Raw genomic sequence first — 60,106 nt, forward strand, 5'->3', positions numbered from 1 at the left:
TATTTTATAGGTGGTCATGCGCAATTCTAAGTGTCGATATGTATAAGGTCTGAAGCTTATCAGCCCTTTGGCTTAGTAACTGCTCAGACTCACCTGGAATGAGTAATAGAAAGCAGTAATAGAGTGACACTGAACAGCTTCGCATTGGGTTGGAGTGATGAAACTCAATAGAGCAGCTTTGGAATGAGAAACTCATGAAGCTTCTTTTGAGTGCCTCTGTGAGAAGATGAAGCTTCATTGAACACCTTTGAGATTAGATGAAGTGACAAGGCTTCACTGAACAAAGTTGGCCTCATATCACTTTCTTGAGCTCATTTGGAATGACTGGATGACAATGATTTGGACACATTTGAGGAGAGCGGGACTAATAAGGATTCTTTAAACATGTTTGGCTGCAGCTTCAAGGTGTAAATGTCATGCTTTTGGATCCATCCACCACTACTAAGAACTCTCTGGACTCCAATTCCCATAATCCCTCTGACTCACTTGTCTTTCCTCATTCAATAATGGTTAGTTTTATTGTAGTTCTTCAACTGAGTACTGATTCCATACACCTGTGTGGTATTTCCTACCTTGTACACACTTAGAAATTACTCTACAAGGGTTCTTTAATTAAGAAAATGGCTCTATATTGAACCCTGAAAACTCAAAAAGATTTTGCACTTTCCTGTATTCATTAAAGATATCTCTATATTCGCTAGTGTCTGGTCTGTTGCAGCCACATTACAGACAACCTTGTGGAACTCGTTGGGATTGAATCACAGCAACATTTAGGATGCAGAACTAATTGAAAACATTAGTACTAATATTAATGGCTGAAGGAAATCAGGCCCCAGAAGCAGCCTGAAAACATGTAGTAGAAAGACTTCCCACTGTTACTGCTACCCCTCCTATTCTTAGGGGTTAACAAATTTAAATGTATGTTAACTGTATGTTTGGTATGTTATGCATTCTTGTGTGTGTTGTTCCTGTTTGAATTTGTGTCACCTATTGCCCCATGGTATCTGCATATTGGACATGTACATTAGCAGAGATATAATTTGAAATTAAAGTAACAGAATGGTGTCAAAATGAATTTTTACATGTTTGAGTGAAAGATCATTCCCAGGATTTTAAAACAGTGTAAGAAATGTAGATCATGTAGAGTTAAAATAGCATTCTCCCACAAGACTTATCAGCATTCTTCCATAGCCTTCTCCCACAAGACTTATCAGCATTCTTCCTTATTTCTTCTGTAAGTCCATAAAAATCATGTTGTGTGGATTTACTAAAATAGCTACTCATGGACAGGAACACTTAGCTGCCTCTTTTGAACAAGAAAGCGAATTTCAAGAGAAACCTCTGAATAACAGTCCTGAGATGTCCCAGAGTGACCCTTTCTTCCATGAAGCATGCAGTGGAAGATTGTCTGGGTCAGACGAGCTCTTGCAATGGGAAATGTGCTGTGTTCTTTAGCTTGGGGTAGTGCCAGGGGAGCAGAAAATATTCCTGAACAATAGTGGCTCCATTCTCATATGAGTTGACTGTGACTTTACCTGGATTCTCTGTTAGTAGGGACCACTGCAGCCTCTACATTTAGAAAAAAAAAATGTCTGAATATTAGAGTATATTGGTGCTTTTTCCACTGCATAGTACCAACACTATAGGAGGATCCATACCACATTTCTGATACTGAAATCAATAACACAAACCTGAATATCTGCTGATACAATACCATTCGGACACCATATTTTACCCTCTCTCACACAAGCTTGTTAACAATACATTTGTCTGGTTGCAATTTGCTTAAATAACATTATGTTCAAACAGTGAAATAAATATTCTACCCTATAGGCCAAAACCAATTATTGTAATAAGTAATAATAATTAATTAGTAATTTATTCATAGTCTGTAACCGCTAATCCAGTAAAGGGTCAGGGTGGGTCAATTTGAATGAATTGTCAAATTCACCTACCAACATGTGTTTTTGGACCATGGGAGGAAATCGGAGCAACTGGAGGAAACCCACATGGATACAGGGAGAACACACCAAACTCCTCACAGACAGTCAGCCGGAGCGGGACTTGAACCCACCCCCTACAGGTCCCTGGAGCTGTGTGACTGCGACACTACCTGCTGGGCAATAATTATTATAATTTTTATTTTTGGTTTCCAAAACCCATAGTAGTGTAGGTAACATTCACAGGTGCCATATCAGAGCAATCTTTTTGATTTTTAGCTGTACTGTAATCACCCAAATAAGGTGATATTGAATAGAACAACACTTGACACTGAATGGACTATGATATTCAGAGGCAGGACAAACCCACTGGAGAATAGTCATGGCTAGTATAACACTGTGGTACAATGAGATCCAAAAATCTCCTCCACTTTCCCTTTTTAATGGTGCATCGCCTGAGCCCCCTAATGATTAAACCTGTGGTGCTCCATTTCTTTGAATAAGCACTGGTGTAGTAATTTCTTGATAACGAGAAGGTGGGTGATACCGGTTTCATGTGAGATGCCTTGGAGCTTGACACCGTTCTGGCTCGTTCATGCTGACCTTACACTTAGCCTTTTCCCTTTGTTCCTTTCACTAGGGCTGTGAAAAGATCACATCTCCCTACATGTTTCGACGGGCATGCCTAGTCTCTCTTGTTAGATTCCAGACAGAAAACCTCAAACGTCTCTGGAAAATAAATGTGGTTTGTTAGGAACTGACTAATGATGTAGTGATGAGTTCTCCATTTTATTATGGAGAGATAAACTGGTCTTGTTAATGTTTGTAATTGTTAATAGTGTGGAATCCTTGTTATTTGACTTATTCATATTCTAACCATCTTTTTATATATTAGTCTTTGTTAGAGCTGGAATAGGGTCTGCAATGGGTAGGGGGAACCAACTTTTTTGACCTGTGTTTTTGCAGAGATTTTGAAAGCAGTCACCGTATGGAAAAATGGCTCTGGAAAGGAACTTTGCTACAGCTGCTGACTGACTTATTACCCTGTGACCACCCCACTTGCCATTGAGCAAAAGAGCCACTTTGTGAATAACCTGAATGAATTGCTTCTGTGAATAGGAAAGTGTACTGACATATATAGGTCTGTGCAGAACTGTGGTTGTGGTAATGTAAATAGTCTAATGCTAGTTTGATGGGACAGGAAGGATCCTGCACTGTTAGCATTAATCATACGAGTATCATACTTTTTCATCAAGTGCAGAAGGAAATCCTCTGTTGTCTTTTCCAGTGCTGATTTACACAACACTAATGTACAGGAAGTACCCCTGCTTCTAGCTTTAGTCAAGAATAAAGATTGTTTTATCTTGAGGTTAATGCAACGTTTATAAGAAGCCAAGAGCCTGTTTTGTAGCATTAGCCGTATTCTGGCTGGTGCTGGGGTGAGGAATGGGGAGTGTGTGAATTAACAGCCAAGAGAACTTCAAGTCATTGACCTTACTGTCTTTTCAGCATGCTTGCCATATGGTCGTACATTCTTAATAGGGACCTCAAATAAGATGAGGCTACAATCCAAGCACTATTTCAAATGTAGACATTTTAAGTGGTGATCAAATGTCTGAACGGGGATATTCACACTGCAGGCCTATGACTCACAGTTCCCAGTCTTTTAGAAGATTATATGATGATATGCTTTGCTTTACCTCAGCAGTTTTCCCTCATTTATTTAATTATTTCTTCTTCGTTTTTTTTTTTTTTTTTTTGCTGGGCAGGGTGTATTATGCATAAAGATTTTTTGCTTTAAGATTTTTTTTCAGAGGATGGTTTATTGTAATGTGATGTTGCATATAATTATCCTATAAACATTTTAATTTTGATCCACAGTCATCTCCACAATATCTCTCCAATTCCAGCCTTATAGCTAGTTAGGAACCTCAAGTACTCATAGTGCCACCAATCTGTGAGGATGAGATCAAGCACACGCTCCCTCTGAGATATGTGCAGCCAGCCGCTCGACAGCTCAAGGCACATGAGGGAGAATGGCAAATATTCTACCTCTGCCAACACTGCCTAGCAGGGTGCTTGTGTGATGAGTGATGATGGGGAGAGAGCTGGGGTCATCCTACCCACCGAGCAAGTCTTGAACTCTTGGATGCTGAGGCATCATAGGCTGTCAAACCAGCATTCTCATAATGATAGGGCAAACACTTTTTCTTCCACACCACTGAACATCTTAAGGGGGACGTCTATGATTGTGGGGAAACATTGATCTCTGGTTTATTTATGTTCAGAAGCTCCATGTGGAATGGTGTGTTTGAGAGGAAAAATAACTGTCAGCATGTGGCTGAAGTTGAACTTTTTAATGCATTTTTAATTTAAACATTTTGAACAATTTTTTTTGTACATTTCTCATAGAATTGTGACACAGTGTAAATTAGAGCTGGCTTGTTATAAAACAACCAAAAAATAAATATAAGGACAATTCTTATCAGCAAAAGAACAACACTAAAAGGCTGTATATGAATTTGCTGTAGACATTTTAATCATTTGATTATGAGACATTTTTAATAGCAAATCATTCCTAATAAATAATGTTTAGGTCAGATTTGGACTGACTGATTGATATGTAATGCACTGAGAACGTTCATCATATATGTACACAATAAATATATTTTTGCATCACGAATTTAAAAACATTACTATTCAGAAGACGTTTGGTATTGCCCTGTTCTCAAAGACTCTGTTTTTCAGCAAGCTTTCTACAAGTCTTCAAATCTCACTCCCCTTTTAGCACAGAAACCCAAAATCAATTTGATTTGTATTGTGGTCAAATTAGCACTGCACAGCTCTAAATCATGGCATATGCTCTTTAGTTCTGTTCATTCTAATTAACTTCGGTCATTAATCCACAGAATGCAGAAGATGCTTTCAGCATGCTCATTCCATATCAGCCCAATGGCAAGAATCCATTCTAATTTGTTCTAATAATGGAAAACAATGATAATTGATAATGGCTCAAAAATGTTAAGCAGTAGTGAGAAGGTTATTATACAGTCTTACTCATAGTTGTTCTTAAACCTAAGCTGGTTGAGCTTGAGAGCATTTGGCTCTGTCTTAGACCACATCCAATGTTCTATCAAGTAAGACATGAGGCTGCCACATGGCACAGTATCTCCAGCCAAGATCTGACATAGTCTATCCAGACTTTGTCTTCAATCTCTCTCTTTCACACACACACACACAGATACACACACACCTTGTTTTTGCACATTAAACAACAGCTGTCGTGTTACGATAGCAACCAATGAAACATACTTCAGAACAGGCTAATAAGAGGCCCATTTTCACATAATAAAAATCCCCTTTAAATCTCCCTTCACTACCTCCATTAACTTTTCATGTTTTGTGGTTTGTACTTTTCCTGACTTTAGGAATTTAAGAGATGGACAATTCATAGCTGTTAACCAGTGATGGCTTTGACCTTCACACTACACAGACAACCATAAACTATAAAGTGTAAGACAAACTGGATGGTAGGAATAATGAATAACATTCTTTCCCAATCTTTTCCAAGGAATCAGACTGCTATCTATCTAGCTGCTGGTGATCTAATGATCTAATTTAGGCTTTTTATAAACCCCTCAGTGACACTGCTGGATTAAGAATAGTTCCTAAGCAAAAGTATCCAGGGAACAGGATACTGTGGGCACCGTCCAGTGAACATTGATGGACTAGATGATGCAGCAGCAGATGAGGTACTGTCTCTGACTTTTCATCTGCAAGATGGACCAACAGTGTAGCTGTCTAAATGGGCAGTGTTTTAAAAACACCAGGTGCAAGGCTGTATCTGATCCTAACCATTGTTAGCCAGCAGATGTTTTACCGGCAGATGGACCACAGTCTGTAACTGTAGAAATACAAAGCACCCCTGTATGCTCAATGGAGCTGATACATTTGACATTGTAGAGACAAGAAAGTGGCATCCATGTTATAGTAGATTTGTGTATACTGGCATTTAATAACATGCTCATACCCCTTTTATTTTGAAGAAATTCAGAATAAAGAATGTGGATGCCAAAAATTCATACTTGAATTTGATGTGTGGATTTATTTATTTTTTTTAATATAAGCAGAAAGAGAGATTAATCCTTTTTATTTGCCTGTATATAACAGCCACCTGTGGAAGCAAGCTAAACTATGACATTCCTGTTGGAATTCTGCTTTCCACATACATAACTCTAGTGACATGTTTCTGTCACCACATCCCTCACAAATGCATGTAATGATTTAAATTCCACAAGCTCTGCTTAAAGACTCACACCGGCCCAAATTTAATTTAATTTAATTTAAAAAAAAAAAAAAAAAAAAAAAAAAAAAAAAAAAAAAAACCTTTGGCCTGATATGGCAGGCATACTTTAAACAGCCTTAGAACATGCTAGGGTTCCTTTTAAGCTTCTCCATTGTATCCTTAGAGGAGAATGAAAACACTCATCAGTCAATTAGAGGTGTGTGTTTAGTGACACACAGATGTCAGTCCAGCTCGATACAAAGTTTTCTGCAGAACATTATACAGATCAGGGGCAAGTAGTGACATGCAACACAGAGGCCACTTAGAAGTAGTTTTATACAGTTTTGAACTTGAATCTCCCAAGAAAAGTCATAGTAAATCAGTTGATTGTAACTGAGATGTAAATTTAAAGAATGTAAACCTGGAGTAGGTTATTATGTAGAAAGGAAATTTAGATTTTTTTTCTTTGAATATACCAATCACCTGACTACAGCTGTAGGAGTCCATGAAAGAGGAGCATTTCTCTCTCTGAAAGCCAGTGCAAGCTGTTATAGGTATCGTTGGGGGTTTCTCTGCAGTTCTTCTGCAGAATATGCACATGCACAAATGAGTACATGTGTAGACTTCAGGTAAGCAGGCCATGAGGAAGCAGGCAACAAAGCAGTTAATGCGTCTGAATAAAATTATTGGCTGAATTGATATTTGCAGTTGTGTATTTCTTATCAGTACATTTGATTAATTGATTATCAGGGACTAAAAATTATATATCAAAATATATAACAAAGTATAACTAAGCACACACTAAGGTATATAACAAAGAGAGCTTTTCTTTTATGTTCTTCAGGGAACCATTACTGTAAACCAAGTTGTGCATGTGTGGGTTTGTGTGAGTGTACATTATAAAGAGCCTAGGAATAACAGACCAGAATGTCTGTTGGCATGTTGGCAGAATGTTTTTGGATTTTATGTTAAATTATTCAAAACAACCCACACTTTCAGATCTTTTTATTTATATGTGCTTCTTAAGAACCAAATGTAGTAGTTCTATGGCATTGATTGTAGAATATGATCTGTATACTGTAAACATTACTGTGATTAGAGCTGGAAGATATTGCCAAAATTGATATTACAATATATTTCTTAATTTCCATCATCCATCCATTATCTGTAACCGCTTATCCAATTTTAGGGTCACAGTGGGTCCAGAGCCTACCTGGAATCATCGGGCGCAAGGCAGGAATACACCTGGAGGGGACGCCAGTCCTTCACAGGGCAACACAGACACACACACATTCACTCACACCTACGAGTTGCCAATCCACCTGCAACGTGTGTTTTTGGACTGTGGGAGGAAACCGGAGCACCCGGAGGAAACCCACGCGGACACGGGGAGAATACACCAACTCCTCACAGACAGTCACCCGGAGCGGGAATCAAACCCACAACCTCCAGGCCCCTGGAGCTGTGTGACTGTGACACTACCTGCTGCGCCACCGTGCCGCCCTTAATTTCCATCAATACGATATAATTCCAATACCAATATAAACATTAAAAAAGCCATAGAAAAACTGAGAACAACATGACATCACCATCAAACAACAACCTTTTGGCTTTGTCAATATTCATTCATTATATGTAACCGCTTACCCAGTTCAGGATCGCGGTGGGTCCAGAGCCTACCTGGAATCATTGGGCGCAAGGTGGCAATACACCAGTCCTTCACAGGGCAACACAGACATTCACTCACACCTACGGACAATCTTGAGTCACCAATCCACCTACCAACATGTGTTTTTGGACTGTGGGAGAAAACCGGAGCACCCAGAGGAAACCCACGCAGACACGGGGAGAACACTACCTGCTGCGCTACCGTGCCACCCTCTTTGTCAATATTAATATTTTTAAACTAACTTTAAAATAGAGTACAGTTAACTGATGGTAGAGTCCTGTAATGAACATCATTCACTGACAGATTCTGTAAATAGTATATATTGAAATATTGAAAATGTGTATAAAAGTCAAACAATGTTATTGAAATATTTTATATTGGGATTGAATTATTGTCCAGCCCTAATGGTGGTTTTGTCATGCAAGACACTTTAAAGCTGTCTTTTACTTGCATTACACATGTGAAGATGTTTTTTAGAAGCTTGTGACCACAGTTTATTAAACCTGCAGATACAAAACCTAAAACTCTCATCGGAGCAATGACACTCAGTCTTCTAGAAATAACAAACTTAATTATAATAAAATCAGCAGTGTCTATGAAACAGAGTATTATTCAGCTTGTGATTATTATTTTTGAACAGTGTTGGATTTGATGTGTTGTACTTTATTTATTCTATGTATAAACAGATTGATTGATTATTTACAGAGTAATAATTATTAGTAGTGTGAGTCACTGGGTTATTGGCAGTTTCTAAAGTTCAGATATGCAGGTTGAGTTGTGGCCCAAGAGAAAAAAAGCATAATTTCTTTTAGGTGGAATGGTGTGACCTTGTTTAAACTTTTGTGTCATTTGATATCAAATTAATTTTTTATATATTTTTACAAAAGCATAAGTCACTGATTAACCCTCAAATGCGGCTCTATTCATCAGAATCATTAATTAACCCGGTCATTCATTGATTGAAACAATTCATTTGATTCAGTGAGTACAGAGCCTATCCGGAATCACTGGTTGCAAGGCTGGAAAACATCTTGAAGGGGGTGCCAGTCCTTCACAGGGCGACACACTCTCATTCATACCCACCTTTGAGTCACCAATCAATTGTCACCAATTGAGTCACCAATTGAGTATTCATCAGAATTACTGTTGTAAATATTATTTCCAAGAAATAAAAAAAGCAAAAAGACACCCCTGTCGACCTACTGTTCTTTCTCACAAGGGTCGTTGGCTCCATGTAAAGGCCTTTAGGCTGAGCTGGGACTGAGTGAAGGCCTCAATCCTGACAACTGCAGTTAACTGTAGCCCCTTAGGCTACATTTGCAGCCTTATTCTTTGTGTCATTTTTAAATATGTGGCTCCAAACATGTATCAGCAAACTGTCAAACCTAAGTAGAGGCTTAAGAGTGGGTGTAGCTGCTGTTCTTCTACCAGAAGTCCATAATCACTGCAAATTTTCACACGAAGTTATTAACACTCCAGGGAGTATAGCTGTTTGCAACAAACGCATAGCCTTAACTGAACCTCTGTTCACAAACTTCATTCAAAGGTGTGCCTCCATTGCTTACAAAGAAATTCCACTGCACAGACCATTTGTATAATGTCTAAAAGCCTAAGCTTTTTTTGCACCCCAATCCCTATTCAAGTATTTAATATTGAGTATCTGCCAATACAGAGTCCTGATCTGATAATTTCCTAGCAAGTTCTGTTACACAGTGCACCCTTTAAGTACACCATAGTTATTAAAATCAGCCCAGTGTATCTGCTGAAAGAAAGTGCCTATATTAAGAAAGAATTTGCCTACATCCAAGCTTTTGCTTATTACTGTTATTATTTTTAGAACAAAATAAATAAAGGGGTCTTCACAAACTGTTCATATAAATTCCACCTAGTGCTTCATTGCAGTAGTAAAAACAGAACATTTCAAAACGAGTAATATAATCCCAACACCATGGCTGCTGCTTCAGGCTTTTATGAAAACTCTGCAGAGGGCTTTTAAATTGAAATGGCAGTTAAAGGAAATGGAAACATTTTGGAAACACCAGTGCTGGAGGGAATTTTCACATTGGTCATGACAGGATTGAGGAGGGAGTGTGAGCTTTCCACCTAGAGGAAACAGAGGATCTTACTTAAGATCGTGCTCAATAAAGACAATACAGATCAGCAAAATAATGCTGCGATCTGTCCCAATGCCAATGTTTGATATCGGATTGGGACATCCCTAACCAAATCCCATAGTATTAGCCTGTGTAGCAGGGGACCTACCTTCTCTGAAATTACATATCTCCAGCCAGTATCTTTGGGATGAGTTGGAGTACTTTTTGATCCAGAACAAATCATCAAATGTCGATATGATGACCTTGCTTTTCTTTTCTTGTCTCTTGTTGCTGAATGCAATTAACAAATCACAGCAATGGTCCAACTTGGTGTATAACCTTCCCAGAAGATAAGATGATATTACTTTAAAAAACTGAGGAGAAATCTTGGATGAACAGGATTCTATATATATATGTGGCTAAAAAGTGTAAATGCCTATCATATAAAACTTCTAAAGAATACTCTTCTGTTATTTGGTTCTCCCATATCAGCTGTAGAGTTTTAATGGCTTTATTGGCAGCCATTCTTATGGTGTCATTCCAGTGCCTAATCATCATCTGCTAGTGCGTTTCATTTTTTAATGGCAGTTTATTTATGCAGTTCTCCCTGACCCTGCGGGTTCCAATGAAGCACTTAATTCAGTTGGTTCAGTAATGTGCCAACTGGTCCTTGCATGCAGTTGAGGATCACATGGCAGTAAATCTTTCATAGGATAGACAACTTTTAGGTCTTTTACATTTGATAAGGTCAACTTTCTTCGAGATAGATATGATTTCCCAATTCATCAATTTTACACAACTATCTGACAGTTAGACTTGTAGTAACAGAATGTACATTCTGCAAAAAAAAAGATATGCATGCCAAGTTTCAATTTATAATAATACAATTTAATTTGACTCATAGGTTTCTTAGAAGCACAAAACAAAATAGACTAAAGAGGCTAAGATAAAAAAAAAAGCTAAAGCTAAAGCTAACTGAATGCTCTCTTTTCTTTTAAACAAATACTTTTTATTAAATCTTACCTTTCTTACCTTTCTTACTCTTTATTAGTTAGTAATGCAAAAGCCTGTATTTTGGACTTCTCATGTTTAGCCATGCTAAAACGAAAAAAGATTTTTTTTTGGCACTGAAGAAATGCTAATATTGTTCTCTCAACTTTGTTCTCCCCCTATCCTACCCCACACATATTTAAGTAGTTTTAATTAATTCTCTTAGACGTTCAAATGCTATCAAAAGTCAAGTATGTAAGAGATATAAGACAACCTACTAAACCTCATTATACAATAGGACTGTAAAGCTTGTAACAGGAAATGGAAGCTGATACCATATAATAATTAATTGCTAGCAAAATTTGCTTCATAGCTTTATTGTATTACTTAAAAAGCAAGATTTAGGTACCAAGCATGCTGTGAAGGGTTGAAAAATTTGCAACCAAGTCTAGAATTCTAAGAACATCTCCAAAAATTACACAAATGGGCAAATGTGGAAATATTTTGACTGTAAAATGCATTACCTTCCAAGGAAATGTTGGCATTTTGAGGAATTGCACCAACAGGTGATGATAAATGGGTGTACTAACAGCTTCAGCTGAAATGATCCCATGCCCTCAGGATGAGTCAGTGGAGACATGAAGGCACAGATAGGAGAGTGCAAATCTGTAGAGTGAGTGATGATCAGAGTAAATGGTGCCAGTCAAATGCTTTGTGTGATCATAAAGCCACTGTACCAAGATGGTGGTATTGGTGAGGGTTTGCTCTATATATTAATAATATTATTTGGTTTTATTTATTAAAAATATTTAATTTTTTACTACAAATAAATTTCAAAAATTCAGAAGTGACAAAAAATCTGTAAACACTAAACACAATTGTAAACAAAATAACTTACCAAAAGTCTGTGTTGTGGTACCCTCAAGTATACATGTTCAGTATCTATAATACAATATAATATAACTATAATATAATCAGGCAACAGAATTGTACCTTATACTTAAAATTGTGTTGATTTTATACACCCAATTTTATCTCCAGGAAAGAAATTTTATTATTTTTTATTATTATTCTATGCAGTCCTATAATGAAATCTTACAAATATTCACTTCTCCTTCTGGAGAAGAGAATGTAATGAACCTTTATGAACTGCTGTATGTTTTAAAGGTACATTTACACTGCTTGTACCTTTATTGACAAATAATGTATGTGAACAGTACCTTACAGTACAGTTTTTTCTGAGTAGGCAGTGATGGGCAATTTTTTTTTTAAACTCCCGCAGCACTGCTGTGTCTGATCCATTCATACCAGCACAACATGAGCATGATGCATGAGAATGATCCACTGTGTTGTAGTCTCATGGGATTCCTGACCATTGGAAAACCCAGGGTGATTAACTGTTCCTTCATTTGAAAATCTGTTTTGGGAAACTCTCAGTTTTGTAAAAAATATTTCAAATCCACATTTTGGAAACTGTAAACAAAAGTAGAAAAATATCTGTCTGTGATCTGAACATATGAGATTTTAAAAGTAAAGATATTGCACTAGATATGGCAGAGTTAGAATATATCATATAGCTGAAAATAATCCACACAATCTTTTTTTTATATATAAATATTTCAATTAACTCTTTTGTATACAGATATTCAGCTGATTTTTTTTCCATAGATAAGCATCGCAGATAGTCAAGCTTTGATTTGTTGGCATGCTCTTGTGGTTAAATGTGGTTTTGTCTTCAGAGCAAGGTTCCAACATGTAGTGTAATACCTTTTTTAAAGAGCAGAGGCTGTTATTGAAGTAAAGAGGAGACAAACAACCTACTAATACATCTGCAAATGTTTGATACATGGTCTGTTAGGTACTAAGCCAGGAAGCAAGATTCTTATCGTGATGTATTGGAGTTTTGTAATGCGATTCCAAAGAGAAACTTCCTAAATAGTATCCAGAAGGGCTTTTCTTCCCATTCACATTCTGTAACCATGTCATCCTGACCCAGATGAGGGTCAGGGTGGGTCCAAAGCCTGCTTGGAATCACTGGGCCCAAGGCAGCAACACCCAGGGTGCCAGTCCAACACACCTCACCCACTCACATATTCATGCTGAAGTATTAACCAATCCAACAACCAGCATGTGTTTTTTGGGCTGTGGCAGACAACCTGATCACTCAGAGAAACCAGTGCATAGACAGGAAGAATGCACCAAACTCCTCAAGACAAGAAACAAAGTCACAACATCGAGAGCCTTGAGCCATGCGACAGCCACGCTACACACTGCACCACACCACAGTGCCACCATGCCATGCTCCAGAAGAACCTGAACATTCTAAAAGATTTTTATTTAGATTTCCCTGGCAGCATCTGGAATTGTATTTTGACAGAGACACATTTCATTGGGAAAGTCCACTAGAGGAAAGTACATCTGTTTAGTTCATTTTTGCTGGGAAAGTGCTAAGTGTGCAGTTTCCCTCGGTGTTGTTGCCATTGCAACCGAGCACTGAGACGACACTTAGATGCTTCATACATTGGTTTGCACTGTCAGCACTTTGATTCTTTGGTTCTTCAAGGCACATGGTTTAAAATGAGCCAAAGTGATTATTCAACACTTGATCAAAGCACACTGAGGGTAGAAGGTCGTATTATCTATGGGACATTACTTATGTGTAACATCACATCATAAACCTTGAGCAAACTACAAAGGATTACACATATACTGCATTGTGGGAAAACTAAATGAAACTTCAAAGAACACTTAAGAGTGTGAGAACACAATCTGAGGGTTGCTATATAATAAAATTTGAGATTTTTATTTGAATGTAACATAGACTTTCTCAGTAACACCATCACTAAAACCTGTTGAAGAAGAAACAACAGATGTTTAGAAGTAGTAAGTGATTGGCTGGAAACAGCTGAACTCTCAAGAGTTATCAGAGTCTCTCAGCGTCCAGAGCCTTGTCAACATTTTTATTCAGAGAGTCTATTATGTCTGTATTGTTGCTATTGAATTCAGTGTTAACTGAAGACTTGGAATTGGTCTAAAACTCTTGCATGCTGCATGACTTAACTGCTGCAGCACATGCTCCACTGTGGAAAATTGGCTACAGTCGCTACAGGAATCCCCATCTACGTGGCTTTCTTTATTCTGAACCATCCACTCTCTAGCAGGGAAATGGGAGGGGGGAATGTTGAGGCCACTAGGGTGCTCTTAACAGGGACAATGCTCATGTGGCTAGTTAAACATTTTTTTTTCTCTTTTAGTTTAAGTGTTAAGTGTTTTGGAGACGAAAGAACATTTAGTGCCCAGCATGCACTTAGATCATTTCTCTTGTAGCCTAGAAATGAGGGGTCAGCCAAATCCAATTTAACAGACAAACATTCCCGAAACATCCAATGGAAAATTCTTCATTTTCCTTGAACTGAAGACCTAGTTCTAATATTCATGACCTGTCATTGCCAAAGTGGATAATAAGAATTGGAAGCTTATAATGGCCATTTAGAATGTTTGGTTCTAATGTCGGTTTATACAGTATTAGCAACACTGATATAATACAGGAAAGTTTAACTATAATAACTAAAACTGATACCACTTATATATAATAAGACTATAATAAGACTACACTTATAAAGGTTTATTAATGGTTTACAGTCTGCTTATTAATTGCTATTCATTTTGTTGTAAATGCATTAAAAGTCATTAATGATCATTTATAACACACAGAATGTGCAACAGTTACCTGCTGTTTGCTAAAATCAGTCAACATTAAGCCTTTCATCTTCAGCAAGTTTGTTAATAAGTTTAACCATTTAACAACCTAATAACCTCTGATAGAATGCATTTTTAGACACTGATAATAATGTGGAGGGTACGTTAAATGTATGTGGATAAATTCACCTTCCAAATCTCAGCTTATTCTTTACCTTGACATTTCCAGTAAGGTCATTAAAAACATAATCCTAAACTTAACTGTAAGCCTAGCTCTAAATGCCAAAATTGTTAGCAACGGCAATGTTTGGTGATTATATAATCATAAGTCTAACCCATAACCCTAACTGTATGGAGGAATGTCAGTGTCATGTGTCTGTGTAATGCCCTTACCAATGGATAACAGCGGTCTTTCTGTATGTCTTCTTTGGGCATAAATTGAATATAAAATCTCTAAATCATAGCATGCAAGTGTTTCAAATGTCTGGGGTGTATTTTATAGTAATGTATGTAATCATTTTTGGAAAGATTGTGGTCAAAACAAACTGTGAAATATGGGAAAAGTTCAGCTAAACGCTGTGACCTGCATATAAAAATAATATTGAATGTGTTTGGACTACAGACATTCGGATTGGTGTGTATTCCATGTTTGTAGCATGCTGCTGTCAGAAAGAGATAGATGGAAAAGTAAAAACAAAATATGTGTAATGTGAGTGCTTGAACAGAAACTGCTGCAGTGCTGCCAGCAGGAGCTACAAGAACACACAGTTCTCATATTATGGGCTTTTTTTCCTAGACTGTGTTTAGGGTTGTCATTTTTTCTAATGCCAGGCTTGTGTGCAGGCCTGTGGGTCATTAATGCAGTTGCAGTGAAGTTGTCATCACACCACTAAACCAAAATACAAACAAATAAACCAACCAAAAGAATACTGCCCACTCTGCCTACAGAAATGTACATTTTAGTATTCTAGGTACAAAAATGCAATCATAATTATGAAAACTGTCCTTAAAGATAATGTGAATACATTTTCTAGAGGAAAGAGACATTTGAGTATGCTTTTCATAGCTAAACTAGTCTAAATGTTACAAAATACAAAGCTTAGAGTTGGAGGAAGGAGGGTGAAGTCATTGCAGCCTAAAAAGGTCATTCTTGAGGAACATGGAACAGATTTGTTACCTAAATAAAGATGTTGAAATATTTGAAGATACCAAAATAGTTTAGTACATTGTTTTCTAAAAATGAATATTTATGTTAATACTCCATCAGTTAATCTAGTTACATTTGGAGTCATGCTAATTAAAGCTGTCATGACATCTCCAATTTAAAAGGAACTTTTTTTCAGTGCATGTGCACATTCATTTGGATACCTGAAGTCTACCAACTCATTATCATTGATATCTTTGAAAGACAGAAGTCAGAAGATGTGGGATTTAAAGGCAATATTCACTGTTCACTAAAAAAAAAAAAAAAAAAAAAAACCATCATAAAATTCTGATGATGTTCCCTCAATATTTGCTGCTCTTCAGTCTGTTTGCATGCTCAAAACCAGTTTAATGTGCTTACGATACCTAAGTGTCTTTCAATGGGTAAAAGAAAAAGTGTCTCAGTCTAGTGTGCTAGGCTTTCTCTCTCTGATCACAGCAGAGATACAGCATTTTTGAGATTTTAGATAATTACAGATATGATGGTATTGCTCTATTCCTGCTCCATAAGTGGTAAAATTTGACCTATTTTTGTTGGAACAAACTCTAAATTCAAGAAAGCGCTAACTGCATGAAAGTAAACACAGACTGTGTTATCAGCTATTGTTGCAAATGAGTTTCTTTGGTAATTCAAGAATAAAAAGTTTAACTTCAGCCACACACTCCTTTTCCCCCACCTCAAACATTATGTTCCACATTACAAGATGCAGAGTTTCTGAACATAAACAAACTAGAGGACAGATTTTCCCCACAATTGCAGACATTGCCTTTAACAAGTCTTTTTGATTGGTCTTTCTTTTTGCCTCAAGATTGAAGACTAGAATTGTACCAGCCTCTCATTGGAGTACCACTGGGCCAGATTAGCACAAATCCGGAGTGAAACACACAATAAGATAACTGAGAAAACTGAACAAATGCGAATGAAGGAGTAAAGAACCAATATAAAATAGCTTATACACGTGCTTCTGTGCACTTCACTTGACACTAGGGTTTGAACTCTATGGATGTCTTAGTCTCTCTTAACTAGGTTAAAATTGTCTGTGAGCTTGTATGGTCTGTTTTACTCTATGTCATAAATGACCACACACCATGACAAATTTCACACGTGTGTAATATACTTGATGAAATAAAATGATTTTGATTCTTACCCAAGCAAGGAACCTTAAACCTTACAACCAATGGAGATATATTAAACAAACCTAGGAATTTTAGTCTCAGTCACAGGGACCTCATACTCAGTAATGCTCTACTGAGTAGAATTAGCTGTGGTGTATCAAGAAAACACAAAAAGGTTCAGTAAAGTTCAGTAATGAGAATCACTGTGTCAGATGGTAAAACTGATAAGAAGGGCTGTGTTCTTTGTTAAGGTAAGTGACCATTTACTGGAGGCTGAAAGTGATGAGAATATATTTTATGTAAGTTTTAAGTGTCCTTGATTTGTACAAATGCAGGTGTGATGTTTGAGGAATGGTTTGTAGACTTTAGTATAGTTGGGGGAAGTCTTGCATAAGCTCACAGGACTGTGATTCACAGCCATGTCAAATTTTTGAAGAGTTCAAATTTATATGTAGAAAGGGAGCATCTTGCAGCTGTAGAGACTTAACCTATCCTACCTCTATTCTTCTCCAAGTGCTTAAAAATTCTTCAGTAATCCATTTTCCACTGTATTTTTTATTTATTTATTCTCTTTATCATTTAAAAACAGCATTTTCTGTAGCATTGTTGAAAAAACTATGCTGCACACACAATGGCAAGATATATTCTTCCAGTTTCCCCAAGTTAACATGGGTCCTAAAGAAACTTCTGTGACATGCTTTAGTCAAAAGAACACAAGGATCAAACTACACAGCACGATTCTCCGTCTGACTTCAAAGGCGATGTTCACCATCATAACACTTTCCTGTTTTTTCACCATTTGCTAGCTCTCCTGTCTGTTTGCTCTGGAAATTGGTCTAATGTGTTTACTCAGCCCCAGTGTCTGTATAGGAGTAATAGAAAAAAACAAAGTGGCTCAGTCAGACAGGCTAGGCTTTTTCTCTCTCTGCTCACAGCAGAGAAATGGCAAAGAGACCTCCAAACTTTGAAAATTAGCTGTTTCAAACTATTTAAGCAGGAACCCTCTCTAAAACAAAAATTTGTGTTACAAAGTACTTTGTATTAATTCATACATTTAATAGAAACTTACATACAAGTTACATACAACCACCCATAAATAGTTGTTTTTTTTCTCATCAAACATACCGTTCCACCTTTAAAAGATGTTGAGCTTCTGAACATAAACCAGAGACAATCCAAAATGTTGTCTTTAAATGAGCCACTGTTTATTCCAACCTGAGCACACAGAAGTGAAGAACAGAAGCTGTTGTTTCACCATTTTGCTTTGCTAAATTTCTTCTGTTCTCCCCTTTGGCTATTTGTGCTCTATTCTCATATCTCTGCAATTGTACTTTGTTTAACCTCTAAAGTTGCCACACCTTACATCACAAGCAGAGGGAAATAAGAAGACCACAAATAACTGGGTGGTCTTGCTTCACAGTCTGAGATTTGGTAAACTCAAGATACTCAAATCAATGTTCAAGTGTCTTTAATTTATAGTATGTTTATTAATGATGTAAATACTGAAATTCTGGAGAATTGTTCTTCCCCACTAAGCTCGCTGCAATAAATGCCATAACTAACCTTTTATGTGCAAACTGAACTCTGAATAGGAGTTCAGGGCAGAAGAACAAGAGGAATGTGTCCCTCTTGACCAGCTGTAGTGGAGAATCCTTGAATTTTTATCAGTGTCACTGAACTTATTGAGAAGCCAGAGTTGACCGATAGCTGTGTCGCAAGAGCTGTCCTTTTGCGCATATGTCCAAAGGATTTGAACCAAAGCCCAAGGATGGTGTGGCCAAAAGTCTGGGATCATTTAAAGAAAGGGAGTGTTTAGCTAGAAAAGATCTGGCAAACACTCTTTTTGTTCTCAGGAACACAGGCTTCACATTTCTGTTCAGTAATCACCAGATCCCTAACCAGCCCATGACAAACAGTAAGCAAACAGTAAGCTTCAGCTAGGCCTATCCCATGGGTTTCTTTTTTTAAAAATAAAATCTTGCCTTTAATAGCACAAGAGTAGCACAAAATCAGAACAAAACACACATTTTGAGAAATATTATTATTATTTTTAACATATTTGAGTAAATGATCCTGCTAACCTTTATTTTCCACCATAGCGTCAGAGATGCTAGTCAGTTATGTTAAATTTGGTATGTAATTGTGGTCATCCTAATGAATACTTCAAACATTTGTACAGCATTTTATAATGAAGAACCTTGCTTTTTGAGCCTGACTATGTGTTTTAACTGGTGGAAATGCACAAGAAGTGCAAGAAGGTTAACTGGGGGTGAGAGAAGTTCATCCTCTGGGATATGAAAGAATCAACTAGGGTTGCTACTGTGTTCCTTGGATAGGCCCTTTGATATAGCCTGGTTTGTCTAGCAGGTATAATAAAACTTTTCATTCATTATCTGTAACCCTTATCCAGTTCAGGGTCGCGGTGGGTCCAGAGCCTACCTGGAATGATTTGGCGCAAGGAGGGAATACACCATGGAGGGGGCGCCAGTCCATCACAGGGCAACACACACACACCTAAGGACACTTTTGAGTCGCCAATCCACCTACCAACATGTGTTTTTGGACTGTGGGAGGTAACTGGAGCACCCGGAGGAAACCCACGCGAACACGGAGAGAACACACCAACTCCTCACAGACAGTCACCCGGAGCGGGAATCGAACCCACAACCTCTAGGTCCCTGGAGCTGTATGACTGTGACACTACCTGCTGTTCCACCGTGCCGCCCTGTATAATAAAACTGAATAATTAAAATAAAATAGTTTGTGTAGGAGGGGGCCTTGTGTCCTTTATTATGCAGGGTCACAGATATTGTTGCATGAAACATAATAGAAAATCTCACTTTATGCTAAGGGTCAAATCACAGGTCATTAAAAATGAATCTAAACTACTTTCAAGGACTTCTGATAAGAAGCATGTATATTCTGGATGTGAATCACTGCCTCCCTTTACTGAATTACAATTATTGAACTGCTGCTAATGCAGTTTATTTGGACAGCTCAGCATGCTTGGAGCACACTAACTGCCCAGTTCTTTGACATCAGCCAACAGATGCTAGTGTTAATGATGAGAAAGAGGGAATGCCATTTTGCCCAATCTTAGAAAGTAAGGCCAAAAAGAGAAAGAATTAATGCTGAAAAGTTTAAAAGTGGTGATTATAAATATTTAATTAAATTGCCTGACATTCAGGATTTTAATAGATCTATTTCCAAGCTAACATCCAGACATTAAGCCATATTCTGGATATTTTCCATCCACTAGTTAACAGTACATCCACATAACTCTTGATATGAAACACTAAGCAATACCTCAGCCTAGCTCTTGAATAAAGAGAGTTATGTTATGGCCTACCAGCACTCCTTCACTGCAAACTGGAGCAAGTAAAGTGGAAGTTAAAGATGACTGCTAATATAAAGAGGATCATTGTTTTCCAAGTAGCTTCTTGTAAAAGCCAGTGTGCTTCATGCTGTTTGTGTTGGCCTGTGATAATCTGAATGTGGTGCTTGACGTCAGAAAGAAAACAAAGCTATACTGCAGACCTGTTCTTGTAGGTCATTTGCTGGTCAAATGCTGTTGTGGCTAGTTCCAAGACTTTAGTCAATGGGCTTCTGTGTCAGGCTTCAAGAACATGCATAAAACTATGGATTTAAACAAGAGTGCATAAAGGGACATGTTTAAAATGTTTCACTATGCAGCAATAGAGTTTTTACTGCTCCAATGTTCAGATTTAGTGTAGTCTAAGTAATGCTTCTGTGTGTGTATATATATATATATATATATATATATATATATATATATATATATATATATATATATAAAAATATATATATATAATATGCTTTCTCCCTGCTGAATCTTTCCATATGCAGATAAATGTAATGGCAGTTACTTTAAATGACAAACCATAACTGTGAGCAAAACATTCCTCTTAGCCTTGTCTGAATTTGTATGGTATGTGTACAAGCAGTGCCTTATGTTAGGAAACAACAGCTACATTTATTCCTGATGTATATCTTCTTCCAAAGCCACTTAAAGAGGACCTCATGAGGATTTTCCAGAGTTCTCCAGTATCTGCCATTTCTATTTAGTATCGCTTTGCATGTGTAAGATCACATTTTCCCTTTAGGACAGTGAATTTTCGGTGGTTTGCGACAACACAAGCCAAAAGCAAATGGCATGTTTGCTGTTTGGATTAAATTTCTTAACCCATATCGACGTGAAAAATATTTTTATTGAACAGCATCCAGAAACAAATAAAGAGACAAATATATTTTTTTTAATAATGTAAAGCAGTACTAAAGACCTAAGTGCAGTTTATTCTTGACCTACAAAAAATAGAGGGAAGAAAAGCTTGTTAGCATTTAGTTTCTTGTGAACTGATCACAGAGTTTGTAAATTTTCCATTATAGCAGTGACACCACTCTGCCTCCAGCTTGTCAACATGTGTTTCTCAAAAGCAGCTTACTAGATTGACAAATACATCCAAGTACTAAAATGGCATCCTAAAACTTGCTCTGCACAAGATAAGTAAAACACGTATTTCTTGTATCGCTTAGTTGACTTCTCTGGACCTTCAGCCATGTGTATATTTGATAAGTGGTTGTCTAAGTTTCGTATTTGACTTGCCAATGTTTTAAAATGTTACAAATGGACTTTTAATAAAAAACAACCACTCTTATAATCAGATGATAAAGGGCATTTTAGTTTGAGATGCCTGCTAGAAATTCATCAGTATTTCTCCCAACACCACTAGCAAACGCCTACATGTGCAAACCACACATACAGACACATACACTTGTTGGTGGAATTCCTTCAAATATTAATCTGATTTGGCAAAAGTCTTAGATGAGCATCTCATACATATCAAGGTCTACATTTACATTCTTGCTTTCATTTCCTTTATGGACCAAGCCAACATATTTTGGTTACAAATAAATTGCAGTGTCTTTGGAATGGGAGGACAACTGAAAAAGTTATAATCCGTTTTGATACATTTTCTTGTTTAATTACTGAAATGTAACTGTAAACATTTCTGAACAGATCCACCTCCCTGTTTCCTTCTCCCATTTTTCCCATCTCCCTAGGATGTGAAGGTTAATTTATCACACAGCATCTGGGAAAACAATGAGGCTCAACAGTTGCTCCTCCTTTGGGAACCCCCCTCCCTTCTTTTCTTTTTTCCCCATCCCTGCTCCCCATCCTTATACCCTTACAATCCTCCAGGCCTGAAGAGACAGGACTGTTGCTCAGGTCTGTGAAAGACTCTGCATCCTTCAACTTGAGAAGTGATTCAGAGCTGACATGACAGACCAGGAAATCCCACATGGAAGACAGGAGGTAATGTGGGCAATCCACCTCAGCAGATCTGTGTGTGTGTGTGTGTGTGTGTGTGTGTGTGTGTGTGCGTGTGTGTGGTTGGTTGGGAGAGTTTCAGATATCTTAATATATAGAGACAAGTGACAACCAGCTGTAGCTGGAGAGAAGCACAGAGCACTTAAGCAACAAACCACTTGATGTAGTGTATCACACAGAATTAAGCAAAGTTACAGGAGATAAGACATGATCCAAAGCAGTTTCTGAAGGTTTATTGCTTTTATAACATGGACAAAAAATGGCCTGACTCAGCTTAGTGAAGCCACTGCGACCCTGAACTGGATACCCGACTGAAGCGGTTACAGATAATGAATGATTGAATTAATTAACTTAAGTGAACATACTTCTGTAGTAACTGGATAAGCAGAAATTTATATAATTACATTTCATGAATTAAACTAAAGAAAATGTATCAACAGGAAGCTTATTAATACTTTTACAATTGTCCTCCCAGTTTACTTGAAACAATGAATATTTTGGAGGTGTGGCACAGTGGCGGCATTGGTTTTACACATGCCATCTAAGTCATTCTGTAATTCAGTAGCATTCTTTCCATCTTGTGAATGAAACTGTGAACATAAGAACATAAAAGTGTGAAGCTTCCAGTTTTTATCACTGGCAAATACACTTGAAACCTCATATTCTCAGAATGCAATGTTCCTGCTTGTTTCTCAGGGCGCTTGATATCTCTTCCTTGTTACTGCTTTTGTTAGTTTTCTGCTCATTGATTTATATTGGCCTCCCATGTTCAGTGTTGTCTGTTGAATTACTGATATTCCTGACATCGGCAGGGATTGATCGTAAATGATAGGTCTGTTAACAAATCTGTAATAAAGTAATGAAATAAAATAATGTTAATGAAGTGTTTGTTTTTCTCTCTAGACATTTGTCATTTTAGAGATGAGGCTAATACATTTAATGCAACAAACTCTTGGCAATCAAATTAATCGTTTACCTTCTGCAGCCTGTTCACCTTAGAGAGCGAGATGGACAAGAGATGAGTGAGGGTAGTTCCTGATAATGATTCCAGGCAATGGTGTACATATGCTCTTGACATTGGTGGGGACCTATGAATCTACTACTCACTTTTTTTTTCTCTTTTTCCTTTGCTTCATGTTAAAATGACAATGTAAGAGAACTGACAATTGACAGTTTGTTGTGCAGTTAATTTCCAAATCATGTTATTCATAGCTACAGACGATTTTAGCTTGCTGTTATTATGATGGGCTCACATTTCTTTGAAAAATAGCTCCTTATATCTACCTTCTTCCTTTTTGCTGTGATCCTCACTCACTTTTGACACCCATGTGTCACCCATGATGCACCTGAGTCTTGCACAGTAATACTCACTTATGACTGGAAAGTTTTCCTTCCAGTTTTTGCGCTGCTCACAACCAAACTACAGAGACTCAGGTGACAGCAGGGAAAGGCACAGCCAGTCACACTGGCCATATGTGTTACAGGGAGGTAGGACTCGAGTAGAGATCATGATTTAACCCTTTCTGCGCCTCTAGGGTAATGAGACGTTGACAGATTTATTTATTTTTTTTCGGTAAATTATCGGTGGGGACAATTCAATAATTGCTGAATATTGGTAGGGACTCGTCACCTCCATCCATGCTAATTATACTTGATTCCAGGTATGCTCTGGACCTCCTGGGACCCTCATCAGGATGAAGCAAATATGGGAACTAATTAAATAAGGAAAGAATAAACTGTTCTGCCAGTAACATATGTTGTACATTAATAGTAGTGTGTTGTAGACGAAACACCATGGAGTTGATGACTCTGCTGATTAATGTAGAATTTTGTTTGAAGTGTTAGTCATTGGGGCTCAGCTTCCATTTAATCCTGATTTCAGTCAGAGGTCAGCCAATCATTGTTTAGAGTCAGATGTGTCATCTATTTCACAATAATTGTTACGTTTCCTCCTACACTGAAGTTCTCAGTAGCCATTTAAAAAATGGACTGTGTGTCTGTAAATCATACTAATATCATACTTTTTCCACTACGTGACTACTTGAGAAGCCTGGGTAAGTACCTCCCAAAACTCTCTGTCCGAAATTCTTAGAACAAATTTTTATTCCCCTTAATGAATGTGTAGCAATATTCAGGTTTAAAAACCTCCAAATGTCTAGATTACTCACAGTGGGAAAATGACTGCTGTCTGGCAGTTGTTTGGCATTACGTAAGCTAAATTTGGTTTTCTTCTAGTCTCAGAAATAAATGAAAAGCACATAATAATAACCCTACATTAGAAAATACAGCTGATGCATCATGCATTAAACTTTCCATCAGCATCTTCCTGAACACCGCAGAACATCTAGTTTAAGGACAGCAGATTCTCTCTACTGTTCTTCTTTTGTAAATTCAGCTGATAGACACCAATGTTAACTGGCACCCGAAGCAGATGGAAGAAGAGACAAGAGCCATCCATCCCACCAAAGATGGCTGAAGCTGTGCGGGGTTTGAACTCAGTCTCCTGATTATAGGGACAATGCTTAGACCATGGCACCCCTCAAAAGCCCCTTCTCATGTGTTCTTAAGAAAGCAGTGTTTTTGTCCTAATCATGATTCCCAGACATTCACTGAAAAAGAAACGTGATCTCAGAGTCACATTTGTCCACTGCTCCATGACATATGACTTTGTGCTTTTTGGTGCACAACAATTCAGAAACATAACTTGGCAGAGTAGATCTCTCATCACCTGACAGCTGCTTTGGAAGTCAGCTTGGGTTATAGGCTGCCATTTATTTGTTTTTGCGTATTTATTATTTCTATTTCAGTTAAATGTTTCCTTTTGTCTTCTAGTCTGAGAAATCCTTTTTATTTTTCAGGTTGAGGGGTTCATAGAAAGAAAAGAAATATTTGACAGGCTTCATTACTTAACGTGTTCTGACAGGATAGGCACATAGGCTATATTATATGTTACTCAGAGTTCATATATTTACTGTAGTCACACCCCCAGGGTAGACTTTTTACACCACAAAGCAAGAAAGAGTTCTAAATAAGGTTAGTTAAAACCTGACAATAAAATAAACCTAAGGATATTTGTCCTAAATTAACCTGCATGGCATGGCATGTAGCATTTAAAGTTGCATTTGCTGCTGACAGAGAAAAAAATAAACATAGCTAATAGAATGGGATGATGCATGGAGCAAAAACACTTGACCCTTACAGTACCTTTGGGATTAGATGGAGTAGTGCTTGTGATCCAGAACTAATCGTCCAACATCAAAACCAGACCTTACAAATGTTTTTATGACTGAATACCATCATGACACAGATATCACCTGCACTACGAGAGATTCCGTACTGATTTCCCTCCATTCAAGAACAACAACAAAAAAAACCACTGGGAAAGAAGGTGTCCACAAACTTTTGTCATGCAATGTAGCTCTGAGAATGAGAAACAAAGAAACAGTACATCTTTACAAGAGCCACTTTTATTTTTATAAACCTCTCACTGGTTTCAGTCAAACCTGGCTTGTGAGCCAATGATAACTGGATCATAACAACAGAAAAATAGGGATTATCTAATTGGGCAGATTCACTGAAGTGTTCAGTCCTTCCCCATAAACCCAAGCTGAAGTGGAGGAAAACAAGGCAATTGTTCCAGTGTGTGACACTGTGCTCATGTGGGGAAGACATCCTTAAACGTGTGCAGAGGAAATGCGCTTTTTACTGGAACCATCTGTGTGGTCGTGTAATCCCTGCCAAGCTCACAGCCGCACACAGACACACAGCAGTCATGGGGAGACACATGGTGAACTTTATTACACAAGAATCGTACCCCATGTTTTCTTTGACAAACTGCCAAGGAATTTGGCTTTCAAACCCAGCAGAGTCTGCTGCCCAGCCTGAAGAACCTGCAGAATTAATCCCTTTAAACATAGAAGTTTAGACTTGTCATAGTCATTTGGCAAATCACTTTTATTATAATTACAAAATTACATATATAATTACAAAAGTAGTTACATAATGCCATGGACGTAGGGCTGTTTAGTTTTATTTATATGGTATTGTTTTTTAAGTATTTTAACCAGATTAAATATATTTTTAAAAAGCAACCATCTCAATTACAAATGAAATAGTGCACTTCGATTCCAGGAAACTGCAACTGCAAGGATTAGCTTTAGTGGCCAAAAATATCCAAAATCTAGCAACCACCTTAAATATCATGAACTACTTAGCTACACCATTGCACAGCTTTGGAATACCATAGTGCACAGCAACCACCTGAAATAACAGAGCTATTGTATAGTAACATTTTAACAGCCACATTGGTCATCTTTGCCAGCACTTAGCAACATGCCTAGCAAACTGCAATAGTGAGCCATTGAGAAATAAAAATAAATTGAACTGAACTGAATAGTGACTACTTCAAAATGCCCTAGCAAAACAGAGGAATCAACAGGTCTTTTTCACTGCAGGGCCAAATGAGTAACCATTCCAGTGGCTTTTCCACACTGACCAGGTTTGGCAAGGAAAACGTATAAATCATGCTGAGCCCAGTTTTCTCAACACAGTTAGCTAACCCCACTCAGGGCCACAGAACTGTTCTGTGTGAGGGCTTAAATGATGTAAGGATTTACATCTTTAAGCCTTTTGCTGGTCAAACAGGAAGTTATTCTGCAAAGTTTTTACAGTTAAGTAAAAAATTACAACCTATATGCAATTACATACCTTGACTATTCAAGTCGTCTTGTTGAAGTAAAAACAATCCAAAAACCTTAGATTATTATTAGTTCTCCAATTATTTATCATTATTATCATTTATACATGGGGCTGGACGATATGGCCAACATTTCTATTATGATATATTAATAAATTTCAGTCAATATGATAAAATACCGATATTAACAAAATAAAAGCCACAGAATAACTGTGTAGGACAATAAGAAAGATGACATCTCCATCAAATATAAACCTCTTTGCTTGGTCAATATTAATATTTTTTAATGAACTTAAAATTGTGGGCAGTGCCCTGTATACTAATATATATTGATATTGAATTAATGTCCAACTCTATATACATAATCAGTATGAGATGCCACGCACTTACCTCACCTCTGATTTAGTAATGGAAACAGAAATCATGCGTCAGCAATGGCATGGAACAGCCTTAAGAACAGGCCCTGCAGTGAATAGAGGCCATTGAAAATATAAATTACATATTTAAAGGAATTCTAGGTGGGAGTTGATATTTTTTCCCCTACAGTTGCAGAGTGTATTTCACATTTACAACACATTCCTGTAATAGGGAGGAAGGACGCTTCTGCTACTCCATATTCAGCACTGCTGAAACTGTACTATTTAACTTCTTACCTGTTTAAGTCAAAATTACATTGACTTAACTTGTGGACCCATACTCCGCCTGTTATGGTTTGGATCATAGTACATGGATGTGGTAGCGGGTGATCGCTGCACTATACAAACTAATCAAAAACATAGCAGCTAGTAAATAGCAGGGTTTGAACAGGGAAGATTTTTCATAGTATTTTCTCTTTCCCTGCTTTCATTTCTTCTTTGCTCCCAAACTCTGCATGGCTTCTGGACTACAAAAAGAGTACTTCACCACTACTTGTGAGTGGAAAGCATGGGGCATTGTAACTATTTTTGGAGATGTGGGCTTGTAGACACTTGAAGTGTGTGTAAAATCCAGACCCTTTCCTAAAGGCAAGAGAAAAATAATATCTGTTAATACTATAATATATTTGTAGCTTGTTTCACCATGTTGAAGACGTCTTACGTAATGTAACATCTTCAGTTTCATGTCTCCATAGCATATGTGTAACCAATTATAGGCATCATAAGAAAGACATTTAAGGCGACTGATTGATTACAGAAAACGTAGCACATCAAGGTTGTTTATATTTTCATATCATAAACAAATATATGTATGACACTGTGCTAGTTTGAATGTTCTTAAAAACATGTCTATAAATGTTAAATTGCATCCATATGATTCTTAAACATGCATGCAACAATGAGCGCTGTATGCTGTAAATCACAGTTGGCTTTAAATTATGCATGGTTACTATGCCAAACCAGCTTTTATTAAAAGGAGACGTTGCTTTAAATGATTATGGATTGTGACCAATTGCCATAAGCCAGGCCATCTGCTATCGCCATGATAACTTTTGTAGGCTCATTCCAGTTCAGACAACAAACATCAGCGCAGGACTCACTAATGCATTCAAGACTTATAAACCGTTATTCCAATCGAAAAATAAATGTCCTTCCAACTAGGGCCTGGGAATGTCCTCCAGAACATGTCACAGGATGAATAGTAGGTAGATGATTGGAAAAGGCTCTGTAAAATAAATCCATTTCACAAGGCTTTGCAAAAATACAGATTCTTATTCCATTCAAATCTACCACAAGTTAACCCGATGTTATATTCAAAGCACTACTTAATATCCAATGTCAACACTCTCTAATGGGATGAGTGTCTCTGACAAATCAATAGACTGCCTCTCTGCATCAGGGAGTAGGAGAAACCAGAAGGGACTTACGGAGCAGGACAGCTTCTGACTTCTTGACAGAAAATAAACTTGATTCATTCATTTGCTTGTTATGTAAAAGCTCGGGAGCCACAGAGCCTGAGGCCCATCGCCAGGCTTCTTCTGAAGTGTCATCACAGTAATCTGTCAAGTCAAAATAATCTGTGAGTTCATTATTGGCAGGAGTCTTTTGACAGGAGGTTCAGTGCATCTCCAGATGTCTGCCACAGTATGAAGCTAATCATTAATAACGATTGGTGAATATTATGATTGTAGTTGGATATTGCATAGTCTGAATAAAATGCACTCTTAAAGACACAGCTCAAAACTGTAATGCAATTTTTAAAATAAAAATCAGAATATGTTTCCTTGCTATTTGCTGCTTTCCAGTCTATTTGCATGCTGGAAAACAGTCTAATATTTTTATGAAGCCCTAGTGTCTTTTAATGGATGAAAAGACAAACGCTCTCACTCTCTCTGCTCATGGCAGAGGCATCCAAGTGTTTTTAGACAACAGATAGAACTCCAAACATCAAAAGCACAAACCGAAATGAGGTTGCTGTATTCCTGCTCCATAGGTGGGTAATACTGACTTACTTTGCTGTTTCGGATCACGAAAGGTGGAAATCTCTCCAAATTCTTAGTGGCTTAGTGGTTAGCACGTTCGCCTGGGTGGAGTTTCCATGTTCTCCCCGTGTCTGCGTGGGTTTCCTCCGGGGTCTCCGGTTTCCACCCACAGTCCAAAAACATGGAGGTAGGTGAATTGGCTTCTGTCTAATAACTGTCCTGGTGTGTGAGTGAATGTGTGTGTGCCCAGATATGGATTGGCACTCTGTCCTGGGTGAAATCCTAGTGCCTGATGCAGTCCTCCAGGTGGACGGTCGTTCCTGGTCGAGAGTACGCTGTGTGCGTTTCACTGCCGCTTTCTCGCCAGTGTGTGGATTGAGTGTTCTGAGCGATAGATGGATAGTTAGATAGATAGATAGATAGATAGATAGATAGATAGATAGAAAGATAGATAGATAGATAGATAGATAGAAAGATAGATAGATAGATAGATAGATAGATAGATAGATAGATAGATAGATAGATAGATAGATAGAAAACTAAACAACTCGAGTTATAAATGAGTTTTTGTGGTAATTCAAACAGTGAATAAAATCTTACAGACAAGTTACACTTCAGCCACTTACAAACATTTTTTTCTCCTAAAACACCACATTCCACTTAAAAAGACACTTAGGTTTGGAATGTAAATAACCAGAGAAAACTGCAGTTCCCCACATTTTACACAACTTTCCCTTTAAGATCAAAATTGCCATTCATGTTTTTGAAACAACGCTAAAAAAGGAACACTTCTTAGGGGATGTTTCTTTAAAAAAAACTTTTTCGGGGATATTCCTTAAAAAAAAAACCCAACGGTACCTAAAACTGTAACTGTACCTTTTTTTGAAGGTATGTTTTATTTTTCTGTATAGTGAACACAAATCAGTCAGTACAGTGCCTTATTTCTGACAGTGTACTTACATAAAAGCGATGAATAAACAGCAACTAACGTACCACCATCCTTGTTAGGGTTTTCAAAGCCTGTGTTTCCTGTTTTGCAATATCACCAACTACTTTTCCTGGGGGAGCTGTGCTGGTTAGAAAAGCAACCAGAAAATAACATGTCGAGCCGTGCTGAGCCAAGCCAATGATCTGCTGTGAAAAGCGTCATATATGCAGAAACATCTAACTCACTTTCCAGGTTACCTGCATGAGTTGTGCTATAGGGTGACACCTGGTGAAGAAAGCGCCGGAATAAATGTAAGAGAAAGTCAAAGAGAGCTGAGAGGGGGAAGAATGAAAGAGACAGAGACATGTTCTGTGCTGGATATTTTTGTGTTTAGCGGAAAGGCTTTGTTTATCATGGTTTAGACTCAAGGTTGTGAACATGAATAAACAGACTGAAGGCCTGCCTGCTCCTGTCTCCGGTGTTCTACTTTCCTGGGACATGGTCCCAGCCTCCAATATGCCCCTCTTACATTTTGTTTATGGGATTTGTGTCATTTTCATGCACCAGTGCAATCATAACAATCGATAATCATCTTCTTGTATTTTGAACACTGAATTGTTCAGATTGACATAGGATATTAACCTCTGTAATTATTGGCTGCCCTGTTCTGTTTTCCTTCATCCCTCTTCCTGTTGAAGATAAGACACTCTTAACAACTGGATCCTTCCAGAAATTTGTCAGTACTTGCTGAAATAGTTAGTCTGCATTCTTGTTCTACATGGATTTGCAAATGCCTGGAATAGGCAGTTAATCTGCCGTCATATTCAGCTATGTGAAAGTGACTAGAGGAACAGTTTGGCTCTGGTTTATCTAAAAGCTAGTGGTATCAGTAGCAGAACTAGCTGAGTAAAATCCAATAAATCAAAATCAGATCCCAGAATTTGTCATGTTAAATTTTACTCGACAAATAAGGCTCAAGTTCCTGATGGTGAAAAACCTGCCATTATGCAAGGAACACTTCTTTACAACTAGAAGGACAGATGTTTGGCAAAGCCTTTTGTCAAAATGGATAAACAATACCAAGACTTTTGCGTCATTTCATGTGAACCATCAGTGGTCATCTATGGTGTGCCAAACAAGAACGTTTTGTGAAATACTTTACATGGACAATGACATTATGCATCACCTAATAACTTCTCTTAATAGAGTAAAAAATTATTCGAATGAAAAGATTTTTGTTGTACTAAGAATTCTCCACACTGCTGACATTGCTTTGAAATCCATTAAAACCACTTAGAAATATGTTTAGTGCAGAGAGGTTTTCTGTGATTGGGAGCTGTATTTAAAGCTGTGTAATTCATCAGAGATGTGAACAGCATAGCTGACTTACAGCCATTTCCGATTTACAGTGGGAGTGTTGCACTGAAGCTCTGAATGGTGCCACTGCCAGCGTGCAGCACTGGGAATGTGTTTACCTGTATCAGGTTTGTTAAATGGATTTAAGAAACTGGGTAATATATGCAGTGAATTATTGCACAAAATAATAAAGGGTACATGTTACTGAAACAATCACCTGTTCAGTGCATGTGCACAGTCATTTATAAACTTCATATAACACATAAACTTCATAAAACAAGCAAAAAAAAAAAAAAAAAAAGAGAAATAAAGATACAGAAAAAAATACAACAAAAAAAATTAAGCTTCTATGCCTTGCTTGTCATTGCTCTGTGTCTGAGGGTGGTGTGAGTAGTGTCATGTTATCATATAAAGGATCATTAGCTGAAATTTTTCATTCTGAACAGGGCTGTTTAGCTGTGCTGCCTTTTGGAAAAGGGGTACACTATGACATAAAAGCACACAGTGCCTAAATCATTGGGCAGAATGTTCTTAATCCATATTAAAGTATTGTTACCCTAAAATTACATATTGACTCTAATTACAAATGAGGTCAAATGATATTTCTTGAAAGGTATGGGGTATCCTCTTTTACTACGTTAATAGGCTCATCTGAGAATGCTCTACACTATAGACATTGGAAACTTTTTATTGAAGATTTAAGGGCATTTAGCCAGGACAGCATTAGTGAGAACAGATAGTGTTGTTGGATGATTAGTTCTAGATCACAAAAACATGTCCAATTCATCCCAAAGTTATTGAATCATGCTTGGCATTGGAAATACACATAGATAAAGCAAAATATACATAAAAGCCACAAGTTAATTTAGAACCCTGATAAATGAGCAGCCTATATTTTGCCCCATGGCAATGCTGTAAACCTGATCTATGTCACACCCTTTGAGCTTCAAGTACAAACTTGGCTAGCTTCACTTCAAGAAGCATAGATGACAAGCAACAATGTATGTCTTCGACCCTCATTGTCTTCAAATGATCAGTGAAGACCTACTTACACCAAGAATGTCTCATGGCAGTGCTTTAATCTCCATTCATGTTTGATCTGGATTCTCAATCTGAAATAAATGATTAAAATCAAAGGTGAGAGCAGTCACTGTGTAACATTTGCATTGCAGCCAAATAAACTGGTAAATTAATGGTAATAAGTACTGTATAACTTTGTGTCCAATAATTCCAGGCACACTCTGAACATACCATAACCCTGAACATGATGAAATAGTTACAGAAAATGAAAGAAATAAAAGAAAGAATTAGTTTTATATTGCACTGTACATTTTTACTGGTAGTACAGAGTGTCCCAGAGTTATCCACATTAATGTTTGTCAGCTTCTGTTGCTGTACCACAGACAGTTTGCAGTGGAAAGAGAGACTCCTAATCACAAAATGTGTTAAAGCCATAAACGCTATTTTGTAACTATAAAAGTCTTACGGCACAGACCACTGAGCAGCCTGGTTTAAATACATTGACTGTGGTTGTAGTTTGAGAGGGTTTCATCCACCAGTTTTTACTGAAATATTTTAAAAGAATTATTTCTGTTGGTCCGTATACTGATCAACTCATTTAATGAAGTCAGTAAACAAACATGGTTTCCACAGGTGATTTAGCCTGTATTTCATGAATGAGTGTGTTTATCTGTCCATAATTTCCCTGGGCACACTATTAGAAAATCTATGTTGTCACTGTGGTGGTACCTTTTGCTGTCACTGCATTCTTATTCTATTATAACTGTAGATTTTAAAATTGTGTTGATTTCATAAAACTCATTTCATTTTCAGTTCTTATTATGTTCTTTTATTTTACACAGATCTATAATGAAATATGCACTTCTCCTTCTGGAGACTAGAATGTAATGTACCTTTAGGGAACACAACTGGACAGTTGATAGTTGCAGATTTTTAGTGACTTCTTAGAGATTTTAGAAATCTGTGAAGGTAGATCCAGAAAAATGTTCAGAAATGTGTGTGAGCAAGTGGATTAAAGAGTTTTGACACTTCCACTGACATGCCCAAGATTTTGCCAGGGCATACTTAAGTATCTACGAATTTAAAATGCAGCATATTATTGTGGGAGGTGTGTAGAAAAAAAAAAGAATGGGTGGGGGAAAGCATAAATATCTTTGTGGGTAATGTACTTCTGAAATTTTGTCACCCTCTTTTAAACCACAGCTTTTTTCCCCTAACTTAAAGGCAAATTCCATCACACATGTAGAGACAGAAAGAATGAGGGCTATCTCTGGTTGAATGTTTATTAATCAGCACTAATGGGAATCGAAGGGAATACCTCCATTCACAGCTTGTGTTTCAATAAATTGGCACAGAACAAAAGTGCTATTTAAGTGAGCTGTGTTTGATTACACCACTCTACCCATCTATATATAAGTCAGTAGCTCTTAACAAGTTTCAAATTATGTTTTATATGTTTCGAGCAGCTATATATTTAAAAATGAATTCTTTTCTCACAAAATTGTTTTGTCCTGTATCAGTGCAGGTTTGTTATTATTTCCCTAAAGATATTTACACTGGTGTTCTCTTTTTTGCTTTCCACCAAAGCCAGCGAGTGTTGAAATACTGGTGTCCTTTCTGTGCATCTCTACCCTGAGGATAAGCTTTTTGTCTGAACAGGCTGCTGATGGATTGGCCCCAATTCAAAGAGTTCAGTATTTGCATGTAAGAAATGGAAATAAATGGAAGATGTGTTCATATCTTTCAATTCAACATAAACTCTGAGGTTACACTCAAGTGCTTAGCTTCAAAAATACTGTAAATTTGTCCTTTTTCAGATTTTGCAGATGCCAGATTTTGTCCTGACATTAATTTAATTAATATTGTGTGTTTAGTTTTGGTCTGTTCTGTCAAATTGCACCAAACGTTGGGATGGCACCATCAAATATGCTAGGTTACAAAATATGCAGTATGCTAATAGATTTATTAATTTATTTTTCAGCCCCCTCCAGGGTGTATTCCCGCCTTGCGCCCAATGATTCCAGGTAGGCTCTGGTCCCACCACGACCCTGAACTGGATAAGGGTTACAGATAATGAATGAATTAATTAATTTATTTATTTTTGGATCTAAATGTATGGCATTTAGCAAAAACTTTTGTCCTTTATTACTACATATATAAATACATTTTGCGGTGGTTTCCCAGACAGGGATTAAGCCCAGTCCTTGACCAAAAAGCAATTTGATTTGTGATTTTATTTTGTGAGTGGACGTCACTGTGTTACCTAGAATCTATTAAGTTAGCACATGATTAATTTCGTACAATTTTTTTAGTTGACAATTTATGTTCAACTTGAAAAAAATAAGTTATAATTAAACATTTAGCATGAATTATTAATAACTCCTATCATCTACTAATATGAGTTGTAATGAATGATACGCAACGTGTAGTGAAGGATCTAATTAGCTTCAAAGCCTCTAACTTCAGTACACCCCCAATATGTTTTCCTTTAAAACAGAAAAATGAAAAATATTTCTAATGTGGCTTTTACAGACAAAGCAAACTGTGACAGGCATAGGGCTAAAATCTTGGATTTTATTAACCAAATTGCCAAAGTGTTATTTACATTTCCTCAGTGATAAATGGCAATAGCAAGGGAGTCAGCCAATAATGGGAAGTTTGCCTTTGTTTTGCACAGGCCAGTAAATACATCCATAATATCCAGGAGAAGATTTTTGACCCAAAGGAGAAAGCAGGCAAATTTATTATCAAAATGTTGCAATCAAATTTATTTTTAATGAAAAAAAAAATACTGAACATTAGCACCATTTAAATCTTTGGTAATGCAGAAGTAAACCTCAACCCAAAGAAACCTGGATTCTACTTGGCTTTAGGAGTTTCTCAGCAAATACGGAAAGACAGATTCCCAGAAACACATCTGTTGCAGAAAAGTCACATTAGTTACAAACACCAGTTTTATTATGTGAGCATATGCTCTCATAATCTGCATAATACAGATGTGTGCAACTCTATGCTCTTTCTACATGTTGTCTTTTTATGTCAAATGTAAACCATTTAGACGTTTCCAGGAATTCTTTTTCTAGACTTACATTCTTAACACATTCCACAAGCTATCACATGTGAGGTTTCTGCAACAGACACTTGTTCCATTTGTAACCCACCACAACAAACGTCTTTAAAAAATATTTACATACACAAGGCATTTTTTATCCCTATTTTAACTAGAAATGTTTTATAATAAAACATACACAATCATTCCCAAATACTGTTATTGTTATTACAACTGGGCCTGTCCAATAATGTCTGAATCAGGGAGGTCACTTTCTCTTTAACAAGTGATTCCATGCCACTTTAACCCCTTGTTTTCCTTAAATGTTCAAGGGTCTTCCTTTGTGTTTTCTCTTACGGTGCCTAGGCCTTGCTGGTCATCCTGGTTCTCCTCCTGTGTCCAGCTGAAAAACAGAAGAGAGAAATGAATCAGAGTGGCCATCCGAAAAGGCAGCTTCAAGTGACCTGATAGTTTTCCTGATCGTTTAACCTTACTGAGCTGAGAATCCTTTCCGTGAAGCATTTTGAATGGTAGCCCTCATCTAAACCTACCACTTGTGGTGAGGCATGTCATATTTATTCTAGCTTTAGCCCCTTAGTTAAGGCTTTGACAGGATCAGGAGATCAGGAGATCAGGAGGCCATTCTCTAATAAAAAACAAAACTAATTTCACAATATGTGTGTAAAAAGTTGCCAGAATGATTATTTATCTGTTTCTGGTTGGAACATTAGACATAGATGGCTTAGATTGAATTCAGACTTAATAAAGTGGACCCATATGGTAGATTCAGCCATGTTTGTGACACTAAATAAATAATGCATCAAAATGTTGTCTTTGTTAGATCATTAAACAACTGCAACAGCAGTTTTGAGAAATTCACTCATTAGTGCCATATTCTGTCTGGTTTTATGTTGTTTACTGGTCCACATGTTTCTTTGTCCATGTGCTTTTGTTTTGTTTGTCTACACACTTGCTCATCTGTCCTGTCCCTCTCATCTGTATCAGCTCAGAGCTAGTCTTGCAATGCGACTCTCTAGAGAGAGAGTGCCATTTGCCACTTAACTTGGACAGGAGACACCTACTGCTTCAGAAGAAGCAAAACTCACTAATACAGAAAATTACCATTAACAAGCCTGCAAAACTGACATAGGTATTCTCAGCCACAGCCACTGCATTACAAGAACAGTACAAAACATTGCAAGGAAGAGCGCATATGCAGAAATGTGGACAGCAATTAAGCCGGCATGGTGTTAGCTTGCAGAAAAGGGGTACACAATGTATTGTAAACAATATATAGATAAAAATATCACTTTCACAGCTGCTTATTGCCACTTTCTCAGTGTGACAATTAGCAAACAAGAGCAGATTTCACATATTGCATTGAACCAAATGGATTGGGTATTTTGTCTAACCAACATAAGCTCTAATGTTCAGATGATCTCTCATTTATCAAGGAGTACTCTTGATATCGGGGATACAAATGAAACAGGATTGTGCCATTTAAAAATAATTTGTTCTCCCTAAAACACCCTTTCATCCCTCAAATCATGTGATTATAATGCCAGACATGGTGGAGAATACTTTTTGCTGTGTTAAATGAGTGTGGTTCAGAGTCATCTGAGGAGCTGCTTTGTGAAAATTGAGAACATTGCTTCATTGCCTTAACAACAGCAAAAGAATGGAGCATTTTCCTGTTTTTAATTCCTTGTGAAATTATAAGATAATATATAAAAATAATAAGTATTTGATTACATTTTAACAAATAACAAAACACATTATTTGACAAGGGGTGTTGAACTTATGAAGCCATAATCTACTCCTCTAAAATGTTTACCTGGGGGTCGTCTTCCAGGAGTTCGCCTGGGTCCCTCTGTAGGAAATCAACCAGACAGCATATGTCTTAACTACCAGTACACTACAAAGTGATCACTATCACACCAGTAGTTGAAAAAAGCTCACCTGGAATGAGTTTGAAGTGGCTGCTTTCTGCATCAATGGGAGTGTACTCTGTTTCAGATCCTGAACAACAGAAACAGATTCAGTTAAAGAATGCATCAAAGCTTTCACTATCAAGGAGAATGAAGCAGGACAGAACTTGTGAGAGAATCTGAAAACAGCAGGGAAAATCTCTACAGGAAACAAGGCCTGTTACTCTATTACCTGTGAAGTTTCAGAACCCAAGAGCAGGGACTTTTATTTATTATCAGAATTGCAAATTCTTAGGAATTTCAAAAGTTGAGATGGGGTTAAAGGTCCCATATAGCAGCCATAGCCTTTTCAACACTCCATTCAAGTGATATCCAATGGAATTTCTAACGCTTATAATTCCTATGAATTCTGCGAGAGTTTGGGATGCCAGAACAGTGTCATTACCACAGAAGGGAAACAAAGATTTGTTAATTGTAAACCCAAGTTAGAGAGTAAAGGTTGAGTCTTTCAGCCCTACTAATAGGCATGCTTAAAGAAGGGTTGCTCGAGATATCTCACTACCATGGAGCTCCATATTGGAGGAGCTTCTGACCATGTATGCAGGACCTGTTGGAGCAGAACATTTAAGCAAGGTTAATAGCTTTCACACTGTCAAAACACAAGAGAGGATTTAAATGATTCTATGTAGACTTGGTCTTACACCTTATTCCATGGTATAGCGTAAGGGAGGGTTGGGGATCATTGCTACTGACGGGGGAAAAATTCCTGCACAGTTTGGTTGTTTTCCAGCTCTGTCACATTTGATGAAATTCAATAGTTAATTGCCAGTTTTGTTTGCTGTGCTAGAGCAGGAATACCATGAAATTGTGCTGAATTCTGTTAATCAGTTCCCTAACCCTGGCTTAAAGGCAGCAATTAAAGTTAAGAAAGCAAACTGACTTTTAGACACTACTACATTATAGTTAATTGACCATGATTGCACATGCCCTGATCAACTTGATTAGCGGCCTTTTGAGACTAGACATGATCTCATAACCAAAACCTCTGGAGATAATCATGAGATATTTTGAGCAAAGCATGGACAGCATTTTAGTTGGAGAACATAGTGGGAAATTTTAACATTGTCTGACACACTAGACTATTATAAGCTGAAACTGTAGCCGATCTGTTGCTCTGCATACACTGAGGGCACATTCACCATGTTTTTTAATGATCAGGACCCTAGTGTCTGCAGAGCCACATATTTTTGTTTTCAGTTTGTATTGCATTATTCTACTAGAGTATGGACTTGTTGAAGGGGGATTTTGAGGCATTCCAACAATAAACTATGTCCCCATATATTCATTATTCTATGAGAGCTAATCTAGCCCTATGGGACTACAAGTTTAGTTTTGCAGTGAGAGAAACCTCAGCTATTAACCAATTCAGGCTCTCAAAAAGTGGTTGAAGTAGCGTTCTTCTAATGTCCTTACAATGCATGAATCAGCATTTTGTAGGTTCTACCAAAATTCATGTCACATTTTCACACAGACATTTTAGAGAACTTTCTTTCATTCATTTATTATCTGTAACCGCTTATCCAGTTCAGGGTCGCGGTGGGTCCAGAGCCTACCTGGAATCATTGGGCACAAGGCGGGAATACACCCTGGAGGGGTCGCCAGTCCTTCACAGGGCAACACAGACACACACACACATTCACTCACACCTACGGACACTTTTGGGTCGCCAATCCACCTACCAACGTGTGTTTTTGGACTGTGGGAGGAAACCGGAGCACCCGGAGGAAACCCACGCAGACACAGGGAGAACATACCAACTCCTCACAGACAGCCACCCGGAGCGGGAATCAAACCCACAACCTCCAGGTCCCTGGAGCTGTGTGACTGCGACACTACCTGCTGCGCCACCGTACCGCCCATTTTAGAAAACTTCTGTATAACAAATTCAAAATTACATTTACCTTCAATGATGCGGCTAACTTTAGTTATAGCTGGCTCCCCCTCGATGACTCTTGTGACCTTGGTGAAGGTTGGGTTCCCTTCAATAACTCTTGTAACCGTGGTGAAGGTTGGGTCTCTCTCATGTACATGTGTAACCTTGATCATGAATGTCAGAGGAATCTCCTCAAATCTGTAACCTGGTTGATACTGTTAACAGAAAGGAACACATTTGTGGCAATCAATGAAGTGTCCTTAAAATTGATTAAAGGCAGACTCTATTATTTGAATCTCATGCCCTTCAAAACTTTTCAAACGTCACTATCCAACCCAGACATATAGATGAGAGTACATTTATTTAAAATCTCAAGGCACTTGGCTCAGTGTATGTACACATAAATGCTTAATTGGGTTTGCCTATTTGATATAAGCCAACTCCTTCAAGCTGTTAAGTACAACAAACAGTGATAGGCCCTAAAGGTGTGAACATGTTGTTTGTGCGATCTTGGGCATGAAAACATTGAGTGTGTGCCAAGGCTTTTACCTTGATCTGGAAGATTTTGATGAACCTTCTCAGAACAGTCTGCAGCTCCTGGCTTCCAACAGGAATTTCTATAAAACATCATTCATATATTCAAATACAATATTCACATATTTTTAGTCTTTGATTTGACAGCAATGTATTGTTTCTGATTATGTAACTATGGATAGAACATTATTTGCCACCAAATCTCCAAAAATACTGCATTTACTACAAAAACTAGAAGTCCAAGCATTCACAACATTAGTATGTTCTTGGTTATTTTATCATTACTGAGTGAGCTCCTGTTCACTGGTAAAATTGATTTGCTAATCCGTGCAAACCAGTGGCGGATGCTGGTCTTTCAAGGAGGGGAAGCTCAATTTCGGCCTACATCATAAAATGTGTCGGTTTATTTATACGTAAATTCTACCCTCCGTTCCTTTTCAAGAAAATGATCTGTGACCCTGTCGTACCAACAAGGCGTCTTTCCAGGGACTTGACTAGCTGATTCGCTCATTTCGCTGTCAATCAAAAAGGGATTCAGCCTCAGAGAGATCATCCAATCATCATGCAGAAGCTGAGCGTCCGGGCCAGCTGAGGCCAGCCTACTGCCCCATAGACCCCCAGAAACGCTGAGCGTCCGATGGGAGGGACAAAGCCCAGCATTTATCCAATCACGCGTCTCGATTCGCTGCACTTCACTGCTTCGCTATTGAACTCTGTGGACGCTCAGCGTCCTCACTGTTTAAATCACTGTGAAGGGAATGATTGAGAGGAAAGCCGCGTCTTTACCAGTGATAAGAAGTAGATTCTGAACAAAAGTTGAGCGCGTTGTAGTGCATATTTATTCAATGACATGTAAACACAACAGTATATATTTGATCACTTATTTTTTTACATTTTAGGGGAAGCTGAGTTCCCTTGGAGTCTTAGAGCAATCGCCACTGATGCAAACTCTTTGTTATGTATCTGATGAAGTACTATAAAAACTACAATGGAATTTTAGGGCCACTGCATCAGAAAAGTTTCAAAGTGCCAAAAAGTTTTCTGAGAATAAAGTCAGAATATTTGGAGAAACACTGATTGGATTTTTAGAGCCAATTATTTAGGCAAACACGTAAATGAAGAGCCAGTGAACAGATGCTTCCATCTAAATGACATGATGGCTATACTTGCCAATGCAACTGCTTATTGACTGCGATGCAAATGGCTTTAGTTTGTATCTTTATGCCATAATACATTGGGGTCTCTTATTGCACACTCTGGGCACACCAGATATCCACTCCCTCTGGATCAATTATTTTTTCCTGATCATTCTTATTGTATCCTGGGAAACTACATGTACTCTTCTGAATAAACATAGGTTTTTGCAGTGTTGAAACAGTGTTCAATTACTAATATTCCCATTCCCATCCAGAAGACTGACCACTCCTTTATTTGTGAAGCCTATAAGATAGTGTAAGTTCAACAATACACAAACTTAGACAATTCTAATAAGCTGTGACCTAATAATGTAGCATATAGTGCTGCAGTCCTTACTTTCAGGGTAGAGGAGGTTCTTGACAATGTGAATAACTCCATTTGTGGCCATGAGGTCACCCTCAGTAACTTGCACAGAATCCACGTTCATGGTCTGATTCTGTGTGAAACAACATTTGAGAGTTAACTTTCCTTCATTAGTGAAATCTGGGTTAACTTTAATGCAAGAAACCAGTTGTCTAAGCACAGTGTGCTCACTGAGATACAGCATTAACAAATATAAAAATATGCATATAAATATATAATATACTATATAATATAATATACAAGGGCTTAAATAAAATATCACTTTGTCTTTGTTGCAGTGTGCCTAGAGTCTACAGGGTTTGTCAAAAGTCACAGGCAGTACTGTGTAACACTTACGAACAGGACTTTCAGGTTGCTGCCCTGGAGCGATTTAAGTAGGTTAGTGACTCCTGTCTCCAGGCCTCCTCCGATGAAGATGCCTTTGCTGAAATGGTACAGCAGGATGGCTCGGAGGGCATTGGGGTCCCCTTATCATAGAGAGGAGGCAAGAGCAAACCAGAATGCCATCAGCCAAAAAGTAAAACTACCCCCTGTTGTTCTGTTTATTGTACATTTTATAAGATTCACTGAACATATAAGCACAATTTTAAATCCTCAATCAGACTGTAGTCCATCTGTGGCTCTGCATACTTTGTAAGCCCCCTTTCACATTGTTCTTTAATAGTAAGGACCTTCACAGTACCTGCAGAGCTGGCAGATTTACTGCAGTTTGTAATTGTAGAACTTCAAAGTGCACCTCTGTGGCCAATGAAGCTGATAAAATCGACAATGAGTGCTGATACAAGGATGTGATTTTAATTTGACGGCTGATCATTATACATTAGGATCTGTCCTTTATTTTAAAATTTTTAATAGCAGAACAAGTACTAAAGCTGTTCCAGCAGTGATAGTATATGACTAATGTGTGGCCATTAGGTCACTTTGACCTAATTAGAAAGCAAATCATGGTTTGAAGTTCGTTAGGTGGCTTTCAGACTTACTCTTCAAAATGTCGATGTCTCTCTTAGTAAGACCAGCCAGAGCCTCATCAGTCGGAGCAAACAGAGTGAAATCTCCCTCCTGCTTCAGCAGATCGGTCAAACCCGCCTCCGCCATCAGAGACAAAAAGATCCTTCAAACGTGCGGAGAATTATAATGAGTGTTTCACTTTCCCCTCGTTTAATCTTCTTTATTCAAGACTGACAAGTATTTTCACTTTGTGATGTAGCTCTAGACATGCTCTAAACTAGGAATAACAAAGAAGAACACTTCGTCTCACATTCGCAAGTTCTAAATTTATTTCCCAAAGCTGTCTGCGGCCATTAATTTAAAGAAAAATAAATATTTCACCAAATATTTCCCTAACTGTGCCTGGAAGCTTTATATTGTACATGACACTGCCTCATTCCTTTGCACTTTTCTGCACTAGTGCCCTAGATAGGGCACTTAATAAAGGTTTGCTTGAGCAGTATGGCTTTGTCTCATTTGCGCATCTCTAGTGACATAAACATATTGAAATGCTTCACTTACTTGAAGCCTCCATGGTCAGTGAGCATTTTGAACATAGTGGACTGTGCTGGTTTGATCAGAGTCTTCATTAAATGGAGGGCACCATTGCTTCCCTCTTTGCTTCCGCGGATCATGCAGGCATTCTCAATGCAGACAGCCTTTCAACACGTAAAAGCATGTTTGAAAAATATTGTTCATAAGCACTCACATATGATACAACATATTTGTATGACTTATTTTATTTTAATTTGTTTGTCACTGCAATGTTGAGTATATACCAATCCAGATTAACTGCACAACTAATTGTAGAAGGGAGGTGACATCTGGGAAGTTAAACAAATGTCCTAGGGACATTTCTAATAAGCTAGATGTTCGAATTCCCCTTGATGAACTGAGGTAATACCAGAAAACACAAACAGGGTTTGGTGGGGTACAGATACTTTGGAATGAAGAGATGGATCTTGTTTCCTAGTTCAATAATTCTTTCCACCACATCTGACAGGCTTGCTTTCTTTTTCAACTTCTCTTGAATTGCTTGATGTGCTTTTAATCAGTTCCACATTAAAACCCCAATCATTTCCATAGAATCAGCAGATACACTTTAATACAAAAAAAGTGTAAAGACTAACCGTGCGGTAGACAAACACTCTGAGGAACTTCCCTCCCAAGGTCTCAAGGCGCTGACCATTGAATAGCTGACTCAGCACAATCTTACGCTTCAGAATGTGGTTCTCCAGAATGATCTTCAGAAGACGCTGGTCCATGGACATTACCTCATCTAGAGTGAATATTCCACAGAAAGGGAGGAACTGAGATTTGAATTGTAGTCATTAATTAACATAATTGTTCAAATCACTATACAATGTTGAGATTACATCAGTACTTTTTATGTGCCCTGTGCACTGAATCATGAAACATTTTTCATATTGAGTGACTTGCGTTAATGACCTGTGCCCAAGAGGGGGCCAGCAAAACAAAATATTTTGGGAGAGGCTCAGAGCAGTTTTCATCCCAGCACTACTCTCCGGTTTGTTTTCTAAGATGGGTCTGATCAGGCTTTGGTTACTTTTTGGTTTTATTTGTAGCATTTGGACTTGGTTGAATTATATCTTAAAGACAAATTAATAGTTATAATCATTTAGGACAGGTTGGCTTATGTCTCAAATGCTTGTCTGAGTTGGGTTCAAGTTTCAAATTTGGCAGAGCAAGTAGAGCTTGAGTGTGGTCTTTTAAATGTAGTTGTTCCAGTTGGGATTTCTAGATATTCTGTCTCAAAATTGTGTGTCTGTGTTAGGTTAAGCTTTCAAACTGAGTAGTTCCAGTTGAGCTTGTTTGGTGTAGACCAACTTTACATTCCTCTTGTTTTCCCCTCATACTGTAGCTTCAAACTGGATGTGCAGAAATGTGCACTGGAGAGGAAGGAAGACATGTGTGAACTTGCATGGGGGGAATTAACTATAACTGATGGGGTGGGCCCTGGCTATGCCTCTGCTCAAAATCTTAGGTCTGAGTTGGGTTTAACTTTCAGTTTTAGTAGTTCTAGTTTGGTTTGTGTGGGTTGAGTCCCAGAGTTTTGTGTCATAAAGTGTTGGAGGGATATTTTGTTCAGATTCAAATTAACGAGATCACTTGGGCTTAGTTTGTGTGGGTCTAAAAGTCATGTTCTATTTGAGCTCATGTTTCCAGTGTAGCAGTACTAAACAATATTTCTTAGGTTATGTATTAGTATTGAAATTCTATAATTGCATGCACAACACAAGTAGAGAGCCAGTGTTTCTTTGTGTGGGTTTGTGCTTTCTTTATGTCAGCAATTTATTCCTCAGGTAATTTCAGGTATTGTTGCTTGGAGCAATATCCTTTCCTTCTGTGGTGCCCTGTAAATGGCCTAAATTGGCCTGTAAACTTTAAATGATGAATGTTTCCCATCTGTCATTAATCATAAATGCACTATATTAACAAGGAGAGGGCGACTGGCCCAGGTCTGCCTTTTGGGAGGTCTACAGTTTTATTCGGGCTATAGTTACTATATATTGGAAGCTTAAAGCCATACTATGCAAAAACAACTTTGCATTGGCACTGACACTTTTTTTCCACTGAAAAAATAAATACAATTTTACAAATATGAGTTCCAGCTATAGCTGTTTGTTATTTGAGGTCTCTAGTCTACGGCTACATGGAAACCATTATTTTCTATCAACTAGGGAGCTTTCATAGGTCTCATGTAGCAAACTCAAACTTTACGGGTGATTTAAATGTCATGAATATGTTTTCTAAGCTGTAACACATGGTTCTGTATCTTTAACGGAATTTTCAGTCAGTGATCCTTTGACAGAAAGGACACCTGTAAGTAAAAATGTTTTCTTAAAGTCATACATCTGATATATTACCATCTTATTTTAAGTTTAAGTGGAAAAGCATGATTAAAACACATGGTTTTTATATCAGTGTAAATAAAACTATCTAAATGAACAATCTACCCACCTACTGTAGCATGAGATAGAACCATGAAAAAGTATGGGGACAATGTGGAAAGTTAGAAATGTGCCAAGAGAAAAGCAGAAACATGTCCTTGAAAGAAACAAGACTGATGCAGACTGTCTCGAGACAGCTATGAGTAGGGTTTTGGAGTGTAGTAACATTCAGTGAGCCAGTTCAGAAGACAGGGCGAGGAATATGTGTCTGCCAAAGGTAACTGGAAACATTTAGAATGACGTACCAGTGAAAGCTGCATTGAGAGGGGCCAGCAAGGTGTATTCAGCCTTAGGTCTCATGGCCGCTGCCAGACCCAGCTCGGATACCATGTCGCCGAAGGTGGCCTGGGATGATCCAACCAACTCCATCACCTGTTTGGCTTGAAGGAAAAAAAAGGCAGTGCTTGATGTTTAAGATGCATCTCAGGAAGTGCAGTACTGTGTGTAAGACCCAGACCAAATGCTTCAAATAAAATTGAAGCAGAGAGCAACAAGGTATATTTTAAAATAAAAAATGTTCATAAATGTTTTTAAAAACCATTTTAAACAGGTGATTTTATCATGTTTAGTTATTATACAGAGCACAAAGGAAAGGCATACTTCTTTATAAGTGAGAATGAATTTAAGAACAACATTCCGGTAGAAGAGATTACAAGATATATAGGCACTTCTCCATTAATTGGACATAGAATTAGCATCACTTTATTAGCCTCTGCTTGCACACAGATGAATTTGTTCTCCACATTTAACCCAATCCGTGCAGTGAAACACACATTTACACAAACACTAGTGAGGTAGTGAGCACACATCTGCTTTTGGATCAATGTGTGGCTTTAGTTCCCTAACACTTATTGGAGTTTGGTCTTTTCCAACTTGGCATGACAAGAACTAAATGTGAGGAAGTTGCTAGAATCCATGTCCATAAGGTGCTATATTAGATGAATAATAAGAGTCTAACCTGCATCTGGCATGAGAACCTGGTCGATCAGGTGAATGACACCATTAGATGTGACAATATCTTTCTTTAGCACCATTTTGACACCGTTCACTGTGAGGGATTCTCCATCGCAGCCGATTTCAATGTTGGAGCCCTCCAGAGTCTCGTATGATGTTCCACTCATGATGGCCTCGGAGCACTGGACTGAGTCCAATAGGTGGTAGTTGAACAGGGCTGTTAAAAAAAAAAGATTTTAGAAGACATTAAAAAACAAAATCTGTTAATACAAAATGTGCTTCAATATTAGCAAGTGTGCTTTAATATTAGTAAATGAACAAAAAATGGCACCTCAGAAATTTCAGAACTCTTTAAGAACCTTGACTTAGATTTCAATAAAACATTTCCCAAAATGTCCACTTCTAATTTTTTTTTTCCACACTAGGAAAGCTAGACTTGCTTCCCAAACTAACATGAATGTAATTTGTATCTCTAGAGGAAGTATCTGCACCAACCCTTAAAACCCAGGTGTCCTTGGGAGCCCTTGGGTCCTTTGAGAAAATGTCTGTCTACAACATCACTGTTTCACTTCAAGCCATGCTTTCTAATGTCTCAGTCAAATGGCTGACAAGAGACTGGTATAAATGGAAGGACCCTGATGCTGCCAGTTCTCACTGGATAGTAAAATCTACAGCTGTTTCCTTCTTTACTGCACTTGGCATTATGAGGAGCATGCGCTCTACGGATTATTTGATCATCTTTCAACATTTAGGTTTTACATTGTGTTGCTGCTGGAAAACACACACACACACACACACACACACACACACACACACACACACACAATGTGAATCCATTACAGGTGTAGTTCAGACTGGTTTGATTTAGGTTCATATAGCTGAGTTTCTGTCTTGGGTACTTCTGGCCTGGATCAACAACCAATCAGCTGATGTAGAACTAAGTCTATCTTTTACTATGTTATTTTATTTACATGGTTGGAATATTCCATGAATTGATTAGTAGACAAGCCAACAATTCTCACCATAAATGCAACCAGGTGACTACTCTAAAAGAGAGCTAATGATAAGGTGTAGAATTTAAAGTTGACCACTGGGGATCAGTCAGTTCTAATTTTCAGTTCTGTTGTAGTGATCTCACAACTGTCTGCCAACACTCTGGGAATTCCACATGGAGAGAACACCCCACTGTAATCCCCATCTGGTACAAATGGAGCTAAATAAAATCCCAACGCTAACACCAGCTCTCGTGGGTGAGAGCAAACACGACACAAAGGAACCATCACAACTCTGTTTCCTTTGGACTTTGGATTTCATTAAAGAGGAATGAAGCACCACTTCGTGCCATGAGTCTGCCATTGATATAAGAGCTCAACGTTTCCTCTCACATGCTGAAAGTGTCTTGTGTGTACTTGGTGCTTTGTTTGGGGAAGGCGTTCCAATAAGGTAAATGAAGTTCTGGTTTTTAGCTCAGTGGTTTACCTTTGAGGGCACCCTTGTCAGCCATTAGTCTGTCCATAACGCTGTGGTCCAGCTTACTAAAGGCCTCATTGGTGGGGGCGAAAAGAGTGAAATGGCCAGGTCTTCCCAAATTTTCTAACAGGCCAGAGGCTGTAGCCACATTCTGGAATAAAAGAAAGTAAGAAAATTATTAACTGTGTGGGGAATAGAGGAAAGACTCATGTAATGAGAAGGTGGAAGGTCAAAGGGTGGAACATTATGAAAGTCTTTAGAAAGGAGCTGGGATTCTGGATAGCCTGCAATGTACCATTCATCCTATTTTTAATAAACCTTTTACAGTCTACAAGAAAATAACCTTGTGAGCACAGAATGTTATTAGGTCTACAGTGAAAATGCCTCTGTAACTTACATTCAGGGAAGTCAGATCATCTTCAACATCAATTATATCTTGAATGGTGTTGCCCACTGCAGTGATAACGCGGTCAATAACGTGTACCACACCATTGGTCGCCACCTGGTTTCCATGGATGATTCTAGCACAGTTCACTGTGACAACCTGAAGAGCACATGAGGACATAAAATAACAATGCATGTGCCTCTGTACTACAACTCTCTAAACCAATATCCCCCTACTACTCTGAAAGGTCCCTCAGTCACACCTACCCCATTGGGATAATGTTGAATGTGCAGGTTCAGGTCATTGTACATGGAGGGGACAGTCATTCCGTTCTTTAAGTCCTTTGTCAGGAGACGTTTGTTGGCCATGTGGTAGTGCAGAGCATTGTACAGCTCAATGTTCACATTGCTCACCAAGGCACTTTTCACTTCCTAATGGGCATAGAAGAGAGATCATCAAGAGTCATCCAGATGTTGACTCAAAATCAGAGAACAGACAGCATTAGTGAAATCAGGTTTGGTTTGGTGTGTTTGGATTAAAAACTGCAGTTTGTGTGAAAGGTATTGGATGGAGAATGCCATTCCAGTGTAGCCCAGTACTCTGTGGCTTTGCACCCCTGGTGTTATCATTGGGCATGCTGACTTTAGGCTCAGGCCCAACTGTTCCAGAGTATCCAATCCTATCAGCAGTGTTTTCTACAGATAGTGTGTATGCTGTGTATGTGAAACCTAGCATACGGGTTCATCATAATGTGGCTAAAATTCACCAATAAACCTTTGAATAAAGAGTGTATTTTCCTGTGTGTAATGGATTGTTAGTTGTTTTTCTCACAGTGTTTTTAAAGATTGTGTAAAGTAGAATGAAGGCTGATACCTCATCCAGAAGGTCCCAAGCTTCATTACTGGGGGCAAAGAAGGTGTATGATCCAGCTCCCTCAATTTCCTCTCTCAGTTTGGATAGGGCAGAGTACTTCTGTGTGGAGTGGGCACCGACCAGACCAAGCGTGCCATAGACGTTGTCAATAGGAGCAACTAGAGGGAAAAATTAAGACATTGGATTTAATAGTATTGTTTCCACATATACCCCACCCATTGTTCACCTGTGCCCCACCCATCTTCTGTATTTGTCCATATTTGTAATGAGACCTGCCATCATGACTAGGCAACAATGTAGTCGTGTAAGCAATGACTTCCCAATAAGTCTCTGTTCAAACTGAATAATAATTAAAAAAAATGATAAAAACTGGTACTCACCAGCAGGACATCCTGGCAGACCATCCAGCTTCATGTATCCTGGACAGCACTCATACAGAACAGTTCTACACAGGAGAGAAAATCCCAGCAGGAATATTAAGTAACTATAATCACTACCCAATATTTTCAACCTAAAATAGCAGAAAATTGTTTGCCAGAGACCCCAGTATAATAGCGCTGTAGTTTACCCCCTCCAACACATAAACATGCTCCCATTTTCCTGGAGCGTTTTTTACTCCTTACAAGCTCCATAAGCTTTATGGACACTATGTGCTGAACATACTGTCTTTCATATGGAAACCATCAACTGTCTCATTATATAAACATGCAATGTGGCCTAGAGGTCTGAGAAAGTATGTCCCTGTTAGCAGTACATGGCCACAGAATTATTAGTTCACATGCCACAGAATGGCATCTTTGGAGGAAAGCTTTCTGCCCAACCTACTGATGTGGTTAAGTTCAGGGACAAGTTTTTGGCTATGGCCTGATACAGTTAAACTTAATTTCCAACCAGTGGGAAGCCTTGGCTTCAATGCTATACTTGTTAAGCTCAATGCAAGGAAAAACATCGACAGGCAACATACAAACCAAAATGTACTATAATTTTAAAAAGTTTAAAAATCATGCTCTAAACATATATTTGAAAAAAAAAGGTCTGTTTTTTTTCCTTTATAGCTTATTATTATAATCATACAAGGAGTTATGGTCAGTTGATATTATTGTTATATTATATATGGCTAAAACGTGGGAAGTGATGTCTTGTCCCAGTTCTGCCTGTTGAGGTTCTATTAGGGGGGTGGGTGGGTGGTTAGGTCCATTTTAAAGGAACTATGAATTACCAACTCCACTTTGTGTCAACACATAAATATTTATGGCCTGTGGCAGAGTTTCTATTTACTGCTTTTTAATAGGGTCTTGCAGTGCAGCTCCAGTTATTTACAGGACACATTTATCATAAGTAATAAATTAACATTTGAAACACAACACTACTCCTGGCAAAAACATGAGAATCACCACATTTAGAGGATGTCCACCTAGACTTTACTTTGTAGCATGTAAACACATCACATATATGATACAAAGCAAACTGATTATTCTGTATTTAAGAAACATTCCTCAAAAAAGTCATTAAAATAACTGAACTGATCTCATTTGATTTTTTCTCACCATCCAGTATTGGAAAAAATGGAATCATGTAAATCTATAATCTAAAAATGTTAATTAGTTTGTGGTCAAAATAGACAGACTTTACCAACAACATCCCTACAAGTGTTGTGAACTGAAAAAGAAACACGAGTATAAAATCCTTCAGAAGGAAAACAAAAGGTTAAACAATGATGGTGGTTCCCAGGCTCAAAATGTGTTTCAAATTTGATGCAAGTATAAACACAAGGTAAAAAGGAACGTATATAGCTAGACCATGGAAAATTTCAAAGCAGCAGGAGAAAATACTCAAACCAAAATGTTCTAATGAATGAAAATGCATAACAAAACAAATGCACAGAAACAGGAGTCAATGTTTGTGACAGAACTGTTACAAATCTGCCAAATGAAATCTGATTTACAGATAGAAAAGCAAAACTAAACCCAGCACTTGAATCACTAATTGATTTTTGTTAGTGATTCTATATATTTTTCCTTAATGTAAAATGATTGATCTGGAAATAAATAAATACAGAGTTAATTCAAATAACTTTATCGAATTTGTTTGAGGTTTGTTTCACAGAGCTAGTAGTACGTCGGCTATTAAACTATCAATGTTTGTGCCATTTCTGTGATTTTTTTTATTTGCTACTAAGTAAAAGGCAAATTTACATGTGTTATATGTGCAGAGTCCAACATTTTAGACAGATGTTGTAGGAAATGTGATATGAGACTACAATATCAAAGACACAGAAGCATTGTTTATGGAAGAAAAGTGAATGGCTTCAAAATGTTTTCTCAGACAGGAAGAGATACAATCGATGTTGATACATTTACTCTGAAAAGATGTATACATCCCCAAGGTTTATTTTATGTGTGCAGACATGGGGTGCTTGGGGGAGGTGAATGTGTGTGTGTGTGTGGGGGGGGGGGCATGCATTACTGGACTGGAGTCTTGGGAAGCCTCCACCATCATCAAATGGTTCCATATGTTTCCACAGCCCAGTTGTTTGAACACAGACCTAGACAAAAGCACACAAATCAACCTAGACCCAGCTCCAGCAAAGGCCTGCATAGGGGAAACATGAGTGGAAAGTGAAGAGATGCTTCCATGAGGTTGAACAATAATGAACTTAGAAAAAATAAATGGGGAGTTTAGACTTTCCTTTCACCCTGTTAAGACCATGGAGGGACCAGAGGAAACAGACAGGAACCAGGCAAAAGTTAAGTCTGAGAGAGGGCTCTGAGGTCATGGCTGGCTGCCATCATCTACTGTGGCAGGGGCTTTGAAGCACAGTCAGCTAAAATGAGAAGAGAGGGGGCTGGGGATGAGATCACCACAGCGTCTGTTACACTTCCAGACGTTGGGCCAAAGGAGAACAAGACCGCCTCAAACATCTCTCCTAGACAAAGGAGGAGAGCCTTTCTACTGTTGACTTGGCAAGCTGTGCTTTTCTACCACATCAAAATTGTAGGGATGGAGTAGAGTGTTTCCTACTGTATTTTATTGACATTTTTCCCAGTGGTAGAGTGAGCCTTCATTATGCTGAGGAGCAATTATGCAGAATTTTGGGGTGAAAAATGCAAATATTTGAAGCACATACTGAGATATTTAGTATGAAACCAAAACCAGATGGGTCATATTTATTGTTGGTTTAGTAGAAGCTATTGCAGTGGTCAGCGACTCAAATTCTGGGTCTAATTCCAACCCAATATCCATCAAACTTGACTCTAATCGATGTCATCTGCAGACCCTGATTCGCTGGATGTGGTAGGCAAGACCTGGTTTAAAACCAAACAATGGACGGAAGATCTCCAGGATTTGCGGTTTTCTTACCACACACTTTAAGGATAAATTTAGCCCCATGAGATGCTTAAATTCGGACCACAACTGAACCATGTAAACCAGCAGCCACTAACCATGTACAAACCGTGAAAGACTTCTGAGATTAGAGAGGACGCTTGTAAACATTACGCAGACACAAATGTGGAAAACGTCCATCTGCTGAGTCCACAGAAAACACTCTGCATTGGGCAAAAGTGAAAGAGCAGCTGATTTGAAGCCGAGGCTGAACTGCTGATGGGAACCTCTGGTCTGGCTGAGCTCCATGTTTGAGGAAAGGCGCCGAGGTAAGACCAGCAGCACTGGAGGAGCCGTCATCATGGAGCTTTGTGGCCTGTCTGGTCCATGGCACGAGGGCCTATACTTCTATAAACTCATAACCCAACCATGGAAAAAGAAGTGGAAGCCAGAGGCACCACTGACTCGGCATGAATGAACATCTGTGGTTCACTGTGATTTCAAAGACCAGCCTCTATCTGACTCTCCATTTCATGTCCCTCGCTTCCTTATGCTGGGTGTTTCTGAGAAATCATCAGTCACTGGACTTGCTCTGTTATGGCAGGGCACCGTCTCCAACACCCACTCACTCACTCTGGAGCGAGAAGCTAGCTTTGACTTCTTTCTGATCTAGCAGACAGATGTGTTCTTAGCCCACGGGCGGGATTTTAAGGTGAGCTGTTTCAACACAGCCTCAGTGCTCTGAGCCAGAACTGTGGTTTGCTTTAATCATTAGTAACAAGCCCTGCCAGCAGGCCTCCCCTACTTTATACCAATTAAGGTCTCTGGGACTCTGTATGGCAGGGCACCACATAGAGTGAATCATGAGCACTTATCTCATCTATGGCTTGAAGTATGCCGGAAGTCATAAGAGCGACACAGTTGTTTCCTCAGGTTCATTTATCCCATGCACGCTAATAAACCTGCTGGCATTCACCAACATAGCAAAAAAAATAATAAATAAAAAGAGTGCACAGGGACTCAGTTCAGGATGACAGTATATGGAAAGCCGTGCTCAGCTCAGATATTAGTGTTCCAAACTGAAACACACCCATAATTTGAGACACTGACCTCTCATCTCTGACCCCTGGAGAGTGCCCAAGCAGCTAGGTTATTTAACAGCCCTGAAGAGTAATAAACCACGTCCCACTTACGCTTGCTTTCCACAGATGGATTTCTGGTACCAGTTACGACAAGTGCTGAAGTACTTCTTCTTGGTCCCCACCACTTGCTGCAGAGCGCACACATTTGGTCTGCAGGGAAAGTGTCCAGAGGAAGTGTCAGACAAACCATGAAATCATATACAGCAGGAAAAAATTAACCGTTTGAGGTCATAAATTTCTAGGAAATGAGAGCAGATTACAGTTGCAATTATGGGTGCTGCCTATTTTCCATATTATTAATAACTTGTGCTTGCTTTTTAAACTCTTCAGCCTTAAAAACCAGCATACATCACTCTTACTTATTAATTAGTACAATGCATATTAATTAGAATTCCTGCTAATTATTCATGGTAGTGACTGATAAATAATTTAAATGACTAATAATGCCTAGAGTACAAGGGCAGCCATTTAAAATGCTTAAAGGTGCGGTCTTGTTGTTCCAAATATCTTTGGAATTATGATGTTGCATATTCATTGATGCATTAATGACTTAATTAACATGCAGCATAATAGAAAATTAAAAAGAGAAACATCAGATATCACTATCAAAACCATGTTCTTGGAAAACTATAAAAATGAGCTGCAAATACTTACATAGCCCAATGTATTTTGTTTGTTTGTTTGTTTTCTTTAAATTATATATATATATTAAATATTAAAGTGGATATTTGCATGCAAACAAATACACAAATGAGAGCCTTGAAATACACATTCAAGGCTCTATGCACTATCAACTTAATAAATGTAACAAATAATTAATAAATCAGTAACCCCAGAAAAAGCTCAAACTCACCCTTGTTTCTTGGCCCGTATGCGGCTGTGGGCCACTATTTTGTCGTAAGCGGAAGAATCTACCTGGTCAAAGGCAGAAAGCACAAAGAGTGCAAAGGCGGCTGTGAAGAGGAGCTTCATGCTCACCCCTTGGTTAGTGGGAGCTGAGAGGGAGAAATGCGCTTGGGCTTGGGGACACGCTGCTTTTATAGAGCAGCTCCAGGCACACGCTCACACACTCCACCAGCCTCTCCTGTTCTCCAGCCAGCCTTCAGGAGCTCACACTCACCTAGGCACTAAATAACCTACACACTCTGGGGAGTGGGCTTATGATGAATCAGCTCAGGGGTGGGGCCGTCACAATTTTGGTGAAGTTTTGAATTTGAGAATTAGTAGCAAATTTTAAATCCAAACAGCTGTGTTTTAAAATATTTCTCACGTCTAATTATTTAAGTATTTGAATCAACACTTAAAAATGCAATTCAAATTTTATTGAATTATTACTATTGAATGAATACATTTTAAAAATCCTTGCACTTTATTTTCCTCTGTTTTCAAAAAACTAATTAGAGAATATCCTTTAAAAATTGCTGTCCTTTTATATAAAGGATCAACTCATGCATATTTTCTTTCAAATTTGTGTTCATCCTTCCACTGGTAGAAGGGCTTAAAACTCATTGTATGAAAGAATGCATCCCTTTTAAGATACTGAGAAAAGGAAATAGACACAAAAGCATACCATTTGCAATTTCTTTTTTTTTTTTGCAAACAAAACAGGTGGTGACCACAGACCTCAGCGTCACTGAACGTGTTAGCTCAAGCCTTTTCCAGATTTTGTATTAGTTGTTTTGTTACTGTGTGTGTGTGTGTGTGTGTGTGTGTGTGTGTGTAGTGTAGTGTGTATGTGTTGACTTTTATCCTTCACCTACTCTTGTTACCAGAGTTCAAATGCCAACAATATCAACAAGCGAAGTGACCAGATGGTTTTGAATTGATTATCTGATCAGAATTAGGGCAATTGATTACTGTCCTTATGGCAGTAGATTGGGTTTAGATTTAGATGACTGTTCTTACACAGCAGATGACAGTGCTCAGTTCCTGATTACCCTTAAGGTGTGGGTGTATCTGTATGCAAGCCATTTATATGGCCAATGTTTCAGATTAGGACTTGGTTTTGGAGCAGATTATCAGAACACACTCACATTAAAGAACATATTTCTAGACAATTCCAATATTCTCCTGATCCTCCTGTGAAGGGAAAACCTCCAGAAGCAAAAAAGAAAACCAATATTTGAGACTGAGTTTTAGAGACATGGACAAATATCCTAGCAGATGAATTACTAGCAGAAAAAAACAAACAAAAAACAAACAAACAAACAAACAAAAAACATTTGGTCTTTCAACAAGCTTTATCTTAAAAGTGGAAGTTCAATCTAAGCAGCTCTTATATTTCTCAGATTTTCTCACAAAATTTCGATTATTTTTTTTACTCATGAAAAAGACGGGCTACATTATGCAAATGAATATTTATGACATGTTGCAAAACATTTCTCTTTGTGGTTATGTCAGACGTGTGAGCTGGGCCAGCAGATTCCCTTGCTCGTATATCATTCACATCATACAGTGTTGCCAGGAAAACAGAATTTATTTCCCCCTAAGAAAATCTGCACATTGGCAACTAACTGAAATATATGGAATGGAGTTTAGTGAAGGCAAGGGAGCAAGTGCAGAGCTGCAGCAGCTAAGGATAAATCAGCTTTTATATAAGATTAGAGCTGCTCTCCAGATGTCAGATAGAATGAGCTCAAATCAGTTCAGTGGTCCAGATTTGTTCATATCATCCCTGTCCAAAAACAAAAGGCAGACATCTCCAAAATGGTGACTTTACAGAGAGAGGCAAAACTTAATATACAGGGATTTTTTTTCCCTCATGTAATTTTGGCCATATCTGTTAATCCTTCTACTGTTTTCACACACTGCAGGGAGCAGCTGACTGGTTCAAATGATACAGAAATATCGATATCAGGTGAAAACAATATAAAATTAAAGTATATTATACTTAAATGAGACGTCTTTGACTGTGATTCTGGTTTGTTTACATTCAGAAGCTCTGTGAATTTTAAGGTGGAACGGTAAATTTGGGTGGGTGTAACTGTTGTTTGTGCATGGCTGAAGTTAAACTAGCCTGTTTTTGTTTACTGTTCGAATTACCCCAGACACTCATTTGTAACTCGAGTTGTTTAGTTTTGTAGTACATTCGGTAAAGCGGTAAAGCTGTTAGCCGTCTCAAGCAAGAAACACTGGGTTTTCTTTGGACAGCAACTGTATGTTGGGTCACTTGGTGACGTGATAACATGAGTTCAGAGGTGCCAGATTGTATGGCTCCCTCTTGTGGCAAAGCAGCAGGATCTTTTTCCAGCCAAAGTCACATATTTCACTGAAGCACATTTGATAAATGTGGCCAGGGAAGCATTCTCTGTGCAAAGTAGGAAAGTATGAGAAAACCCCACTAGTCAAAGTCTCTAAATATGTCAGAGAACCTTCAGAATCCGTAACTCTACACTGGACTAATCCTTAAGAAGATTAAAGGCATTGAAAAACAAAGATTAATACAAAGACAAATATATATATATATATGTGTGTGTGTGTGTGTGTGTGTGTGTGTGTGTGGCATATTTTAAGTTTTATAGCACATTTTATGGTTTTTAAAGACACACACATAATAATAGCACATAATGAATTGTGTGTTCGAATTTTTTTTTACTATTCTTACTCAGCCCTTTATCTTACTCTTTTTTATTCCTGTTAAAGTTATCTAAATGATCTACGGTACAATTGGTTCTCTTGCCTGACCCATGGAAGCTTTTTTCGCAGGACAATTTTGCCTGTTCTTTACCATGACCCTACTAATCTCTGTATTTTTATTTGTTCCCTTTGTCTAGTTTTCTTTGTCCTGTCTCTCTCAAGCCTGATAGTGTAAATGAGACAAGGCCAGGATCTTGTACAGGATACACAGGGGCTGGATCAGGGCAACACCTGGAGAGCAGCAGGACATCTCAGATGTTGAGATGTCCTGCTGCTCTCCAGGTGTTGCCCTGATCCAGCCCCTGTGTATCCTGTACAAGATCCTGGCCTTGTCTCATTTACACTATCAGGCTTGGCTATGCTGTTTTATCTCAAATTAACTCTGCACCTACTTTTAACTCACACAGAATCCCTGATTACCTTCTCCTTCCTCAGGCTCATACATCACTAATATACTACATTCACATTACTATAACCCCTTCATCTGTCATCAGTTCACTTTTACTTCTCTTCTGTTCTCTGTTGTGTCTCTGGTGTCGACCCGAGGAGGATGGGTCTTGGTTCCTTCCAAAGTTTCTTCCTCGTGCGCTGAGGGAGTTTTTCCTTGCCACTGTTGCCCCTGGCTTGCTCATAGGAGGCTTGGACCCGGATCTCTGTAAAGCTGCTTTGTGACGACTTTTTGTTGTGAAAAGCGCTATATAAATAAAATTTGATTGATTGATTGATAAATACACTGGTTATATACTCATTTTCTACACTCATTATCCACTCTCTAAGCTCCACTGATCATACAGGTTCTACAATTACAGACTGTAGTCCATTGTAGTCCACTGTAGCACTACAGTGACACTGACATGAGGATGTTGTGTTAGTGTATGTTGCACTAGTATGAGTGGATGAGACACAGCACTGCTTTTTGAGTTTGAAAACTCTGTGTCCAATCACTGTCCCCTCTGTTAGACACACCTACTACACTGGTTCATCTTGTAGATGCCAAGTGAGAAAAGTTCAGAGATTCATCTAACGCTGCACAGTGTGTGGTGGTCTTCCCTTCATCACTGGTCACTGGACGATGCCCACAGGACGCTGTTGGCTGTATGTTTTTGGTTGGTGGACTATTCTCAGTCCAAGAGTGACACTGAGGTGTTTAAAAACTCCAACACTGCTGTGTCTGATCCGCACAGAAACTTTGCCAGTGTTAAATCAACAGTATTAGTGTTAAAATATAACTGAGAGTGTTAGAGTGTTACATTCCAACACTCACAGTGTTAAATCAACACGAACTGAGCATGAACCACCACTTAAGTAACCCCTGCTCTGTGGTGATCCGATGGGCTTCTGACCATTGAAGAACAGGGTCAATCTTCGTCAGGGTTATCTTCTGTTGTTTTAGATTTTACCCACATTGACCTCTAGCCAGGTGGCACGGTGGCGCAGCAGGTAGTGTTGCAGTCACACAGCTCCAGGGACCTGGAGGTTGTGGGTTTGAGTCCCGCTCCGGGTGACTGTCTGTGAGGAGTGTGGTGTGTTCTCCCCGTGTCCGCGTGGGTTTCCTCCAGGTGACCGCGACCCTGAACTAGCCAGTGTTCTTTGCTAGCAGTGTGCATCTGTGTCTATAAGGTGTGTATGATGAAGAGTGAGGTCGTGAGATAAGTTGCTGGATCGAGCAATTGGTGAATATCTGCTTCTAAGTTGCATACATGTCTCAACCTAAAGGTACGGAATGTACAGTTCTGGAATTCTCTCTCTCTGTCTCTCTCTCTCTCTCTCTCTCTCTCTCTCTCTCTCTCTCTGTCACCCCTCACACTCTGATTTTATGGCTTTGGACAGGAATGCACAGGCAACAAGCAACGCTGCAATGTTATGGCCATGTTGGGGAGAGACAGAGTAGAGACGCTGGTAATAAATATCTGCAATAAATCAAGTACATACTCCTTTAAAAATAAAGGTCCCTACACAATTCTTGACTTAGGTGACAATTCAAAAAAGCTTTAAACCATCTACAGAGCAATGATCAGAAAGCTTCACACAAAAGTTTCACACAAAATTAAACATGGCTTTTTTGTTGCATTCTGCTATTATAAATATTAATATGTGTATATTATTAGCAAATGCATTTTTACTGCTTGAGCATATATCTGGTTGGTGTCTTACAATTACATCAACTTTCCATTTTCACAGCTTCCACAAGGTGGTAGTAAGTCCACAGGGTACAAATAAGCTGCAGTATGGTATAAGAAATAAGGTATGGGCTCTACATTTACATCTACATAGTGAACCAAACAGGTAGGTGTGTCTAACAGAGTGGACAGTGAGTAGATACAATTAAAAAGAATTAAGAAAGAAACAAAAATAAACCACTTGTACCAGCACAACACACACTAACACACCCCCACCACGTCAGTGTAACTGCAGCCTTGAGAATGATCTACCAGCAAATCATCAAACCATACCTGCTCTGTTGTGATCCATAGAAGTCCATAGAAAAGCAGTCATTAATAGAATGGGACTGCACAGCAGCTGCACATGAGTAAAAAATCACACTCCCATTGCGTGCGTCCCAAGTGTGGACTAGTTGGGTGTAAGGGCCACCAATATGTAGCCATGGAGCAGGGA

General features: G+C 38.3%; 1 protein-coding gene across 2 annotated transcripts; it reads right to left on the bottom strand.

Moving 5' to 3' along the window:
• Positions 1-35,305: 35,305 nt before the first annotated feature.
• On the bottom strand, positions 35,306-54,958 carry postnb (periostin, osteoblast specific factor b). 2 transcript variants are annotated; one of them, XM_066660936.1, is made up of 20 exons: positions 54,708-54,958; positions 53,906-54,004; positions 49,769-49,833; positions 49,389-49,546; positions 48,782-48,946; positions 48,528-48,674; positions 48,140-48,281; positions 46,665-46,877; positions 45,952-46,086; positions 43,865-44,013; positions 43,257-43,393; positions 42,728-42,858; positions 42,084-42,214; positions 41,721-41,820; positions 40,203-40,270; positions 39,682-39,868; positions 38,283-38,327; positions 37,752-37,811; positions 37,627-37,662; positions 35,306-36,195 (listed from the first exon to the last, which is right to left on the bottom strand). In XM_066660936.1, exons 1-20 carry the CDS (start codon positions 54,824-54,826, stop codon positions 36,155-36,157), a joined length of 2,328 nt encoding a protein of 775 aa, XP_066517033.1. In that variant the 5' UTR covers positions 54,827-54,958; the 3' UTR covers positions 35,306-36,154. The 2 variants fall into 2 exon arrangements, with proteins under 2 accessions (XP_066517033.1, XP_066517042.1); XM_066660945.1 differs by lacking the exon at positions 38,283-38,327 and having other exon boundaries at positions 54,708-54,956.
• Between the last annotated feature and the right edge of the window lie 5,148 nt (positions 54,959-60,106).

Source organism: Hoplias malabaricus, chromosome 1 (assembly GCF_029633855.1).
Source record: "Hoplias malabaricus isolate fHopMal1 chromosome 1, fHopMal1.hap1, whole genome shotgun sequence".
Lineage (NCBI taxonomy): Eukaryota > Metazoa > Chordata > Actinopteri > Characiformes > Erythrinidae > Hoplias > Hoplias malabaricus.

Excerpts from the sequence above, each read along its gene's own strand:
- postnb (XM_066660936.1), bottom strand. The coding sequence starts at position 54,826 with ATGAAGCTCCTCTTCACAGCCGCCTTTGCACTCTTTGTGCTTTCTGCC. Across the intron at positions 46,087-46,664 it reads GGTTCTCATGCCAGATGCAG|CCAAACAGGTGATGGAGTTG; the intron begins GTTAGACTCTTA and ends TTTTCCTTCAAG. Across the intron at positions 43,394-43,864 it reads GAGTGTTTGTCTACCGCACG|GCTGTCTGCATTGAGAATGC; the intron begins GTTAGTCTTTAC and ends ACGTGTTGAAAG.